Source organism: Strongylocentrotus purpuratus, unplaced genomic scaffold (assembly GCF_000002235.5).
Source record: "Strongylocentrotus purpuratus isolate Spur 01 unplaced genomic scaffold, Spur_5.0 spur5_scaffold_1, whole genome shotgun sequence".
Taxonomy (NCBI): domain Eukaryota; kingdom Metazoa; phylum Echinodermata; class Echinoidea; order Camarodonta; family Strongylocentrotidae; genus Strongylocentrotus; species Strongylocentrotus purpuratus.
In genome coordinates this window covers 4,421,213-4,493,301 of record NW_022145594.1, presented here as the reverse complement: position 1 = coordinate 4,493,301, position 72,089 = coordinate 4,421,213, and the positions used below count along the sequence as shown (strand labels likewise).

Below are 72,089 nucleotides of genomic sequence, written 5' to 3'. Positions count from 1 at the left end.
ATGTATAGCGTTGGGTTGATTTAAACGTTGGTTTAAGTTAGTGTATAGGGTACTCACTAGGCCTATAGCTACGGCGTAACTTTCACAGGAGTACATCTAAATGTACAAACATGCAATTAACTGTAAATATATACTGTATAATATGTATATTTGGCCTGGCAGTAGTACATTATTGCAAGTGTTATTGCATACACGCTTGGATTAAAGTAAATGTTTACTTAGAAAACAAGACACAAACACCAGCCAAGCACGTCTCCGTTTAGGATGTGCGCATAATCAATTTAGTGACGTCACATAAATGTTTCTGGACTGCTAGAACACTTATCATTGCATGTAACATTGATCAATTCTGACTGAGAGCATAGACGATCTAATGCGTCTTGCCAGCTTGCAAAAGCCACATGGCTTCGAAAAACATTGTCTAGCCGATGCGACCACGCTAATTGTGCAGCCTACATGGCGTAGCCCCCGTTCTCCAATTTTGGGGGCTCAGGGGCTCACTCCCTGTGTGACCTAAAAAAATGGCGTCGCAACTGGCAAGGATGGGATATGGGCCGGTAATTGAACGTTTTAAACCTAACTGGAGGTTCGATATTGAAGGGGTGGTCCAGACCTTATGAAACAAAGTAGTTGTAAGTTTGAAAACAATTCATCGTATATCACCTCATAGTGGTTAGTAATTAATTCGTGTACAGAGGAACTTTAAATAAATGACATGATATAAAGAAGGATCAGAGTGTAAAATTATCGAAGCACAGCTTTTAGAGAGAGATTTCGGTCTCTATATTAGGGTCGTGAAAATATAATCACTCGACTGGTTGGTTGACATATTCATTTTTGCAAATGTAATTCAAATCAATTATGTGCACCATCTCCACTTTCTGCGAAGTATTCTAATCATGATAATGCATGATGATTTAATCAATGTAGACCATCACAATCTCATTCCCCCTTTTTTCTACGATTAAGATAAAATACTACTAGAGAATGTTTGAATGTACCTACAAGGAAGCCCCCTTCTTCACAGAACCCCTCGCCTAAACTTGAACCAGATCAAGTACACCCCTAACATCTTGAAAAACCTCTTCCTCCTCCTGTTTCCAACGAACGAGTCTTAAATACCTGCACTGCGGGACATCTTTCCCAGATACGAGTCGGACCCTAACAGATGCGCAGGAACATCCCCTAATATCCTTGCTGGCAGAAAAGGTCTGAACAATACTCAACGTGTGACATTCCTCTTGCTATCTCCTTCATTAGACAACCTCCGAGACAAGATCGAAAAAGAACGAAAGCGGAAAGTACACTCCCGTGAAGGAAATTGAATTGGTTCTCAAATAAATGTTTGCATCGGGAGAAGTAAAAATGGACGGACATATTCTAAACAAATTGTTGGCTAAGTTGGTCTTTCTTTTGTGGATTTATTCAGTATTTTGTGGTGCTTTCAAAGGACTAGTGCAAGCAGAAGGTAAGAAGATTTGGGTTTGTTTTTAATTCGTTGTTTTTCTTTAAAGATGATTGGCAACGTGTCTTAGATTATATCGTGTTCATGACGCTGCAAAATGTATGCATTTCATCATAATCCATTCATGATCGAGAGCCCTTAGATCCGTCCCGTAACTGACTAAAAGAATCAAACACCTACCTGTAATTTTGGAGGAAAAAGTTAAAGGGAGCTGTTATTTTCTAAACCAAAATTATAATATATTTAGAAAATAAAATTTCCATCTTCAATAATAGAAACCATTTATTCCAGTCACTTTAATAATGACAATTTCGATAAAGAAATATGAAATATATGTCTCGATCCACACTTTATTACCATATCGTAAATTCTTAGTATACAAAGAAAACAAAAGTGTATTTACAAGTGTATTTCACAGAGACAGGAAAGCGTGACATTTGATAGCGTTTTTTTTATCAATCTGAATTTGAAATTTAAAATGAGGTTTTTGGAACAAGCATGTGAAGATTAGTATTAAATATTTAAAAAATACGGACAAATGTAAATCCCTAATTGCTACCATGATATACAAGAAACCATCACCCCGCAACTTCGATTAAATCATAATTATCTTATATCTCAACGTTAAGAACAACATGTTTTCTTTTGCGATTGGTCTTGTCTTTGGGAAGTGCTTTTATATGTAACCTCGATCAATTTCTAGAAAAATGACAAACAATTATGACGGTATCATTAGTCACAAAATTAACAAAAATATCCTCCCCCCCCCCCCTAAAAGAGAGAGAGAGAGAGAGAGAGAGAGAGGGAGGAGAGAGAGAGAGAGAGAGAGAGAGAGAGACATTCCTGAGGATTGTCAAAGAACATTATAAATGTATGTATTAAGGCTTTCCTCATTCGTAGTTTTTGTTTAAAGCAACTTGGTGAGATGGTGCTAAGGTAGTGATTTCAATGCTGAAAGTACAATTAAAGATAATCTGAAAGTTTGAGTGAAAAAAAGATCATTATTGATGATACAAATTGGAAAAAAACTGATCTGATCAATTTCTTAATTCTCCCAGCTATATTATTACAATTTAATTACATTTTAGGTGAATGAAAATCGTCAAAGTGTTAAAATATTTTAAAAAGCCTGTTTTATGTCTTGTTTACATGAGAAAACGGTTTGGAAAATTTAAAAATGGTTGGGAGAATTTACTGTTAGAGGATGTCATACGGTGACGCCTTCAAAGAAAACCATAGATATCTTTGTGGTTTGAGAATTCTCTCAGGATTGTTTGCATTTTAGAGAGTTAGTTTAGTAAAAGGAATATAATAAGTAAAATTATATACACAAATTATGCGTTTTTTATCGACCTTCAACAATGTTACCGAGTCACTTTAAGAACAGCATGTAGTCACAATATGAAATGGATTAAATGAATGTAATCAATATGTTTAAAATGATTACACCTATGGAGGACATCTAAAAATGAAAATAACGTAGACCATTCACGATGGACCCAATTATTTAACAGAAGTCGTAATGATTGATTAATTGATTTTTATTCGCCAAGCTTCCAACATACAACAATAAACAGGAATAACAGATACTAAATAAATCAGCTTGAACAAGATAACCCACGAAAGCTCGAGAGCTTATTTCCAGTTTTTTAAACAAGTTTGGTGATGTACGAAAAGAAACTAGTTATTTTCATCGTTTGTCATGTTTGGCAAGATATCGCGAGGAAGAGACAGAATGTCAAAGGTCATTGCCAAGGGGGTTGAGGTGGGAAGGAAATGATGTCAAGATATTAGCCAAATCTAATTACAGAGTCAAGTGGGCTTCATGGGCATGCTGGGATAGTAAAGTAAGGTTTAATTTTTTTTTTTAAGAGGGGTTTACAGCTGCTAGGCGTTGTGGCGTGCTCCTGTAATCAAGCTACGAACTGATTCGGATGGTGACGTTAAACGTCGGTCCCCAGACGTAAATAATCATATCTGATTGATACACGTCTGTAAACACACACACACACACGCTGGAAGGGTAGACGGGGGCGATAGTATTCCTTCTTATTGATTGTCTCATTTGATATGTCAAAACATTAGATTTTATTTTATTCATAGCGGTGACATGGGAAAACTGGGCAAACTGGAAAAGAATGAGGGAATTCACTCTTTAAAAGAATGAACACTCGACTGTTCCAAGATTTCGATTTTCACTCATATTCAGAATGAAAACAGGGACAATGTAATAAACACATGTAGGCCTACTTGTATGGTTCAAGTCCTAGCAAACTGAATTCCCCTCTTTATGGTATCTTAAATTAAGCCCTTTTACTCCTCAACACATTTGATTTTGCAACAAGTTTACTTTTTCTAACTATCACGGTACGTGGACAAAACAGGGTGAATTTCAGAAAGTCCCCTTCTCATCGAAATTGGAATATTAATGTGCGCACGATTTCTCGGATAACAACTTTTCTCGCGGTCAGAGGTTTTTGTTGTTGAAAGTATTAGACTAGATCAGCGTATTCCACAAAATGTTTTTTGTAATATATACATATCTTTCTCTCGCGGTACCCTGGAGATGTCTTGTGGCATTCTGTTTGAAAAAGTGGACTAGATGGATATTCAGAATGTGAAGTTCCACGAAGTTATACCCATAGTTTATTTCGAATGAATATTATGAACTGATCTTCTTTTTTTCCCTCAAAAAAGAGTGTTCCATGAATTTATTTATCCCCATCATGTGTAAGAGGTGTCGTATAGTTGAGTAGAAAGTATTATTTATTCGGTGTATCTCATTTAAAGTGCCAAATTAAAGGAAATATCACCACTGGCGGTAAATATACAAACAACGTTAAACCTATATATCTAACGAATTTGCAATGGGCATCCAACATTGTCCCGAATGTGTGATGTAGGGTAGTTCACTCAAATGACGTCAGACTATCGTATGTGTTTTATCGCCTAACTTTTCAATTTGTGAGTGGGTTCTGGAAAGGGTATCACAAATTGCATTTGATGTATTCCTCACACTAGTCAGGACTTAATAAGTACTTTAGTCATTTTCTTCAGGTTCTCAGCAATCTGTAGATGTATAATTTACCTATTTTTGAAATGTCAATGAACCTTCTCTTTAAAGAGAAGGTTGAGTTCTGGGAAGAGGTGAAAAGTCATTTATGAGCGTTATCATTGTATGATGCAAGTGTGGAAGAACATCAGATAAAATATTTTCCTAAAAAGTATGGTTCTTTAAATGCCTTAGTATTCTAAAAATGGCATCTAACATCATACAAATCGGGACAAATTTTTATGCCACATGTTCGTTTAGTCCTATATATATATATCTTTCTGTGCACAGAGCTTGTAACTTTACCAAGACTGGGCCAAATTTCTAATCATTTTGATGATTCCAGAACATTGCAGTACACGCCAATATTTATATGCTAGATGATCAACCTTTTCTGATCGATGCCACAACGTTTCTTTCACAATTCAATCGCATGGCCAGAACTCAACTTTATCTTTAAGCACTTGACTGGAAATGCAAAATAACTATCCGATTATTGGATTAGGATCCAGGTCATAGGCCTACATTTGTGAATATCCCTAGGCATGTTTCTTTCTGGGAATTTTGTCCTAGTTATTACAAAACCAGAAAACAGTAATGGCTGGCTTCAGATAATCGACATTGCTCATGTTACACCAATTATAAGTGAAAGAATGCTATTCCCTCTTTTCGGTAAGTTGATTATTTAAAGATGTTGATATAGTCTTGAATTTTTATGGGTAGAACACAAATATTTCAGGTTATAAATAAAGGAAAGTTCATAATTGTTTTGACAAAGATTTATATGAATCGTACAAGTTGCTAGTAAAGCATGGTTATAGCAAATTTGACTTTACGGATATAGATATAAGCGACCTCTTTTGTTAGAGGAAGGAGCACAACACATACAGAGAATTTCACTTCTTGTTATTATATGCACAAAAGAGTATTTATTCAGGGAAACTAGTTTGTTCATTTTGCCCAAAAGATCTAGAGACCTACTTACACTTGCTTTTCAGTGTGGGAAGGTCAAACAGTTATGGCAATTCATTACTGAACACTTTGATTTAATTTGAATTGCATTAAGATATATGGACTGCCGATCACAAGGTTCGCGGTTCGAGACCCGCCGCGGCACTGACATTGATCTACATTTGCCACACTCAACCCAGGTGATGTCAATGGGTACCTGGCAGGAATTAATTCTTTGAAATGCTAGAGCGCCGTAATGGCAGCACAGCTAAAGCCGGGGTAATAATTTCAAAGTTTGGAAGCGCTTTAGTGATTGTAAAAAGCGCTATATGAAAACTGAGTATCATCATTATTATTAGATACATTTTTGGAATGAAATGTTTGAATGCTATCATGAATGTGTTGAAATGTACAATTTTAAAATCTAAGGCAGAACGTCATTCACCTTCTAGAATCATATATAACAAACTATTACGGACTTTATAGAGGAGGAAAATAAGTGAGCTATCAAGAGAGGCAGGTTTTCGTTGCATTTACAAAAATGGGAACAATTAGAAGTGAATATCAACGTTAACAGACCATCTAGCTCTGTTTGTTTGTTTGTTGTTGTTGTTGTTGTTATTGTTGTTGTTTGTGTGTTGTTGTTGTTGTTGTTTTTTTTTTTTTTTTTTTTTTTTGGGGGGGGGGGGGGGCATTCTTGCGTGTGACTGATGTTATTGTGGTGTTGCACAACTATGTGAGTGGGTTGGATAGTAAGGGAGGGGGTCATAATTTGTGTTATATTATAACTGATTTCGTTCAATCTTTCTTTTACGATTGTTATTTATGCATTTTACATTGTATTGAATTATTGCATTGTGTTATTTTGATGAAAAAGATTGTATTCTGAAGAATTATTAATATTGTTTTGATATTGAATCAAAATTAAAATTAAAATTACGGGGAAATGTTTTACGGTGGGTGTGCGTGTATGTGTGTTCGGGTTGGTTGTATTGGAGCATCCTTTGAATGGGAATCTGAATCAATTTTCTCCTCTGTGTTCAGGTTGGAACAGTGATGGTCATAGCGAAGTTTACAGCAGCGTTGATCTTGTACCATGTATCTTCAAGGGCGAGATATATTCTCATGGTGATTCGTGGATCATTGATCGAGATACAAAGTGCCATTGCAATGACAGTGACGTCATCTGTGACGTCATGACATGCCAGTACCTGGACTGCGACAATCCAGTCGCCATCCCGAAAGAGCCTTGTCCATTGTGCTTCCATAGTAAGTATCAAATGTAAAAATTGTAACAATATGATCAAATACGATGTTGGTATAAATAATTCCAAATGTGATTTAAAAAAATAATTATATTTATCATAATTTGTTTAGATGGTGATTATGAAAATGGTAATAATATAAAGTCACATCAACTACGACAAAAAGATGAACAATAACAACACCCAAAATGGTTATTATGAATATATTATAATAATAATAATGATAATAATAATATTGATAATAATAATATTGATAATAATCATAATCATAATAGTTTTAACAACAATCACACCAAAACGAATACTTATAATAACGATAACAATAATGATAACGATATGATATGGGTTTGTTTATCATTAAGGGTAGCTTCCAGGCGCGGATCTACGGGGGGGGGGGGGTTTAGGGGGTTCAAACCCCCCCCCCCCCCTTGGGCGGCCCCCCCCCCCAAAAAAAAAAAGAAAGAAAAAAAAAAAAAAAAAAAAGAAAGAAAAAAGAACGCACGCTGGAGAGAAAACCCTTTCAAGTGCAAATATTGTGAGAAGATATTCAACTCATCTGGTAACTTAACCAAACACATGATAAAAAGGCTGGATATAACTGTGTATTAAGCTGTTACTTGATTTAAAAAGACGTTATCATGCACTGCTTTTTATGGTCTCCATTGTGTTAATAGATGCCAGGAAAACATCACTTACGGGGTTCAAATAAACACCCCAAAAAAAAATCGGCTCGCCGCTACGCGGCTCGTGGACGATGCTCTGCATCGTCATTATTTTGGTCAAACCCCCCCCCCCCTTAGCAAAAAGCTAGATCCGCCCCTGGCTTCATTTGCATTATTAATTTCATTTATGAGGACCCGGCAGTCACGTCATGGTACAATTATTATTGCATACTCCGTAGTTTAAATTCACAAAATACGTGTGTAATGTAAAGACACGTTTAAAACATACAAAGTGCTGTTGTATTTCCAAGTTACTCCAAAGTTACACAATTATTCATATGTAGACATGGTAAAGTTTATGTACAAATATTAAGTGAATACTTTCAATAATAATTATATTCTGCTTTCATATTTAATTTAGCACATATATTATTCCCCCGATCATCGGGTTCAGGCTTGCCCGTACATGATGTGTGCACATTCTTCTCTCCCTGGGGATCATTCCAGCTAGGCGCCATTTTACAGACGCTCACAATTCTGAGCAAACTAAATCAACGTTCGCATCCTACCTGGTACCCATTTAACACATGGGTGTAGAGGGCCAAAGGAGCCGCGGCGAGACTCGAACCCCGTACCTTGTGATCTGCAGTCGGGTGACTTATTCACTAGACCACATCACCTCTACCTTTAAACAATTTGGCCCGAATTCATAAAGGAGGTTTGTCGACAAACCGAGGTTTATGTGCGTCATACGACGCGTTTCGACGCGTTTTTACAAACCTTGGTTTGTAAAAAACAAAAGAAGGTTTGTCGACAAACCTCCTCTGTGAATTCGGGCCTTAGGGTTCGCGTGCAAGTATTAATGTATACTTCATGTTCGATAGTATATTTGATTAACCTCATGACATTGGCTATCATGTTATCCTATCTCGTTAGGCTCATGCTATCACATACTTTCCTCAGCTAGGTGGAACTTTTGCCCAGGGTTCGGACCAGGAAGCCATTGGGAGCACTATAACTGCCACAAATAAATAATATTATATTCCACATACTAAGAATCTTGCTCTACGATTGGTCAAAAGTAAATCACGTGATGAAAGATAGTTCGCCCATTATTGATGGGAGAAGCAAAAAGTTCGTTACACTGTGTAGATAGTACTACTATCTACACAGTGCAACGCACTTTCACTGAAGATAGAGGTACTATCTACACAGGGCAACGCACTTTTACTGAAGATTATCCAAAAGCGCACTTAAACAGGCGTAATTAAGCGCGCATTACCAATGAGCGCAATTATTAAAGCAAACACATGCGCGCACCGTACCCTCAAGGGGTTGGGTTAAACTTTTAACTTTTTGTGTGAATTTGGGCCTGGTGTCTTTCATGTATAAACGTCCTTTTCTTTTTGTAGTTAAATTGTTTTAGATGTGGAATATAAAGCAAACAATCACCTTTTGGTTTCAGGCGATGGCAAATTATCACTTCCTCGTCGATCAGAATGTATACGCTATCTTTCCTCAGCTTCGCTTCGGAGAAGATATCTACATCCAGATCGCCTCGGAAGTGATAGTTTGTCCCATCACCTTCAGCAACGGTAGTTATTTGCTTAATATTGACTAAGTAGGCCCTGTAGTGTACCATTCGTCTAAACCATTAAAGGGGGAATGAAGTGTGCGTGTGTGTGGGGAGGGGGCCGGGGAGGGGTGGCACCGCCTCTCAATGAGATAAAAATGTGGATAAAATATGGATAAAATTAGAATTAGCACAGCCTTTTATCTCTCAAGTCTAACTTTCTCTCTCTCTCTCTCCTTTTACTTTTCTCTCTCCCTCTTTCTCTCTCTCTCTCTACCCATACAGACGTCATTGCCCAGGCGCTACACGTTGAACTTCGCCGTCTGAATGACGTCATGACTGGCCACGGCCAACCCGTCACATTGACCTTTAACATTGACGTCCTATTCGACGAATTCTCGCAGACGACGAGCGTGACCGGTAAACGCCTATGGAAGGTCTCGGCGTGGGCGAGCAGCTATCCTGACGGGGGAGGAGCGCGACACGGCTACGTCGACCAAGTCCTCACCGCGCGACAGGCGTCACGGTTCCACAAAAAGGATACCGATTTCGTCATCAATGACATCACCTTTGACCTCGTTCCTCCATCTTGTGAAGCTGTGCGCTATATTTGCCTCATTTTTGCCCGGGGTGACGCACCTACCACAAAATCGGGACTGGAGCTCATTTTTACCGGACCAAGGGAGGATAGCCGAGATATCAGGAAGTGTGTGCCAGCGCCAACTTGCAATGGTAAGTTTTATTTAGAGTCTACAACGAGCAAAATACCAGCTGCACAACAGGCGTCAATTCGATTGCTTTATTACCTCCGCTAGTTTATGGTGTAAAGGTGGTCATCATATATAATCTAACACAATGTCAATCTTTGAACTGTTCGTTTTACATTCACTTTGGTCACGCCAATTGAAGACACATGGAACGTCAAAGATCATGCCATTCCTTTTCCTACATCAGAAGAAAAAAAAGAAGAAAGAAGTGAACCCTTTCCTCATTTTTCAAACAAAATGCCCAGGTATCCCAGCTCTCTTTGAGGTTAAAGTTCATTATCAAGTCATGTGACCCCTATTGTCATGAGCATCAGCTGTAATAAGGTTAAGTAACGATCATGATCCCTGACCTATATATAGGTTATTGAATTATCTCTCAAAACAAGAGCACTGGCTCTCTTCCAAATCAAACAATGGCGCGATAGACCCTTGCTGCACCATGGCACAGTAAATAACTTAGAAACAAAAAAATAAATAAACAATCAAACAAACTAATGAAGAAACAAACAAATAAATGCAGCCGGGGCTGAAAGAGAAATGATTTTAGGGCAGAAGGGGGTGTGGATGTTTTGGTGCCGTAAATGTTGAAATAAAATCAATTTAAATCACATGTTTACACAGAGCAGCCTGTTCAGCTTGTAAGCAATTCAAAATGAATAATTCAAAAATAAGCATAGAATACATGAACAATGAAAGTATGATATACGAACAAATATAAAAAGCTTGGCTCTATTTCACAAAACTTGTCATCAGTGACAAATTACAGTTTGTGTTATAAGCTAGAAAAATCCTTGCTTTTGATTGGTTATCAGCAGATTTGTCACGGATTTGTGTCAATTTGTCATCGAAAAAGGATTTTGTGAAATGGGTCCCAGGTATTTCATAGGGGAAACTGTATGATAGTCAAATGATAAGAATAACGTACATTGGGTGATTAACTAAAGGAGACTGAAATTATGTAGGCCTTCAAAAAAATGGATGTGCATGGTGCAATCAGTTTCCCCTCCTCATCCTCTTACATGGATCCCGCCAGGTACATTTATCGTTCTGTTATAAAAACTATATAACGGCAGACTTATTTCCCTTGTTAAGACCTATTTTAAACGAAATGTACTCCCTGGGTATATATGGTTTTCAATATTGCCTCCCGGCTTAAGCGTGGCAAGCAGCTAGCCCTAAGGGTCCGCGGCCGTCAGGGCACCACCAAAATACTTTTTTGCCTTAGGCCATGGGGTTTAAGGGTGTCAAAATCAAGATTTACTCCCTGGGTATATCCATCAACTTCCATGGCTTCAGTAGAAACATCGTTCCTTTATTACAAATCTTTCCCAGACGCAAAACCCCCGACCCCCACGTCCATCAACTTCCATGCCTTTAGTAGAAACATCGTTCCTTTATTACAAATCTTTCCCAGACGCAAAACCCCCGACCCCCACGTCCATCAACTTCCATGGCTTCAGTAGAAACATCGTTCCTTTATTACAAATCTTTCCCAGACGCAAAACCCCCGACCCCCACGTCCATCAACTTCCATGGCTTCAGTAGAAACATCGTTCCTTTATTACAAATCTTTCTCAGGCGCAAAACCCCCCGACCCCCACGTCCATCAACTTCCAACGGCTTCAGTAGAAACATCATTCCTTTATAACAAATCTTTCCCAGACGCAAAACCCCCGACCCCCTCGTCCATCAACTTCCATGGCTTCAGTAGAAACATCATTCCTTCATTACAAATCTTTCCAAGGCGCAAAACCCCCCGATCCCCACGTCCATTAACTTCCAACGGCTTCAGTAGAAACATCATTCCTTTATAACAAATCTTTCCCAGGCGCAAAACCCCCGACCCCACGTCCATCAACTTCCATGGCTTCAGTAGAAACATCATTCCTTCATTACAAATCTTTCCCAGGCGCAAAACCCCCGACCCCCACGTCAATCAACTTCCATGGCTTCAGTAGAAACATCATTCCGTTATTACAAATCTTTCCCAGGCGCAAAACCCCCGACCCCCACGTCCATCAACTTCCATGGCTTCAGTAGAAACATCGTTCCTTTATTACAAATCTTTCCCAGACGCAAAACCCCCGACCCCCACGTCCATCAACTTCCATGGCTTCAGTAGAAACATCGTTCCTTTATTACAAATCTTTCTCAGTCGCAAAACCCGCGACCCCCACGTCCATCAACTTCCATGGCTTCAGTAGAAACATCGTTCCTTTATTACAAATCTTTCCCAGACGCAAAACCCCCGACCCCCGTCCATCAACTTCCATGGCTTCAGTAGAAACATCGTTCCTTTATCACAAATCTGTCCCAGACGCAAAACCCCCGACCCCCACGTCCATCAACTTCCATGGCTTCAGTAGAAACATCATTCCTTTATTACAAATCTTTCCCAGACGCAGAACCCCCGACTCCCACGTCCATCAATTCCCAACGGCTTCAGCAGAATCATCATTTTTTTTAATTTCAAATCTTTTACAGACGCAGAACCGCTACAACCTAAATCGTACAATGGTCAGACGTGTAGATCTGGAGGACGGGAATACCAAGCCGGTGAAGAATGGAACAAAACCGATTGTAAAAATTGTGTTTGTGTTGGGGGACGTCCGGAGTGTACTACTGAACGATGCTTACGACCTAACTGCGCTGACCCAATACAAGTCGAAGGAGTGTGTTGCGGTCTCTGCCCTTTTAGTAAGTTCACATGCTCTATTCCGTTCTGTTCCGTTCTGCTCCATTCTGTTCTCTTTTTTTTTCTCTTCTGTTCCCTACCTTTATAATCTCGTTGCTTTCTGTCCCTCGTATTGTGCTACTCAACTATATTTTAATGATAAGGGGGAAAGATCAATAAAAACGACTTTCATTTAATTTCTTCCGAAGCAAACAAATTTGTCTGTAAAGTCGATGAGAAGCAATAAACAAAGAACAAAGAAAGATGGAGGCAGATTGAACGAAAAATTGTTTCTCAAGTTTCGCTGGTTGGGGAAGGGGGAGCGGAAATTCTACGCGTTTTGTGTCTAGTTATGTCGGGTTTCGACTGTGAATCTACCATTGAGTGTGTAAACACGACTACCAATGTATTATAAACAGTATATCTTCTCAAAATGAACGAATTTTTGTTCACTTTTCCTCAAAATGTCATCAAAATGATTCCTTGATTTTTCTTTCACATTTCCGCACACTACCACACACATATCTGAATTATCGATCTCTGTTCTACACACGCTCTCTACAGTCTCTTTACTAAACTATCATTTAAACATAAAGGAATGTCATTCACTACAGACAAATAATTGAAACAAATGAAAACAAGATATGCATATGTACTATACAATTTAATATGTAGAAATGAATACAAATAAATGTGTATACATGTGCAAATCTATTACTTTTACGAAGAAAAACTCATCTTCATTTAACAGCTAAATGAAGATAAATTAATATTCGTTCCCACAGAAAGTGAGGATAAATTAATCTTCGTTAACATAATTGAATGAGGATCAAGTAATCTTCGCTAATAATAATACGTTTCCTCAATACGTCCTCTCATGTAAACTCGCCTTTAGTTGTGGTCGGATACAGACTCGAATACTCCACGAGAGGGGCGTACGACTACAAAACGGGGCAGATCAGATATCTCGACGTCACTTTCACCCTAGGCTTCAAAGAAACCAAACGAACCACCGGGGTCAAAGGTCAACAACTATGGAAGCTGAGTGCGTGGGCGAGCACAAACGATAAAGGGACTGGATCACGGATGATGTACGTCGATCAGATTCTCGACGACAAGCAACAATCACAGACCTACACCAAGTTCAAGATAAAAAGTGAGTCCCATTTTTATTTCTCGCAATTTCTATCCATAATTAAAAAATGAACAAGCGAAGACCCATCTTATCACGGGGTCTATTCGCTATTCATAAGGACCCCCATTCATAAGGTCCGCTATTCATAAGGACTGCTATTCATAATGTGGAAATACCCGTACTTCCTGGTCCGCTATTCATAATGGTAAAAGAGGGTTACTATTCATAAAGAAATAAGGTCGCTATTCATTATTCATATTAAGGGTCATTAATCATAAGGACCGCTATTCATAATATGAAATCAGGCTCGCTATTCATAATACGACGAGAGGGTCGCTATTCATAATACGAATTGAGGTTCATTACTTATAAGGGTCGCTATTCATAACACGGGAAGAGGGTTAGGATAGGATAATAGGAGTAGAGGGTCGCTATTCATAATACGAAATGAGGTTCGCTATTCATAATAGGGGGTCGCTATTATGAATAGCGAACCTCTTCTCCTATTATGAATAGCGACCATCATTTCGTATTATGAATAGCGACCCTCTTCTCCTATCATGAATAGGGACCCTCATTTCGTATTATGAATAGCGACCCCCTACTCCTATTATGAATAGCGACCCTCATTTCGTATTATGAATAGCGACCCTTATTTCGTATTATGAATAGCGACCCTCATTTCGTATTATGAATAGCGACCCTCTTTCTGTATTATGAATACCGACCCTTTTGTAATATTATGAATAGGGACCCTTACCCTCTTCTTTGATTATGAATAGCGGTCCTTACGAATAATGACCCTTTTCTCCAATTATGAAAAGCGGACCTTATGAATGGCGATCCTTATGAATAGCGGACCTTATGAATTGGGAACCTTATGAATAGCGACCCTCATTTCGTATTATGAATAGCGACCCTCTTCTCCTCTTATGAATAGCGACCCTCATTTCGTATTATGAATAGCGACCCTCTACTCCTATTATAAATAGCGACCCTCATTTTTGTATTACGAATAGCGACCCTCCTTTCGTATTATGAATAGCGACACTTATTTCGTATTATGATTAGCGACCCTCATTTCGTATTATGAATAGCGACCCTCTTTCTGTATTATGAATACCGACCCTTTTGTAATATTATGAATAGGGACCCTTACCCTCTTCTTTGATTATGAATAGCGGTCCTTACGAATAATGACCCTTTTCTCCAATTATGAAAAGCGGACCTTATGAATGGCGATTCTTATGAATAGCGGACCTTATGAATTGGAAACCTTATGAATAGCGGACCTTATGAATAGCGACATTGACCCCTTATCACTGAGCTATTTTGGGGGTCTTCTTTACTGTGTTCTTTTACCCTTTTACATTGAAAGCGCATATAGTATTTCTTTTTGTACATCACAGTATTCACATTTTGATGAAAAAAGGTACAGTTGTTAACTTTTTGTTTATCTCAGAAAAGTCCCTGTTTCTTTTATCACATCCCGACCTCTCATCATGCTCATGGTCAAATATTATTATAATGATGTCAGGACCCACCAAATATAATATGCTGGGATTAAATGGACCAAAACAAACAAACAAACAAACACACAGACACAAATCCAACAAGCAAACAAACAATCAAACCATTAAAGAGAAGGAAAAAAAAAGAGAGTAGGATCTTGCTGATCTTAACTCCCTTATAAAGATAAATGATCCATAACCCACGCCGGACACAATTCAACTCCAGTCATCTATAAACCAGTATACTGTACGATAATCATTACAGGACTCTGTTTCATAAAACTTATCATCAATAACAAGTTGAAATCGTGGCATCTGATTGGCTGAAAGCTAATTTGTTATATAATTTTAGCATTTGTTATTGATGATAAGTTTTATAAAACAGGGCCCAGGTGGGCGTTTCAGATAACTTGTCATCAGTGACAAATGGCAGTTCTTGCTTCTGATTGGTTATCAGCAGATTCATCACTGATTTTTGTCATTTGTCATTGAAAAAAAGTTTTGTGAAACGGGTCCTAGATGTTCTTTGACCACGTTGACGAGTGTAGGCCCGAATCCAATAGTTCGGCAAAGCTCGGCATGTGTCAACGTATCCCGAATACCGTTCGGAATATTATGTAGTAAAACAACTTGCCTACGGGTCGAGAACATTTAAACCTTTGCAAAGTGTAGCTCTCATTCAATATTGCCACAGGTCATCATGAATTAAATTATCGGAAATTTGAGCCCGTTATCATGACTCTTATCGGAGTTCTCTGTTTTAGCCCTGTATGTCAGCAGGGCGTAGTGGAATTTTCTCCCGGTTCATCTCTTTGAAAATGTATAACCTGATTCAAATTTGTAAATTGTAATGTTTAATCGACTTTTCATCGTGTTTCCCTTTTAGATGCAAGGTATGATCTAGAGAATTACGAATGTGAGCTGGTGCGGTATTTCTGTTTCGCATTTGGTATTGGAGATGATCCACAACCTGAACATGGCGTCGGGTTTGAACTTAGGGGAATAAATCACGATGTGATGCTATGCATAGACGTTCCAGCTTGCCTAAGTGAGTATGGTTTTCTTCAAATGGTATTCTGAAGGGCGGCACTGGAGTGTTATGCTAGTGGTGCACATATATGAAAAAGGGTCATGCTTTTTCATATGTGCAGAAAATGTATCTTTTAAAGAGAAGGTTGAGTTATGGTGAGAGGTGAAAAATAATTTGTGAGCATCATAATTGTTATTATGCAACTGGGAAGAACATCAGAGAAAAAAGTTCCCTGAAAAGCATGGCTCTTCAAATGCATTTATATTCTAAAGATGACATGTGACAGCTTAAAATGAGGCCCGATTTTGGTGACGAAATAAAGGGGTGTTAAAACAAAGCGGGTGACGAAAAATAGGGTGTCACAACATAGGGATGACAATAATATAGGGGTATGAGAACAAAGCGGGGGACGAAATATCGGGGTGTCAGAAGATAGGGATGACAATATTATCGGGGTGTCGGAACAAATCGGGAGATTGAATAAAGGGTGTCGGAACAAATCGGGTGAAGAAATACCAGGGTGTCAGAAAATAGGGGGTGACGAAATATAGGGTGTCGGAATAGAAAGGTGGTGGAATATTAGGTTGTTTGAACGGAGGAGTAACGAAATATAGGGGTGTTGCAACATAGGCGGGACGAAATATTTGGGTGTCAGAAAATAGGGGGTAACGAAATATATGGTGTCGAAATAGAAAGGTGGTGGAATATTAGGTTGTTGGAACGTAGGAGAGATGAAACATAAGGATGTGGGTATATAGTTGTGACAAAATATAAGATTGTCGGAACATAGGGGTTATCAAATACAAAGGTGTAGGAACATACAGTTCCTGATTTTAAGGCTAGGAAAATTAATGTAATGAAACGTTGAATTACACACGTTCTCCAGAACACGAAGAAGAGAAAACAGCATCATGTGTATACATCTGGGGGGCGTTTCATGAAACAATTATTAGGTGGTTTTCACCGACAAATATCATGTTCACCGACAATTTTATTATCACCGACTATTTTCCAGGCCTGTGATTGGTCAAATGTAGTCAGTGCTGACTAAATTGTCGGAGAAAATGATATTAGTCGGTGAAAACCACCGACTAATTGTTTCATGAAACGCCCCCCTGAGCGTGCATATATGAGATGCTGCAACGTGTTTGAGTGACAATAAGTTGGTCAATATGTTCTGATTTCTAATATATGTAGCTGACGAAGATCTGGACAGTCACTGGGTAGACCCCGATGCCCCAGTAGAAACAACAACGCAGCCACCCCCAACAACAACGCAACCTTCCACAACAACAACGCAACCGCCCACAACAACAACGCTACCACCAACCACCACAACCGTTAGAACAACCACCACTACTCGGCGTCCCATTGTTGACTCAAACTTAGTCGAGGGAACAACTGGAGACAATAACGGAGCTTCGTCGGGGAAAGGCAAAGGCAAGGGAAAAGGAAAAGGAAAGGGTAAGGACAAAGACAGAGGCACTCCTCCTGGTGGTGGTGGTGTTGGAAGTCTGCCAGACCCTCGGGTACCTGTCTACTCTGAAGTTGAACCGCGCCCTCCACGTCCGTGTGTCGTAAGCGTCACCGAGCATCGCCATGGGGAACGATGGGACGCTGGTCCGTGCACGAGGTGTAAATGTAGTGATGCATCCATCCGATGTCTCACCAAGAGTTGCCCACCGCACTTCTGCTACGGACCAATCGAGATAGAGGGCGAATGCTGCCCCTTCTGTCCCTCAAGTGAGTTGATATCCGCTACCGAAAATTATTTCTATTATAACGTAATTTAGAATGTATCGAGCGATTGTCGTCGGATCATTTATATAATTTATTGACCTACAAAGTTCAAGCACTGCTTTTTTTAGTAGAATCCTTCCACTTCACCAACTTTGCGTCGAACTCCAGTATTCTTTTTCACAGTGAAAATTTAACGGTTGACTTGAAACTCAGTTAACTCATGCAAAATCTTGAAAAAGACGTCAGAGTAAGAGTTTTAAGCACAACGAATGATCAAAATGAAATATATGAATATGAAAAAGAAATAATAATATTTTGATTTTCCGCTTTAAGATGTGTTCGTTACCCGAGTTACATCAACAATCATTAACATCGGAGAACTAAGATCAGGCCAACGGGTCTCACTCTCTCTCATGGTGAATGTTACCTTCAGCGATTCTTTGGATACTACCGGTGTTTCTGGCGAGGACTTATGGAAGATCTCGGTATGGACAAGCCGCAGACCCGAAGGAACGGACCCCTCCAACATGGTAGACCAGGCCCTCAGCGACAAGCAGAGAGTTCAGAAGTATGTCTGGGGTCTTCCATTCGCGTTTCAAGGTGTCAGTTATCGGATGAGGGTGAACAGCTGCCAGGATGTCCGCTACGTCTGCATCAAGTTCGGTCAGTCGGAAAACCCGCTAACGCAACACGGCTTTGGCTTCCACTTGCGAGCGCGGCCCGATAAGGGCGTGCTTGAAGTCTGTAAGCGTCTTCCAGATTGCAGAAGATAGTTTCTCTGGCAGCGCAAGTAAATCCAAAGTAGTTAGAGACAATTTTCAAATACTAATGTCGGGAATTGTTTCGACGGAACTAAGAAGGCAATTGTACCCGGAAAAAAAACCCACCTCTGGAGACGGGTGCGCTATTCTGTTAGCATTAGCTTTGTAATATGATTATGGTGTGTTCTTCAAAAGCCATACCTGGAAAAGACAAGAAAAATCTGGAAATTAGTGGTATTTGAACGGCTGTATAAACGTGTATGTTCATTACTTGGCAGTTATACACTCTCTTTCAAAACTAATTGATAGATACATGAAGATCATTTGTATGATTCTGTGATTATTTATGTTGGTTCTCTCATGGTAACCCTTCAATGGCTTTGGTGTACTAGTGGAACACATACCAGCACTGATAATGAATTGCATTTCTATAGCGCGGAGCACGAAAAATGCGATCCCTATGTTCTAACTATACATTGTGCAAGACTGATTTGGGGTTGAACCTAATTCTCACGATCACCCCACTTTTTAATTATCTGATAGGTAATTTGTGCAAAACTGTAAAATCGTATTGAGACGACTGCTGGATACGTGTTCATGAAAGTTATGTAATAATTACTCATTCATGCACCAACCATTCCATGATACACAGGTGGAAGTATAGAATACCAAAGTGCTTACATCATATTCGCTCATCATCCAAGTTACTGGTTCCAAACAAAAGAGCCTGCTCATGAACGTTTATCGTAAAACCATTCAAGCAATGGGCTGGAGCGTGGCAAATTCAGTGTTTGGTGCTTGTTTGGAAGTTTGGAACAAGCAACCTTGACGATGTGGCCAGTATGACATCACACTTTGGCCAGTATGACATCACAATGTGGCCAGTATGACATCACACTTTGGCCAGTATGACATCACAATGTGGCCAGTATGACATCACAATGTGGCCAGTATGACATCACAACGTGGCCAGTATGACATCACAACGTGGCCAGTATGACATCACACTTTGGTACTCTATTATTTTCAAAAGGGTAATCAAAAGATATTCACAAGGCACCTCCATGAATTCGATAGTGATTATTTTTCAAATATGGGACAAATATTCTTGGACTAACCCAGATATACATGTAGATAGTCACATAGGTAGAGGTCAAAAGGTCATTTGTTATCACTTAAGTTTAAACTCAAAAGTCATATTGAAAGGAAAAGGGTAATTTTCCTTAAGTTTCGATTCATTAGTGCAATTCAAATATAAAAAACATTCCTTTTAGTGATAATTTACAAGTATTTTCTATAACTGTATCTTGATAATGTTTTTCTCTTTCATTTTAGTTTTTGGTTCTGCATGCTATTTATGTAAATATATAGAATATAAATTAAAAAGATATCAGATAGTATTTTTCTAAAACTACTATGGAAGGTAGTTGTATTAAAAGTGATTCACTATTTTCTAATTAAAGTTGTCTATTTTTTCTTTTGTCCGACACACTTGTAGTCACATAGCCCAAGCCTTTTTATTGGTGGACAGTTTGGTTTTGTTGTTTGTCATTCTGTCTCTGTCTGTCTGTATGCCTCTCTCTTGCTCCCTCTCTCTCTCTCTTTTTCACTTTCTCTCTCCACATTATTTCTCGGGCTTCATCTTTTCTTGTATTTTCTTTACCTATTTTCTCTTTATCAATCTGCATCTATTTTCTGTAATATTGCATGTCACATTTTGGATGCCTTTATGACAGGAAAACATTACTCCTTATACACGTCCCCCTCCCCTCCTCACCCTCTCTCTCTCTCTCTCTCTCTCTCTCTACCTTCCTCTCCCTTTCTGTAAAAATGTAAGGCTGATGTGTTGGATATATTAATGAATGAAAGCACTGTTTGACGGATGGAAAGTTGAGAACTGAGAAGCTGTTATCCTTTTTGTGTTTCTTTCAACCATTGTAACTGAAAATTAGATTTTTTCAATACCTCCCCATTTTTGTTAATCTTTTTATTTTGGCTTTATAGAAAATTATTGTTGGTATCTGTATCCCCTTATCACTTTGTCTCTCTCCCTCTGTCTCTGTCACTGTCTTTCTCTCTCTCCCCCTCCCTCCCTTCCTCTCTCTATCTATCTCTGTCTGCTGCTGTTCTTTCGGAATGTTTATGTATTACACCGTAGACACTGATTTTCTTCATTAAAACAACAAATATAAGTGTATTATTACTATATACTCTGCCTGCCATCAAACTCGATAAACGTTATATCACATGTAATGGGCGGTATGGATATTTGGACCCATTTTTCAAGACATTAAAGCCTCACTGCACTACTTATAGCTACATGCGCCCTCATTATAGCAAACAATGCCTAATCGGTGACCATTGGTCCCCCATGGTCCCCTTTTCTTATGTTCAATGAGCGCTGATTTGATGAGAAAACCACCTGTCAGTGACCATGTAGGAAGGTCTAATCCCACCTGGCCAAACTAGAGCAGATAGGCTTTAACATTCACTCACTAAACAGACCTGTTAGGTCTATCTGTATCTGTATTCGTGTTTCATTTGTGGAAATATATTTTTTTGCTATTTTCTCTACTTTTCTTCGTCAAAATTATTGAGGAGAAGGATTTAGAAAAAAACAAAGATAGTTGAAAATGTATTCAGATTTAAAAATAGTAGAAGAAACGTTTTCTGTGCTGTTTTTTCTTATTCACCGTTTTGACTATAGTTTTAGACTATTTCATTTTGACTAGGGTAGGAACACTATTTGCGATGTCGCCCCTTAATTAATTAAACGTATTTTTATGAAAAAGCTGCATGGGTTCACCGAATGATCACATCCATGTAAAAGGAATGTCAAACAAATCTTCTTTCGAAGTCCATTACCATGGGAAGCGATGCGCAGACCACTTTTCTGTGGTATTTTGTTTTGGCCACTCCTCTGTGACGTCACTAATCCAATCCCACTTACCTGGTAGAGGTTAATGTCTCGATCAGTGAGGGCAGCAGCACATTGCCACATCGGATCAGCTCATTCTTATCATGGGTACGAAAATAGCATGGAGAGGGAAGAGGGGATGTACACAATGGAGCTGCGATGAGAAAGAGATTGCTCTCGACACCCCCTTAATTGACTCGCTTTTGTGAAATGGCAAAGTACCGTTTTTTATGTTTTTCAATGATATAATGCTTACCTAGCTGACGATCTACACGATGGATACTTATTGTTTATTTCAGCAGATATAAATCACAATTATATTTCCTATAACTAATCTTATCATTCATGACTAAGGAGGACCGGAGGAGATGTGGAAGGACAAGAAGCAGAAGGGGAAGATGAAGGAGGGGGGGGGGGAGATGACATAAACAATAGCAAGAAAAGCAACAACAATATCAATAATCTGAAGAACAAGTCCCCCCTCCCCCCCAAAAAAAAAAAAAAATAATAATAATAATAATAATAATAATAATAATAAAATTTAAACAAAATAAATAAATAAATAAATAAAAAATGGAGTGACAACGATAATGGAGATGTAAACGATGAACATAAAGAAATCAAAAAGATTTTTGGGGTTTTGGTCTTATTTACTTTACTTTCAAGTGTGTTCCTAAAGAATATCTGGCAACTCTTTGTGCAGGAATACAGAAAATATTTAATATAGGTTTGCAATTTATAATTAGGAAAAAAAGGGGGAAACTGTGAAAAATATCGTTCTATCACGAATCCAAATCTTCCACTTTCCAGATCAGGTGCAAACAATGGTGTAGCAAGAAAACAATCATTGAGGGGGGGCATTGGGATCATGGAGGAGATGGGAATGATTGGACGAAAACAAGGCCAACCGAATACTATATGGAAGGATTTTGGAGGGGAACATCCTCTTTAACTTTTTTCGCGACCCCATTTCCTTAAGTTGTCTCTCATTTTGTATAACCGTTAGAAGGGGATCGAGGGGGCGTGTGCACCATGTAACGCCACTGGGTCCACTCCATCCAAAAGAAATACCACAAAAATAGTTCTTTAATGATGCGAGGGCAATGGTTCTCCACGGCTCATTTCACGTCGGCTCCAGGTTTGTTTTCTTCTTCTTTTCTTTTCCGACTCTATATCAGTGTACATTTTTTTTTTTACTTTATATATATATATATATATATTTTTTTTTTTAATAAATCTTTATTCAGATAAAATCATGGATAACATCGTAATACATAAATATTCATAACAAAGCACTTTAATCACATGTCTAAATGAGGTCAAATCAAATTATATCTCTATTTACTTGATAGCAGATTTTAAATTAGTAATTGTCTTCTTCCACTTAATAATATTCAAATTCGTTGTCTTAGGTTTCTTTTCCTCTACTTCTATTTTGTATTTAAACATAAACAAAAAATATTTGCTTACTATTCTCGTTACTACGTTTTTATTAAATTGATTTCCTACACTCGCTTTATAGATTGCAAATAAAGCATAATGAAGTATTAAATCAATATCTGTAACATTTTCTGTTGCGTCATGAAAACCATATACAACACAAATGGGTGAGAATTTGAAATCTTTACAGAAGGAGTTACATAATAATATTTCAATAACGTTCCAAAATCGGTAAATATTTTCGCATTCAAAAAATACATGTATAATAGTACCAGGTTTATTACAGTAATAACACAAATTGTTTTCTTTGATTGTCCATTTGAATAAATTAACAGGTGTTGGTAAAATATTACACATAAATTTAAAGTTGAATTGTATCAAATAATTATCACGAGCATATTTCAATTTGAATAACCATAAAGAATCCCACTTAATAGTAAAATTTGTCTGTAAGGTTTTGTTCCAGAAGTCTACCGCCCTAGATGATTTTTGGATTAATTTTATGAGTTCCGTATATATTTTTTTCACAGTAATAGAGTGTATTGAAAATTCAGAACTATTCAAATTCAAATTAGAGTATATAACTGATTTACGTTTGTAATCGTTGAAATCATAAAATTGTTCGCCATATTTTATGATTCGCCTCCATCTTTGTTGTATTGCGGTTCTTATTTTGGCATATTCACTTAACCATCTACCATCATAATAGATAAGTTTATCTCTCAGTTCTTTGACTGTCAAAAATCTATTTCCTATCACTATATCCCCTAAAAATAATATACCCGATTTTAGCCAATTTTTATACAACAATGCTTTTCCTTTAAATTTGATATCACAATTTAACCAAATCATTTCTTTGGTAACACTTCCATAGGTGTGGTGTATATCTTTTACATAATTAACTTGCTTTACAGTAAACCATGTACAAAGTAAGTCACAATAAAAATCAGGTATTTTCCCTCTATAAAAAGTCACATATTTTGGTAAACATTTACAGTTCATAATAATACCAATCCCTCCCAGTTTTTCAATCCAATAGTCAAAAAAATTATCCACTTCCCTTTCTTTTCTTGGAGTTCTTTAAAACTTAAGAAGCTAAACAACCATTTTATTCGTAAAGACATAAATTGCGTACACATGTCAACCATATTCATGCCTCCATTTTGAAGAGTATTTATCATGTTTTCCTTTTTCACTTCTGCTCTATTACCCCACAAAAAATTATAAAATAACTTGTCATACGCTTCTATCCATTCCATAGGGCATGATAAAACCTGAGCTGTATAAATCAATTTTGAAATAACAAGGCTTTTTAAGATAATTACTTTCCCTTTAAATGTCAAGTTCCTCCGTTTCCAAGAATTTAAAAGCTGTTGTATTTTAATGAATCTTTCTTGAGACCAATTCATATTCACACTCAAAGATTTATTCTTACTGAAGTATATACCCAGAGATTTAACAAAAGTATCACACCAACTTATATTTTTTATTGTCTCTGAAGGAGAAGTTTTGCCCAACCATATTGCTTTAGTTTTATTCGTATTTAAATGTATTCCTGATACCCTTTCAAAATTTCCAATCACATTTATTACCTTCCTTCCGGATTTATAGTCTCGTACAAAAATTGTCATATCATAAGCCAGTTGAGCTACCTTAATTTCTGTTTTGTGTCTTCCGATAGTAATACCTTTAATATTTACATTCTGTCTTATTTTGTTGCTTAAAACTTCGACACTCAGGATAAAAATTAGGGCAGACAGAAAAAAAAAAAAAAAAAAATAAATAAATAAATCAAAAATAAAAAGTTCACTGCAGTAGTCAAAATGAGATTTGACTTGAATATAACAATCCAATCCATTGCCGAAAGGATTGCCTAAAACCATATAAGTGCAAACACTTGTCAATGTATATCCATTCCAACGAGTCGAAAGCTTTTCTAAAAATCTGTGAAAATAATTGCCCCATCTTTAGCCGTTAAATGATGGTAGTCAACCACGTCTTGAACTAGTCTAGCATTATAAATACCGCTTCTACCCTTTGAATAGCCTACTTAATTTTCATTAATAATGTCTGCTAACACATTTTGTAATCTTTTGGTCAAAACCATCGCTAATATCTTGTAGTCTATATTTAAAAGGGTTATTGGTCTCCAATTTTCAAGTTCCTGTTTATCTCCACCTTTAAACAATAAAGTAATAACGCCTTTCCTTTGTGAATAACTTAAGTGTCCTTTCTCAAAAGACTCGTTAAAACTATGAAGAACCAGGTCGTTTACGTCTGACCAAAATTCTTTATAAAATTCTACGCTTAAACCGTCGAACCCTGGTGCTTTATTAGGTTTCATACTTGTTATCGCTTCGGTAATCTCTTTCATTGTAACGAGCCCTTCGCATGCATCTGCTTCGTGTCTATTTAGACGTGGTATTTCTATTTCTGTCATGTATGAATCTATTAATTCTTCATTACACTCATTTGACCTATAGAGTCTTGAGTAAAACTTCTCAATAAACTTTAAGATTTTGTCCTTGTCGTACTCCAACTTTCCCCCAATCCTCAAACAAGAGATTGATCGTTTTGCACCGTTTCTTGTTTCTAAGCCTAAAAAATATTTGAAATTACTTTCCCCTTCTTCAAACAGAGTTATATCAGTGTACATGATCTTGTGCGCAATACATTTTGACTACTGCAGTGAACTTTTTATTTTTGATTTATTTATTTATTTATTTATTTATTTATTTTTTTTTTTTGGGGGGGGGGGCATTGATGTAATGTATTTCTACTTTGTAGCTATACACGAGTGGAAATCCACGCTCAAAGGAGTTAGTTAATAAGTACTGTAGTTTAGAGTGGCTTCCACTATAAAGGAAGCCCTGCTATGAATATGAAAGAGCTTGTGGATATCCACCTCTCTCCAAGATTACCGAACCATATGCCTACAGCACAATAAAGGTGACCTGTTATTGCTCTAGACTTTATTTTCTCGAACTTATATGATTATAATTAAGTTTGGGTTTACGGTTGTGTATAGAGTAGAGGTTAGGGAATTATGTATAGCGTTGGGTTGATTTAAACTTTGGTTTTAAGTTAGTGTATAGGGTACTCACTAGGCCTATAGCTACGGCGTAACTTTCACAGGAGTACATCTAAATGTACAAACATGCAATTAACTGTAAATATATACTGTATAATATGTATATTTGGCCTAGCAGTAGTACATTATTGCAAGTGTTATTGCATACACGCTTGGATTAAAGTAAATGTTTACTTAGAAAACAAGACACAAACACCAGCCAAGCACGTCTCCGTTTAGGATGTGCGCATAATCAATTTAGTGACGTCACATAAATGTTTCTGGACTGCTAGAACACTTATCATTGCATGTAACATTGATCAATTCTGACTGAGAGCATAGACGATCTAATGCGTCTTGCCAGCTTGCAAAAGCCACATGGCTTCGAAAAACATTGTCTAGCCGATGCGACCACGCTAATTGTGCAGCCTACATGGCGTAGCCCCCGTTCTCCAATTTTGGGGGCTCAGGGGCTCACTCCCTGTGTGACCTAAAAAAATGGCGTCGCAACTGGCAAGGATGGGATATGGGCCGGTAATTGAACGTTTTAAACCTAACTGGAGGTTCGAAATTGAAGGGGTGGTCCAGACCTTATGAAACAAAGTAGTTGTAAGTTTGAAAACAATTCATCGTATATCACCTCATAGTGGTTAGTAATTAATTCGTGTACAGAGGACCTTTAAATAAATGACATGATATAAAAAAGGATCAGAGTGTAAAATTATCGAAGCACAGCTTTTAGAGAGAGATTTCGGTCTCTATATTAGGGTCGTGAAAATATAATCACTCGACTGGTTCGTTGACATATTAATTTTTGCAAATTTAATTCAAATCAATTATGTGCACCATCTCCACTTTCTGCGAAGTATTCTAATCATGATAATGCATGATGATTTAATCAATGTAGACCATCACAATCTCATTCCCCCTTTTTTCTACGATTAAGATAAAATACTACTAGAGAATGTTTAAATGTACCTACAAGGAAGCCCCCTTCTTCACAGAACCCCTCGCCTAAACTTGAACCAGATCAAGTACACCCCTAACATCTTGAAAAACCTCTTCCTCCTCCTGTTTCCAACGAACGAGTCTTAAATACCTGCACTGCGGGACATCTTTCCCAGATACGAGTCGGACCCTAACAGATGCGCAGGAACATCCCCTAATATCCTTGCTGGCAGAAAAGGTCTGAACAATACTCAACGTGTGACATTCCTCTTGCTATCTCCTTCATTAGACAACCTCCGAGACAAGATCGAAAAAGAACGAAAGCGGAAAGTACACTCCCGTGAAGGAAATTGAATTGGTTCTCAAATAAATGTTTGCATCGGGAGAAGTAAAAATGGACGGACATATTCTAAACAAATTGTTGGCTAAGTTGGTCTTTCTTTTGTGGATTTATTCAGTATTTTGTGGTGCTTTCAAAGGACTAGTGCAAGCAGAAGGTAAGAAGATTTGGGTTTGTTTTTAATTCGTTGTTTTTCTTTAAAGATGATTGGCAACGTGTCTTAGATTATATCATGTTCATGACGCTGTAAAATGTATGCATCCCTTCATAATCCATTCATGATCGAGAGCCCTTAGATCCGTCCCGTAACTGACTAAAAGAATCAAACCCCTACCTGTAATTTTGGAGGAAAAAGTTAAAGGGAGCTGTTATTTTCTAAACCAAAATTATAATATATTTACAAAATAAAACTTCCATCTTCAATAATAGAAACCATTTATTCCAGTCACTTTAATAATGACAATTTCGATAAAGAAATATGAAATATATGTCTCGATCCACACTTTATTACCATATCGTAAATTCTTAGTATACAAAGAAAACAAAAGTGTATTTACAAGTGTATTTCACAGAGACAGGAAAGCGTGACATTTGATAGCGTTTTTTATCAATCTGAATTTGAAATTTAAAATGATGTTTTTGGAACAAGCATGTGAAGATTAGTATTAAATATTTAATAAATACGGACAAATGTAAATCCCTAATTGCTACATATTGCTAATTGCTGCCATGATATACAAGGAACCATCATCCCGCAACTTCGATTAAATCATAATTATCTTATATCTCAACGTTAAGAACAACATGTTTTCTTTTGCGATTGGTCTTGGCTTTGGGAAGTGCTTTTATATGTAACCTTGATCAATTTCTAGAAAAATGACAAACAATTATGACGGTATCATTAGTCACAAAATTAACACAAATATCCTCCCCCCTAAGAGAGAGAGAGAGAGAGAGAGAGAGACATTCTTGAGGATTGTCAAAGAACATTATAAATGTATGTATTAAGGCTTTCCTCATTCGTAGTTTTTGTTTAAAGCAACTTGGTGAGATGGTGCTAAGGTAGTGATTTCAATGCTGAAAGTACAATTAAAGATAATCTGAAAGTTTGAGTGAAAAAACGATCATTATTGATGATACAAATTGGAAAAAAACTGATCTGATCAATTTCTTAATTCTATTACAATTTAATTACATTTTAGGTGAATGAAAATCGTCAAAGTGTTGAAATATTTTAAAAAGCCTGTTTTATGTCTTGTTTACATGAGAAAACGGTTGGGAAAAATTTAAAATGGTTGGGAGAATTTACTGTTAGAGGATGTCATACGGTGACGCCTTCAAAAAAAACCATAGATATCTTTGTGGTTTGAGATTTCTCTCAGGATTGTTTGCATTTTAGAGAGTTAGTTTAGTAAAAGGAATATAATAAGTAAAATTATATACACAAATTATGCGTTTTTTATCGACCTTCAACAATGTTACCGAGTCACTTTAAGAACAGCATGTAGTCACAATATGAAATGGATTAAATGAATGTAATCAATCTGTTTAAAATGATTACACCTATGGAGGACATTTGAAAATGAAAATAACGTAAACAATTCACGATGAAAACAATTATTTAACAGAAGTCGTAATGATTGATTAATTGATTTTTATTCGCCAAGCTTCCAACATACAACAATATACAGGAATAACAGATACTAAATAAATCAGCTTGAACAAGATAACCAACGAAAGCTCGAGAGCTTATTTCCAGTTTTTTAAACAAGTTTGGTGATGTAGGAAAAGAAACTAGTTATTTTCGTCGTTTGTCATGTTTGGCAAGATGTCGCGAGCAAGAGACAGAATGTCAACGGTCATTGCCAAGGGGGATGAGGTGGGAAGGAAATGATGTCAAGATATTAGCCAAATCTAATTACAGAGTCAAGTGGGTTTCATGGGCATGCTGGGATGGTAAAGTAAGGTTTAATTTTTTTTAAAGAGGGGTTTACAGCTGCTAGGCGTTGTGGCGTGCTCCTGTAATCCAGCTACGAACTGATTCGGATGGTGACGTTAAACGTCGGTCCCCAGACGTAAATAATCATATCTGATTGATACACGTCTGTAAACACACACACACACACACGCTGGAATGGTAGACGGGGGCGAAAGTATTCCTTTTTATTGATTGTCTCATTTGATATGTCAAAACATTAGATTTTATTTTATTCATAGCGGTGGCATGGGAAAACTGGGAAAATTGGAAAAGAATGAGGGAATTCACTCTTTAAAAGAATGAACACTCGACTGTTCCAAGATTTCAACTTTCACTCATATTCAGAATGAAAACAGGGACAATGTAATAAACACATGTAGGCCTACTTGTATGGTTCAAGTCCTAGCAAACTGAATTCCCCTCTTTATTGTATCTTAAATTAACCCCTTTACTCCTCAAAACATTTGATTTTGCAACAAGTTTACTTTTTCTATTTATCACGGTACTCGGACAAAACAGGGTGAATTTCAGAAAGCCCCCTTCTCATCGAAATTGCAATATTAATGTGCGCACGATTTCTCGGAGAACAACTTTTCTCGCGGTCAGAGTTTTTGTTGTTGAAAGTATTAGACTAAATCAGCGTATTCCACAAAATGTTTTTTTGTAATATATACATATCTTTCTCTCGCGGTACCCTGGAGATGTCTTGCGGCATTCTGTTTGAAAAAGTGGACTAGATGGATATTCAGAATGTGAAGTTCCACGAAGTTATACCCATAGTTTATTTCGAATGAATATTATGAACTGATCTTCTTTTTTTTCCTAAAAAAAGAGTGAATTTATTCATCCCCATCATGTGTAAGAGGTGTCGTATAGTTGAGTAGAAAGTATTATTTATTCGGTGTTTCTCATTTAAAGTGCCAAATTAAAGGAAATATCACCCCTGGCGGTAAATATACAAACAACGTTAAACCCATATATCTAACAAATTTGCAATGGGCATCCAACATTGTCCCGAATGTGTGATGTAGGGTAGTTCATTCAAATGACGTCAGACTATCGTATGTGTTTTATCGCCTAACTTTTCAATTTGTGAATTGGTTCTGGAAAGGGTATCAAAAATTGCATTTGATGTATTCCTCACACTAGTGAGGACTTAATAAGTACTTTAGTCATTTTCTTCAGGTTCTCAGCAATCTGTAGATGTATAATTTACCTATTTTTGAAATGTCAATGAACCTTCTCTTTAAAGAGAAGGTTGAGTTCTGGGAAGAGGTGAAAAGTCATTTATGAGCGTTATCATTGTATTATGCAAGTGTGGAAGAACATCAGATAAAATATTTTCCTGAAAAGTATGGTTCTTTAAATGCCTTAGTATTCTAAAAATGGCATCTAACATCATACAAATCGGGACAAATTTTTATGCCACATGTTCGTTTAGTCCTATATATATATCTTTCTGTGCACAGAGCTTGTAACTTTACCAAGACTGGGCCAAATTTCTAATCATTTTGATGATTCCAGAACATTGCAGTACACGCCAATATTTATATGCTAGATGATCAACCTTTTCTGATCGATGCCACAACGTTTCTTTCACAATTCAATCGCATGGCCAGAACTCAACTTTATCTTTAAGCACTTGACTGGAAATGCAAAATAACTATCCGATTATTGGATTAGGATCCAGGTCATAGGCCTACATTTGTGAATATCCCTAGGCATGTTTCTTTCTGGGAATTTTGTCCTAGTTATTACAAAACCAGAAAACAGTAATGGCTGGCTTCAGATAATCGACATTGCTCATGTTACACCAATTATAAGTGAAAGAATGCTATTCCCTCTTTTCAGTAAGTTGATTATTTAAAGGTTTTGATATAGTCTTCAATATTTATGGGTAGAACACAAATATTTCAGGTTATAAATAAAGGAAAGTTCATAATTGTTTTGACAAAGATTTATATGAATCGTACAAGTTGCTAGTAAAGCATGGTTATAGCAAATTTGACTTTACGGATATAGATATAAGCGACCTCTTTTGTTAGAGGAAGGAGCACAACACATACAGAGAATTTCACTTCTTGTTATTATATGCACAAAAGAGTATTTATTCAGGGAAACTAGTTTGTTCATTTTGCCCAAAAGATCTAGAGACCTACTTACACTTGCTTTTCAGTGTGGGAAGGTCAAACAGTTATGGCAATTCATTACTGAACACTTTGATTTAATTTGAATTGCATTAAGATATATGGACTGCCGATCACAAGGTTCGCGGTTCGAGACCCGCCGCGGCACTGACATTGATCTACATTTGCCACACTCAACCCAGGTGATGTCAATGGGTACCTGGCAGGAATTAATTCTTTGAAATGCTAGAGCGCCGTAATGGCAGCACAGCTAAAGCCGGGGTAATAATTTCAAAGTTTGGAAGCGCTTTAGTGATTGTAAAAAGCGCTATATGAAAACTGAGTATCATCATTATTATTAGATACATTTTTGGAATGAAATGTTTGAATGCTATCATGACTGTGTTGAAATGTACAATTTTTAAATCTAAGGCAGAACGTCATTCACCTTCTAGAATCATATATAACAAACTATTACGGACTTTATAGAGGAGGAAAATAACTGAGCAATCAAGAGAGGCAGGTTTTCGTTGCATTTACAAAAATGGGAACAATTAGAAGTGAATATCAACGTTAACAGACCATCTAGCTCTGTTTGTTTGTTTGTTGTTGTTGTTGTTGTTATTGTTGTTGTTTGTTTGTTTGTTTGTTTTTGTTTGTTTGTTTGTTTGTTTGTTTGTTTTTTTGTTTTTTTTTTTGGGGGGGGGGGTGTTCTTGTGTGTGACTGATGTTATTGTGGTGTTGCACAACTATGTGAGTGGGTTGGGTAGTAAGGGAGGGGGTCATAATTTGTGTTATATTATAACTGATTTCGTTCAATCTTTCTTTTACGATTGTTATTTATGCATTTTACATTGTATTGAATTATTGTATTGTGTTATTTTGATGAAAAAGATTGTATTCTGAAGAATTATTGATATTGTTTTGATATTGAATCAAAATTAAAATTATAATTACGGGGAAATGTTTTACGGTGGGTGTGCGTGTGTGTGTGTTCGGGTTGGTTGTATTGGAGCATCCTTTGAATGGGAATCTGAATCAATTTTCTCCTCTGTGTTCAGGTTGGAACAGTGATGATCATAGCGAAGTTTACAGCAGCGTTGATTTTGTACCATGTATCTTCAAGGGCGAGATATATTCTCATGGTGATTCGTGGATCATTGATCGAGATACAAAGTGCCATTGCAATGACAGTGACGTCATCTGTGACGTCATGACATGCCAGTACCTGGACTGCGACAATCCAGTCGCCATCCCGAAAGAGCCTTGTCCATTGTGCTTCCATAGTAAGTATCAAATGTAAAAATTGTAACAATATGATCAAATACGATGTTGGTATAAATAATTCCAAATGTGATTTAAAAAAATAATTATATTTATCATAATTTGTTTAGATGGTGATTATGAAAATGGTAATAATATAAAGTCACATCAACTACGACAAAAAGATGAAAAATAACAACACCCAAAATGGTTATTATGAATATATTCTAATAATAATAATGATAATAATAATATTGATAATAATAATATTGATAATAATAATATTGATAATAATCATAATCATAATAGTTTTAACAACAATCACACCAAAACGAATACTTATAATAACGATAACAATAATGATAACGATATGATATGGGTTTGTTTATCATTAAGGGTAGCTTCATTTGCATTATTAATTTCATTCATGAGGACCCGGCAGTCACGTCATGGTACAATTATTATTGCATACTCCGTAGTTTAAATTCCCAAAATACGTGTGTAATGTACAGACACGTTTAAAACATTCAAAGTGCTGTTGTATTTCCAAGTTACTCCAAAGTTACACAATTATTCATATGTAGACATGGTAAAGTTTATGTACAAATATTAAGTGAATACTTTCAATAATAATTATATTCCGCTTTCATATTTAATTTAGCACATATATTATTCCCCCGATCATCGGGTTCAGGCTTGCCCGTACATAATGTGTGCACATTCTTCTCTCCCTGGGGATCATTCCAGCTAGGCGCCATTTTACAGACGCTCACAATTCTGAGCAAACTAAATCAACGTTCGCATCCTACCTGGTACCCATTTAACACATGGGTGTAGAGGGCCAAAGGAGCCGCGGCGAGACTCGAACCCCGTACCTTGTGATCTGCAGTCGGGTGACTTATTCACTAGACCACATCACCTCTACCTTTAAACAATTTGGCCCGAATTTATAAAGGAGGTTTGTCGACAAACCGAGGTTTATGTGCGTCATACGACGCGTTTCGACGCGTTTTTACAAACCTTGGTTTGTAAAAAACAAAAGAAGGTTTGTCGACAAACCTCCTTTGTGAATTCGGGCCTTAGGGTTCGCGTGCAAGTATTAATGTATACTTCATGTTCGATAGTATATTTGATTAACCTCATGACATTGGCTATCATGTTATCCTGTCTCGTTAGGCTCATGCTATCACATACTTTTCTCAGCTAGGTGGAACTTTTGCCCATGGTTCGGACCAGGAATCCTTTGGGAGCACTATAACTGCCACAAATAAATAATATTATATTCCACATACTAAGAATCTTGCTCTACGATTGGTCAAAAGTAAATCACGTGATGAAAGATAGTTCGCCCATTATTGATGGGAGAAGCAAAAAGTTCGTTACACTGTGTAGATATTACTACTATCTACACAGTGCAACGCACTTTCACTGAAGATAGAGGTACTATCTACACAGGGCAACGCACTTTTACTGAAGATTATCCAAAAGCGCACTTAAACAGGCGTAATTAAGCGCGCATTACCAATTAGCGCAATTATTAAAGCAAACACATACGCGCACAGTACCCTCAAGGGGTTGGGTTAAACTTTTAACTTTTTTGTGTAAATTTGGGCCTGGTGTCTTTCATGTATAAACGTCCTTTTCTTTTTGTAGTTAAATTGTTTTAGATGTGGAATATAAAGCAAATAATCACCTTTTGGTTTCATGCGATGGCAAATTATCACTTCCTCGTCGATCAGAATGTATACGCTATCTTTCCTCAGCTTCGCTTCGGAGAAGATATCTACATCCAGATCGCCTCGGAAGGGATAGTTTGTCCCATCACCTTCAGCAACGGTAGTTATTTGCTTAATATTGACTAAGTAGGCCCTGTAGTGTACCATTCGTCTAAACCATTAAAGGGGGAATGAAGTGTGCGTGTGTGTGGGGAGGGGGGAGGGGTGGCACCGCCTCTCAATGAGATAAAAATGTGGATAGAATATGGATAAAATTAGAATTAGCACAGCCTTTTATCTCTCAAGTCTAACTTTCTCTCTCTCTCTCCCTCCTTTTACTTTTCTCTCTCCCTCTTTCTCTCTCTCTCTCTACCCATACAGACGTCATTGCCCAGGCGCTACACGTTGAACTTCGCCGTCTGAATGACGTAATGACTGGCCACGGCCAACCCGTCACATTGACCTTTAACATTGACGTCCTATTCGACGAATTCTCGCAGACGACGAGCGTGACCGGTAAACGCCTATGGAAGGTCTCGGCGTGGGCGAGCAGCTACCCTGACGGGGGAGGAGCGCGACACGGCTACGTCGACCAAGTCCTCACCGCGCGACAGGCGTCACGGTTCCACAAAAAGGATACCGATTTCGTCATCAATGACATCACCTTTGACCTCGTTCCTCCATCTTGTGAAGCTGTGCGCCATATTTGCCTCAGTTTTGCCCGGGGTGACGCACCTACCACAAAATCGGGACTGGAGCTCATTTTTACCGGACCTAGGGAGGATAGCCGAGATATCAGGAAGTGTGTGCCAGCGCCAACTTGCAATGGTAAGTTTTATTTAGAGTCTACAACGAGCAAAATACCAGCTGCACAACAGGCGTCAATTCGATTGCTTTATTACCTCCGCTAGTTTATGGTGTAAAGGTGGTCATCATATATAATCTAACACAATGTCAATCTTTGAACTGTTCGTTTTACATTCTTTTTGGTCACGCCAATTGAAGACACATGGAACGTCAAAGATCATGCCATTCCTTTTCCTACATCAGAAGAAAAAAAAGAAGAAAGGAGTGAACCCTTTCCTCATTTTTCAAACAAAATGCCCAGGTATCCCAGCTCTCTTTGAGGTTAAAGTTCATTATCAAATCATGTGACCCCTATTGTCATGAGCATCAGCTGTAATAAGGTTAAGTAACGATCATGATCCCTGACCTATATAAAGGTTATTGAATTATCTCTCAAAACAAGAGCACTGGCTCTCTTCCAAATCAAACAGTGGCGCGATACCCCCTTGCTGCACCATGGCACGTTAAATAACTTTTTAAAAAAAATAAAAAAAATAAACAATCAAACAAACTAATGAAGAAACAAACAAATAAATGCAGCCGGGGCTGAAAGTGAAAGGATTTCAGGGCAGAAGGGGGTGTGGATGTTTTGGTGCTGTAAATTTTGAAACAAAATCAATTCAAATCACATCTTTACACAGAGCAGCCTGTTCAGCTTGTAAGCAATTCAAAATGAATAATTCAAAAACAAGCATAGAATACATGAACAATGATTGTAATAGAAGTTTGATATACGAACAAATATAAAAAGCTGGGCTCTATTTCACAAAACTTTTCATCAGTGACAAATTACAGTTTGTGTTATAAGCTAGGAAAATCCTTGCTTTTGATTGGTTATCAGCAGATTTGTCACGGATCTGTTTCAATTTGTCATCGAAAAAGGATTTTGTAAAATGGGTCCCAGGTATTTCATAGGGGAAACTGTATGATAGTCAAATGATAAGAATAACGTACATTGGGTGATCAACTAAAGGAGACTAAACTAAAGGAGCATGGTGCAATCAGATTCCCCTCCTCATCCTCTTACATGGACCCCGCCAGGTACATTTATTGTTCTGTTATGAAAACTATATAACGGCAGACTTATTTCCCTTGTTAAGACCGATTTTAAACGAAATGTACTCCCTGGGTATAAATGGTTTTCAATATTGCCTCCCGGCTTAAGCGGGGCAACCAGCTAGCGCAACGGGTCCGCGGCGGTCAGGGCACCACCAAAATACTTTTTTTTTGCCTTAGGCCATGGGGTTTAAGGTTGTCAAAATCAAGATTTACTCCCTGGGTATACCTGTACGGGGCTATAGAACAATTTTCACGGCTTTATATGTTTAGTAGAATACCGTCCGAGGTACCAAGCGAGGAGTCTGGGAGGTGTCGTAATCTAGTGGATACATCAGCGGACTGTGGATTACATGGTTCGCGATTCGAGTCCCCATTCGGTACTAATTTCATTTGGAAAGACATTAACTTACATTTTCCAAATTACTTGACCTAGGTTAGGTAAATGGGTACCTGGCAGGAATAAATTTCTTGAAATGCTAGAGCGCAGCCACGCTAGACGGGGTGTTACGTATTACGGAGCTGCAGGAGTTTCAAGTCTGACAGACATGGGTGCTATACAATAACCCACCATTATTATCGTCAGTATTTTATTAGCACTATTCTGTAAACACAGTAGACTAGAGGTAAATAAGGGAGGGTGGACCCCCACGTCCATCAATTTCCATGGCTTCAGCAGAAACATCATTCCTTTATTACAAATCTTTCCCAGGCGCAAAACCCCCGACCCCCACGTCCATCAACTTCCATGGCTTCAGTAGAAACACCGTTCCTTTATTACAAATCTTTCCCATACGCGAACCCCCCGACCCCCACGTCCATCAACTTCCATGGCTTCAGTAGAAACACCATTCCTTTATAACAAACCTTTCCCAGACGCAAAACCCCCGACCCCCACGTTCATCAACTTCCATGGCTTCAGTAGAAACATCATTCCTTTATTACAAATCTTTCACAGACGCAAAACCCCCGACCCCCACGACCATCAACTTCCATGGCTTCAGTAGAAACATCATTCCTTTATTACAAATCTTTCACAGACGCAAAACCCCCGACCCCCACGTCCATCAACTTCCATGGCTTCAGTAGAAACATCATTCCTTTATTACAAATCTTTCACAGACGCAAAACCCCCGACCCCCACGTCCATCAACTTCCATGGCTTCAGTAGAAACATCATTCCTTTATTACAAATCTTTCACAGACGCAAAACCCCCGACCCCCACGTCCATCAACTTCCATGGCTTCAGTAGAAACATCATTCCTTTATTACAAATCTTTCCCAGGCGCAAAACCCTGACCCCCACGTCCATCAACTTCCATGGCTTCAGTAGAAACATCATTCCTTTATTACAAATCTTTCCCAGGCGCAAAACCCTCGACCCCCACGTCCATCAACTTCCATGGCTTCAGTAGAAACATCATTCCTTTATTACAAATCTTTCCCAGGCGCAAAAACCCCGACCCCCACGTCCATCAACTTCCATGGCTTCAGTAGAAACATCATTCCTTTATTACAAATCTTTCACAGACGCAAAACCCCCGACCCCCACGTCCATCAACTTCCATGGCTTCAGTAGAAACATCATTCCTTTATTACAAATCTTTCCCATACGCAAAACCCCCGACGCCCACGTCCATCAACTTCCAACGGCTTCAGCAGAATCATCATTTTTTTAAATTTCAAATCTTTCACAGACGCAGAACCGCTACAACCCAAATCGTACAAGGGTCAGACGTGTAGATCCGGAGGACGGGAATACCAAGCCGGTGAAGAATGGAAGAAAACCGATTGTGAAAATTGTGTTTGTGTTGAGGGACGTCCGGAGTGTACTACTGAACAATGCTCACAAACTGACTGCGATGACCCAATACAAGTCGAAGGAGTGTGTTGCAGTCTCTGCCCTTTTTGTAAGTTCACATGCTCTATTCCGTTCTGTTCCGTTCTGCTCCATTCTGTTCTGTTCTTTTTCTCTTCTGTTCCCTACCTTTATAATCTCGTTGCTTTCTTTCCCTCGTATTGTGCTACTCAACTTTATTTTAATGGTAAGGGGGAAAGATCAATAAAAACGACTTTCATTTTCTTCCGAAGCAAACAAATTTGTCTGTAAAGTCGATGAGAAGCAAATAAACAAAGAACAAAGAAAGATGGAGGCAGATTGAGTTTCGCTGGGTGGGGAAGGGGGAGCGGAAATTCCACGTGTTTTGTGTCTAGTTATGTCGGGTTTCAACTGTGTATCTACCATTGAGTTTGTAAACACGACTGCCAATGTATTATAAACAGAAAACTTCTCAAAATGAACGAATTTTTGTTCACTTTTCCTCAAAATGTCATCAAAATGATTCCTTGATTTTTCTTTCACATTTCCGCACACTACCACACACATATCTGAATTATCGATCTCTGTTCTACACACGCTCTCCAGTCTCTTCACTCAATTATCATTTAAACATAAAGGAATGTCAGTCACTACATGCAAATAATTGAAACAAATGAAAACAAGATGTGCATATGAACTATACAATTTAATATGTAGAAATGAATACAAATAGATGTGTATACATGTGCAAATCTATTACTTTTACGAAGAAAAACTCATCTTCATTTAACAGCTAAATGAAGATAAATTAATATTCGTTCCCACAGAAAGTGAGGATAAATTAATCTTCGTTCACATAATCAAAAGAGGATGAAGTAATCTTCGCTAATAATAATACGTTTCCTCAATACGTCCTCTCATGTAAACTCGCCTTTAGTTGTGGTCGTATACAGACTCGCATACTCCACGAGAGGGCCGTACGACTACAATACGGGGCAGATCAGATACCTCGACGTCAATCTCATCCTCAGCTTCAAAGAGAAAAAAAAAAGAGCCACCGGGGTGAGCGGGCAACAACTTTGGAAGATGAGTGCGTGGGCGAGCACGAATGACAAAGGGACTGGATCACGAATGATGTACGTCGACCAGATACTCGACGAGAAGCAACAATCGCAGACCTACATCAAAGGAAAGAAGTTCGAGATAAAAAGTGAGTCCCATTTTTAATTATCGCAATTTCTATCCATATTAAAAGACGAACAAGCCAAGGGAAGACCCATTTTATCACAGAGCTATTTTGTTGGTCTGTTTTACTGTGTTCGTTTACCCTTTTAGATTGAAAGCGCCTATAGTATTTCTTTTTGTACATCACAGTATTTACATTTTGATGAAAAAAAGTACAGTTGTTAACTTTTTGTTTATCTCAGAACGGTCTCTGTTTCTTTTATCACATCCCGATCTATCATCATGCTCATGGTCAAATACTATTACAATGATGTCAGGACCCACCAAATATATTATGCTGGGATTAAATGGACCAAAACAAACAAACAAATACACAAAAACAAATCTAACAAGCAAACTAAAAATCAAACCAAAACAAGAAAAGAGAAGGGAGTAGGATCTCGCTGATCCTAACTCCCTTATAAAGATAAATGATCCATAACCCACGCCGGACACAATTCAACTCCAGTCATCTATAAACCAGTATACTGTACGATAATCATTACAGGACTCTGTTTCATGAAACTTGTCATCAATAACAAGTTGAAATCGTGGCATCTGATTGGCTGAAAGCTAATTTGTTATATAATTTTAGCATTTGTTATTGATGATAAGTTTTATAAAACAGGGCCCAGGTGGGCGTTTCAGATAACTTGTCATCAGTGACAAATGGCAGTTCTTGCTTCTGATTGGTTATCAGCAGATTCGTCACTGATTTTTGTTATTCGTCATTGAAAAAAGGCTTTGTGAAACGGGTCCCAGATGTTCTTTGACCACGTTGACGAGTGTAGGCCCGATTCCAATAGTTCGGCAAAGCTCGGCATGTGTCAACGTATCCCGAATACCGTTCGGAATAGTATGTAGTAAAACAATGTGTCTACGGGTCGGAAACCTTTAAAGCTTTGCAAAATGTAGCACACATTCAGCAGATTGCAACATTCAATATTGCCACAGGTCATCATAAATTAAATGATCGAAAATTTGACCCTGTTATCATGAATCTTATCGGAGTTCTCTTTTTAGCCCCGTATGGCGTAGTGGAATTTTCTCCTTGTTCATCTCTTTTAACATGTATAACTTGATTCAAATTTGTAAATTGTAATGTTTAATCGACTTTTATCGTGTTTCCCTTTTAGAAGCAAGGTATGATCTAGAGAATTACGAATGTGAGCTGGTGCGGTATTTCTGTTTCGCATTTGGTATTGGAGATGATCCACAACCTGAACATGGCCTCGGGTTTGAACTTCAGGGAATAAATCACGATCTGATCAAATGCATAGACGCTCAAGATTGCCTACGTGAGTATGGTGTTCTACAAATGGTATTCTGAAGGGCGGCACTGGAGTGTTATGCTAGTGGTGCACATATATGAAAAATGGTCATGCTTTTTCATATATGCAGGAAATGTATCTTTTAAAGAAAAGGTTGAGTTATAGTGAGAGGTGAAAAATAATTTGTGAGCATTATAATTGTTATTATGCAACTGGGAAGAACATCAGAGAAAAAGGGTTCCCTGAAAAGCATGACTCTTCAAATGCATTTATATTCTAAAAATGACACGTAACAGCTTAAAATGAGGCCCGATTTTGGTGACGAAATATAGAGGTGTTAAAACAAAGCGGGTGACGAAATATAGGGTGTCAGAACATAAGGATGACAAAAATGACGGGTGTCGGAACAAAGCGGGTTACGAAATAAGGGGTGTCAGAACATGGGGATGACAATAATAAAGGGGTGTCGAAACAAATCGGGTGACGAAATAAAGGGGTGTCGGAACAAATCGGGTGACGAAATAAATGGGTGTCGGATCAAAACGGGTGACGAAATAACGGGGTGGCGGATCAAATCGGGTGACGAAATAACGGGGTGTCGGAACAAATCGGGTGACGAAATAAAGGGTGTCGAAACAAATCGGGTGACAAAATAACGGGGTGTCGGATCAAATCGTGCAACGAAATAACGGGGTGTCCGAACAAATTGGGTGAAGAAATAACGGGTGTCGAAACAAATCGGGTGATGAAATAACGAGGTGTGGGATCAAATCGTGCAACGAAATAACGGGGTGTCCGAACAAATCGCGTAAAGAAATAACGGGGTGTCGGAACAAATCGGGTGACGAAATAACGGGGTGTCGGAACAAATCGGGTGACGCAATAACGGGGTGTCGGAACACATCGAGTGACGAAATAACGGGGTGTCGGAACAAATCGGGTTACGGAATAACGGGGTGGCGGAACAAATCGGGTTACGAAATAACGGGGTGTCGGAACAAATCGGGTGACGAAATAAAGGGTGTCGAAACAAATCGGGTGAGAAAATAACGGGGTGTCGGGTCAAATCGTGTAAAGAAATAACGGGGTGTCGGAAGAATTCGGGTTGCGAAAAAACGGGGTGTCCGAACAAATCGCGTAAAGAAATAACGGGGTGTCGGAACAAATCGGGTGACGAAATAAAGGGTGTCGGAACAAATCGGATGAGGAAATAACGGGGTGTCGGAACAAAGCGGGTGACGAAATAACGGGGTGTCGGAACAAATCGGGTGAAGAAATAACGGGTGTCGGAACAAATCGGGTAACGAAATAACGGGGTGTCGGAACAAATCGGGTTACGAAATAACGGGGTGTCGGAACAAAGCGGGTTACGAAATAACGGGGTGTCGGAACAAATAGCGTGAAGAAATAACGGGGTGTCGGAACAAAGCGGTTGACGAAATATCGGGATCTTAAAACATAGGGATGACAATAATATAGGGGTGTTGGAACAAATTGGGTGAAGAATAAAGAGGAGTCGCAACATAGGGGGGGGGGAACGAAATATTTAGGTGTCAGAACATAAGGATGACAACAATATAGGGGTGTCAGAAAATAAGGGGTGACTAAATAAAGGGTGTCGAAATAGAAAGGTGGTGTAATATTAGGTTATTGGAACGTAGGAGTGACGAAATATTTGGGTGTGGGTACATAGTTGTGACAAAATATAGGATTGTCGGAACATAGGGCTATCAAATATAAAGGTATAGGAACATACGGGTACCGGATTTTAGGGCTAGGAAATTAATGTAATGAAATGTTGAATTACACATGTTCTCCAGAACATGAAGAAGAAAATACAAACATTGTTTTTATGCATCTGAGCGTGCATATATGAGATGCGTGTTTAAGTGACAATAAGATGATCAATATGTTCTGATTTCTATTATATGTAGCTGACGAAGATCTGGACAGTCACTGGGTAGACCCCGATGCCCCAGTAGAAACAACAACGCAACCACCTCCAACAACAACGCTACCACCAACAACTACAACGCTACCACCAACCACCACAACAGTCAGAACAACCACTACTACCCGGCGTCCCATTGTCGACTCAAACTTAGTCGAGGGAACAACTGGAGACAACAATGGAGCTTCGTCGGGGAAAGGCAAAGGCAAGGGAAAAGGGAAGGGAAAGGGTAAGGGTAAGGACAAAGACAGAGGCACTACTACTGGTGGTGGTGGTGGTGGTGTTGGAAGTCGGCCAGACCCTTGGGTACCTGTCTTCTCGGAAGTTGAACCGCGCCCTCCACGTCCTTGTGTCACACGGGTTACCGAGCATCGCCATGGGAAACGGTGGGACGCTGGTCCGTGCACGAGGTGTCAATGTAATGATGCATCCATCCGATGTCTCATCAAGAGTTGCCCACCGTACTTCTGCTACGAACCAATCGAGATAGAGGGCGAGTGCTGCCCCTTCTGTCCCTCAAGTGAGTTGATATCCGCTACCGAAAATTATTTCTATTATTACGTAATTAGAATGTATCGAGCGATTGTCGCCGAATCATTTATATATTGACAATCCTTCCACTTCACCAACTTGGCAATGAATGCTTTTATAGTACATCCTTTTGTACAATTACGTGAAAATAACTCAAGCATCGATGTTTTGTATTTTGCGTCGAACTCCAGTATTTTGTTTGACAGTGGAAATTTAACGGTTGACTTGAAACTTAGTGTACTCATGTAAAATCTTTAGAAAAGACGTCAGAGAAAGAGTTTTAAGCACAACGAAAGATAAGAATCAAATATATGAATATGAAAAAGAAATAATAATATCTTGATTTTCCTCTTTTCATTTTTTTTAACGCTTTAAGATGTGCTCGTTACCCAAGTTACACCAGCAATCATGTCTAACATCGGAGAACTAAGATCAGGCCAACGGGTCTCACTCTCCCTCATGGTGAATGTGACCTTCAGAGAGTCTTGGGATACTACCGGTGTTTCCGGCGAGGACTTATGGAAGATCTCGGTATGGACAAGCCGCAGACCCGAAGGAACGAACCCCTCCAACATGGTAGACCAGGCCCTCAACGACAAGCAGAGAGTTCAGAAGTACGTCCGGGGTCATCCATTCGCGTTTCAAGGTGTCAGTTATCGGATGAGGGTTAACAGCTGCCAGGATGTCCGCTACGTCTGCATCAAGTTCGGTCAGTCGGAAAACCCGCTAACGCAACACGGCTTTGGCTTCCACTTGCGAGCGCGGCCCGATGAGGGCGTGCTTGAAGTCTGTAAGCGTCTTCCAGATTGCAGAAGATAGTTTCTCTGGCAGCGCAAGTAAATCCAAAGTAGTTAGAGACAATTTTCAAATACTAATGTCGGGAATTGTTTTTACGGAACTAAGAAGGCAATTGTACCCGGAAAAAAACACCTCTGGAGATGGGTACGCTATTCTGTTAGCATTAGCTTTGTAATATGATTATGGTGTGTTCTTCAAAAGCCGTACCTGGAAAAGACAAGAAAAATCTGGAAATTAGTGGTATTTGAACGGCTGTATAAACGTGTATGTTCATTACTTGGCAGTTATACACTCTCTTTCAAGACTTATTGATAGATACATGAAGATCAATCAGGATGATTGCTTTTGCATTCCTTAACATTTATTGTAACATTTGTACGATTCTATGATTATTTATGTAGGTTCTCTCATGGTAACCCTTCAATGGCTTTGGTGTACTAGTGGGACACATAACAGCACTGATAATGAATTGCATTTCTATAGCGCGGAGCACCAAAAATGCAATCCCTATGTTCTAACTATACATTGTGCAAGACTGATTTGGGGTTGTACCTAATTCTCTCGATCACCCCACTTTTTAATTATCTGATAGGTAATTTATGCAAAACTGTAAAATCCTATTGAGACGACTGCTGGATACGTGTTCATGAAAGTTGTGTAAAAATTACTCATTCATGTACCAACCATTCTATGATACACAGGTGGAAGTATAGAATACCAAAGTGCTTACATCATATTCGCTCATCATCCAAGTTACTGGTTCCAAACAAAATAGCCTGCTCATGAGGTTTATCGCAAAACCATTCAAGCAATGGGGTGGAGCGTGGCAAATTCAGTGTTTGGTGCTTGTGTGGAAGTTTGGAACCAGCAACCTTGGCGATGTGGCCAGTATGACATCACACTTTGGCCAGTATGACATCACAATGTGGCCAGTATGACATCACACTTTGGCGAGTATGACATCACAACGTGGCCAGTATGACATCACACTTTGGTACTCTATTCTTTTCAAAACGGTAATCAAAAGGTATTCACAAAGCACCTCCATGAATTTGATAGTGATTATTCTGAAATATGGGACAAATATTCTTGGACTAACCCAGATATACCTGAAGATAGTCACATGGGTAGAGGTCAAAGGTCATTTGTTATCACTTAAGTTTAAACTCAAAAGTCATATTGAATGGAAAATGGTAATTTTCCTTTAGTTTTGATAGATGTATTATTCATTAGTGCAAATTAAAATATAAAAACATTCTTTTCAGTGATAATTTACAAGTATTTTTTATAGATGTATTTTGAAATGTTTTTCTCTTTCATTTTAATTTTTGGTTCTGCATGCAATCTATGTAAATATATAGAATATAAATTAAAACGATATCAGATAGTAATTTTCTAAAACTATTATAGAAGGTAGTTGTATTAAAAGTGATTCAATATTTTCTAATTAAAGTTGTCTATTCTTTCTTTTGTCCGACACACTTGTAGTCACATAGCCCAAGCTTTTTTTTATTAGTGGACAGTTTTGGTTTTGTTGTTTGTCATTCTGTCTCTGTCTGTATGCCTCTCTCTTGCTCCCTCTCTCTCTCTCTCTCTCTTTCTCTCTCTCTCTCTCTCTCTCTCTCACTTTCTCTCTCCACATTATTTCTCGGGCTTCATCTTTTCTTGTATTTTCTTTACCTATTTTCTCTCTATCAATATGCATCTATTTTCTTTGATATTGCATGTCACATGTTTGATGCCTTTATGACAGGAAAACATTACTCCTTATACACGTCCCTCTCCCCTCCTCACCCTCTCTCTCTCTCTCTCTCTCTCTCTCTCTCTACCTTCCTCTCCCTTTCTGTAAACATTTAAGGCTGATGTGTTGGATATATTAATGAATGAAAGCACTCTTTGACAGATGGAAAGTTGAGAACTGAGAAGCTGTTATCCTTTTTGTGTTTCTTTCAATCATTGTAACTGAAAATTAGATTTTGTCAATACCTCCCCATTTCTTTTAATCTTTTTATTTTGGCTTCATAGAAAATTATTGTTGGTATCTGTATCTACATATCACTTTGTCTCTCTCCCTCTGTATGTCTCTCTCTCTCTCTCCCCCTCCCTTCCTTCCTCTCTCTATCTATCTCTGTCTGCTGCTGTTCTTTCTGAATGTTTATATATTACACCGTAGACACTGATTTTCTTCATTTAAACAAAAAATATAAGTGTATTATTACTATATACTCTGCCTGTCATCAAACTCGATAAATGTTATATCACATGTAATGGTCGGTGTGGATATTTGGACTCTTGGACTATTTTTTTCAAGACATTAAAGCCTCACTGCACTACTTATAGCTACTTGCGCCCTCTATATAGCAAACAATGCCTAAGCGATGACCATTTGTCCCCCATGGTCCCCTTTTCTTATGGTAATTGAGCGCTGATTTAATGAGATAACCACCTGTCAGTGACCATGCAGGAGGTCTAATCCATCCTGGCCAAACTAGAGCAGATAGGTTTTAACATTCCCTCACTAAACACAGACCTATTAGGCCTATCTTTATCTGTATCCGTCTTTTCATATGTGGAAATATTTTTTTGCTGCCATTTTCTCTGCTTTTCTTCGATTAGTTAATAGACAAAATGATTTAGGGGAAGGATTTAGAAAAAAACAAAGATAGTTGAAAATGTATTCACAGTTTAAATGAGTCCCCCAAAAACACATCTTCTTTGCTTTTTATTGTCTTCGCCATTCCGACTAGTTTTAGACTATTTCATTTAGACTATAGAGTAGGGACATTATTATAAGTCGCCCCTTAAACATAATTTTATGAAAAAGCTGGGTAAACCGAATGATGCATTTCCTTAAATGGAATGTCAAACAAATCTTCTTTGAAGTCCATTAGCATGGGAAGCGATGCGTAGATCACTTTCTGTGGTATTTTGTTTTGGCCACTCCTCTGTGACGTCACTAATTCAATGCCACTTACCTGGTAGAGGTTAATGTCTCGATCAGTGAGGGCAGCAGTACATTGCCACATCAAATCAGCTCATCCTTATTACGGGTAGGAAAATGGCGTGGGGAGTGAAGAGGGGATGTACAAAATGAGTTTGTGATGAGAAAAAGACTTTACTCCCTGCCCCCCCCCCCGCTTTTTAGTGACTCGTCTTTTGTGAAATGGCAAAGTACCTTTTTATATTTTTTAAATGATATAATGCTTACCTAGCTGACGATCTACACGATGAACACTTATTGTTTATTTCAGCAGATATAAATCACAATTATATTTCCTATAACTAATCTTATCATTCATGACTAAGGGGGACCGGAGGAGATGTGGAAGGACAAGAAGCAGAAGGGGAAGATGAAGGAGGGGGATGACATAAACAATAGCAAGAAAAGCAACAACAATAGCAATAATCTGAAGAACAAGCCCACCCCCCCCCCCCCAAAAAAAAAAAAAAAAAAAAAAAAATTAAATAAAAAATTAAAAAATGGAGTGACAACGATAATGGAGATGTAAACGACGAACATAAAGAGATCAAAAAGATCATTTCGGGGGTCTTATTTACTTTACTTTCAAGTGTGTTCCAAAAGAATATCTGGCAACTCTTTGTGCAGGAATACAGAAAAGTATTAATATAGGTTTGCAATGTATAATGGTGAAAAAAAGGGGGGGGGGAGCTGTAAAAATGTCTGTCTATCACGAATCCAAATCTTCCAATTTCCAGATCAGGTGCAAGCAATGATGTAGCAAAAAAAAATCATTGAGGGGGGAAGTTGGGATCATGGAGGAGGTGGGTGTGCTTGGACGAAAACAAGGCCAACCGAATACTATAGGGAAGGATGTTATAGAGGATCATCCTCTTTAAATTTGTTCGCGACCCCATTTCTTTAAGTTGTCTCTCATTTTGTATAACCGTTAGAAGGGTATCAAAGGGGGCGTGTGCCCCCTGTAACGCCACTGGGCCCACTCCACCCAAAAGAAATACCACAAAAATAGTTCTTTAATGATGCGAGGGCAATGGTTCTCCACGGCTCATTTCACGTCGGCTCCAGGTTTTTTTTTTCTTCTTCTTTTCTTGTCCGACTTGGGTCTATATACCAGTGTACATCTTGTGTGCAATACATTTTGACTATTTCAGTGAACTTTTTACTTTGGGGGGACATTGATGTAGTGCTAGTGTAGCTATAAAGAAGTGGAAATCCACGCTAAAAGGAGTTAGTTAACAAGTACTGTAGTTTAGAGTGGCTTCCACTATAAAGGAAGCCCTGCTATGAATCTAAAAGAGCTTGTGGATATCCACCCCTCTCCAAGATTACCGAACCTTGCCTACAGCACAATAAAAGTGACCTGTTATTTGCTCTAGACATTATTTTATCGAACTTATATGATTAGGATTAAGCTTGGGTTTACGGTTGTGTATATACTAAAGGTAAGGGAATTGTGTATAGCGTTGGGTGGAGTTAAACTTTGGTCTTCTGTTAGGGTATGGGGAGCTCACTGTAGCTACGGCGTAACTTTCGCAATAGTACATCTAGAGGTACAAACATGCAATTAACTGTAATATTATACTGTATAATTTGTATATTTGTACTAGCAGTAGTTCATTTATTGCAAGTGTTATTGCATATACACTTGGAGTAAAGTAAATGTTTACTTAGAAAACAAGACACAAACACCAGTCAAGCACACCTCCGTTTAGGATGTGCGCTTGTTGTCAATTGAGTGACGTCACATTAATGCTTCTGCATGGACTGGTAGAACACTTATCATTGCATTTAACAGTGATCAATTCTGACTGAGAGCGTAGACGATCTCATACGTCTTGCCAGCTTGCAAAAGCCACATGGCTTCGGAAAACATTGTCTAGCCGATACGTCCACGCTAGCTGTGCAGCCTACATGGCGTAGCCCCCGTTCTCCAATTGTGGGGGCTCAGGGGCTCACTCCCTGTGTGACCTAAAAGAATAACGTAGCAACTTGCAAGGATTGGGATATGGGCCGGTATTTGAATGTTTTAAACCCAACTGGAGGTTAGATATTGATGGTACAGACCTTGTGAAACAAAGTAATTATAAGTTTGAAAAAAATGTATCGTATATTACCTCATAGTGGTTAGTAATTAATTGTTATATAAAGGGCCTTTAAATAAATGACATGATATAAAGAAGGATCAGAGTGTAAAATTATCAAAGCACAGCTTTTAGAGAGAGATTTCGGTCTCAATATTAGGGTCGCGAAAATATGATCACTCGACTGGTCGACATATTCATTTGTGCAAATTTAATTCAAATCAATTATGTGCACCATCTCTACTTTCTGCTAAGTATTCTGACCATTTGTATGCATGATGAACAAGTCATTATAGACCATCACACTCTCATTCCCTCTTTTTTCTACGATTAAGATAAAATACTACTAGAGAATGTTTGAATGTACCTACAAGGAAGCCCCCTTCTTCACAGAACCCCTCGCCCAAACTTGAACCAGTTCAAGTACACCCCTAATAACATGTTGTAAGCCTCCTCCTCCTCCTGTTCCAACGAAGAGTCTTAAATACCTGCTCTGCGGGACTTCTTCCCCACATACGAGACGGACCCTAACAGATGCGCAGGAACATCCCCTAAAATCCTTGCTGGCAGAAAAGGTCTTAACAATACTCACCGTGTGACATCCCTCTTGCTATCTCCTTCATTAGACAAACCCTGAGACAAGAGCGAAAAAGAACGAAAGCGGAAAAGTACACTACCGTGAAGGAAATTGAATTGGTTCTCAAATAAACGTTTGCATCGGGGAGAAGAAAAATGGACGGACATATTCTAAACAAATCGTTGGCTAAGTTGGTCTTTCTTTTGTGGATTTATTCAGTATTTTGTGGTGCTTTCAAAGGACTAGTGCAAGCAGAAGGTAAGACTAATTCAAGTTTGTTTATAACTCGTTATTCATATTTAAAGATAAAATGGCAACGTGTCTTAGATTATATCATGTTCATGACGCTGCAAAATGTATGCATCCCATCATAATCCATTCATGATCGAGAGCCCTTAGATCCGTCCCGTAACTGGCTGTGTTCTGCAGCTGGCCAGCCGTGTTTAATTACTACCACTTTTTGCAATGTATTCATATTCCTACACTTTTGTGAACGTAATGATGACTGACTTACCCTTCGCTGAAACAAGTGATATTGATTTAGACATATTATTTCACAGTTTGCATAATGTTGATTTAACTTCCTCATCTGACGAACATTATGAGAAACGTATTTCAGATATCCTCAATAGTAAATTCGATGAAATGTTACTTCAGTTTGATCCTAACGATATTCATCATGTAAGAGAATCTCAATACCTTACTCAAAACCAGTTTATTAAAAATGTTAAAAGCACATCAAAATGTGATTTAAATTTCTTGAACCTGAATATTCGTAGCCTGAACAAAAACTTTTAGCAGTTAACTTTATTTCTGGACAATATTGATCTGTGTAACTTTATTATCGGTCTCACGGAAACATGGTTGCAAGACCAGCCTCATTCCTTTTTTTCTCTTTCTCAAGATAACCTCATATTTAATAACCGTACGAATAAAAGAGGTGGAGGCGTTGCAATGTATGTTCCAGACCATCTAAATTTTAAAGTACTTTCTGATATAAACACAATGAATCTGGCAGTGGAAGTGGTCTTTATCGAAATTGTCTTACAAAACAAGAAAAATATCGTAGTTGGTACTATTTATCGCCCCCCCCCCTTCTTCAAATCACAACGAATTCTTAGTTGAAATGCAGCATTTACTTGCTCACCCCCTTCTTCAAAATAAACATTGCATCATTATGGGAGATTTCAACGTTGATTTGTTAAAATGTAATGATAATCAGTTCTCTCATGATTTTCTGGATACCTTACTTTCATATTCTTTTGTACCAGTAATATCAAAACCCACGCGGTTATCCACTCATTCGTGTACTCTCATCGATAATATATTTGTAAATATTGATCATTTACAAACTGAATCTGGCATCATACTGTCTGACATATCAGATCATTGTCCAGTTTATTGCAAAATTCAAAATTTATTTAATTTTGCTAAATCACCTCCCCCGTCAAAAATAATAAGGAAATTTACAGCCTCCAAAATTGATAAATTAAAGGGAAAGTTGGGATCGATTGATTGGGCAGAAATTTTGGCTCATACTGATGTAAATGTGTCTTACAACAATTTTATTCACGTTCTAAAATAGCTCTTGACGAATGTATTCCTCTAGAGAGATGCAAATATTCTAGTTATAGACATGAACCACGTAATCCTTGGGTCTCTAAATCTTTATTAACCCGTTGACTACTGAATTATCTAATTCCCATAGACTTAACACAGGGACCACCAGGTTCCAGCAAGCAATGAGTTAAGATCAATTAATAGGAAAAATAACTTGTATTATAAATTTCGTGCGAATCCCAAACCTAAACTTCGTGAAAAATATGTTAAATATAAAAACATATTGACAAAGATTATGCGATTAGAGAAACAGAGATATTATTGTGCCCAGTTTGAAAAAAAGATATACAACAAAAAGGAAACATGGGGAGTTACTAATAAGGCATTGAACAAAAAAAGTGGGGAAAAAAAGCATAAAACAAATCCGAGAGGATAATAAAACCATCAATGATGAAGAATCTATTGCTAATCACTTTAATGATTACTTCTCAAACATTGGACCCAATCTTGCCAAGAAAATTCCTGTTGTCGAAAAACCCTTTCATTCTTTTTTGAAGAACAAAAATCAGAATTCTATATTTTTTAGTCCAACCAACTCATCTGAAATTCTAAAACTTGTTAATAATTTCAAAGAAAAAAGAAGTGCTGGTTATGATGAAGTCAGTAACTTTTTATTGAAAAATATTATACACGAAATAGTTGTTCCCCTAGAACACATATTTAATCTTTCCATGTCTCAGGGTACGGTTCCCGATGCCATGAAACTTGCAAAAGTTGTTCCGATTTTTAAAAAGGATGACCCCTTAGATTCATGTAATTACAGGCCCATATCTCTCCTGTCTTCCATCTCTAAAGTGTTAGAAAAACTTATCTATGATCGCACAGTAGCTTTTTTAGTGAGTAATAATATATTCTCCGACTCACAGTTTGGCTTCAGACAAAAACATTCGACTGTTCATGCTATTTTACATTTCATTAATCATGTTACTTCTGCAATCGATGATCACTCTCATACCCTTGGGATGTTTCTGGACCTCTCCAAGGCCTTTGACACAATCGACCATCAAATTCCACTATACAAACTTTCACACTATGGTATACGTGGAAGGGCCTTGGAGTGGTTCGAAAGCTACCTCACGGGTAGGAAACAATACGTATCCATAAATGGAGCAGACTCGACCTTTCAACAGTTAATTTGTGGAGTGCCACAAGGATCCCTTCTGGGGCCTCTTCTATTTATATTGTATATGAATGACTTTCAAAACTCATCCAATGTTTTGTCGTTAATATTATTCGCTGATGATTCTTCTGTGTTTTTCTCACACAAAAACCCCAATACACTACTTGAAACCGTAAATCTTGAAATGAAACTTGTTAAAGAGTGGATTTGTGCCAACAAACTTTCCTTGAATTTAAATAAAACTCAATGTATGCTCTTCAGCAGCTCTATTTCGGGATTGCCTGGCAATGTTTACATCAATGAAACGATTATAAACTTAGTTGATTCGTCAAAATTCCTTGGTTTTATCATTGACAATAAACTTTCTTGGAAAGAACACAACTTATATTTAAGTACAACTCTATCAAGGAACATTGGAATAATCAATAAATTAAAAATGTCTTTTCCTAAGTATATTTTGAAAAGTTTGTACTCGACACTTATCTTGCCTTATCTGCACTATGGCATATTTGCATGGGGTAATTCGTTTAATTACCAGTTGGACGAATTATTGATACTTCAAAAACGCGTCATACGAATAATCTGCCACACTAATAGATTAAGCCACACTAAGAGTTTATTTTTCGAAAATAAAATATTGAAAGTTCATGACCTGTTTAATTTATTTTTAGGCTGTTTTATGTTTCGATTAAATTCTAACGAACTTCCTCATGCCATCACGTCGATATTCCAAAAGAATCGACAACTTCATAATTATCCAACCCAACAGTCTTCCTTTTTTCACTTACACAAACTGAGAACTTTACTAAAACAAAAAACTTTGATTTATACTGGTCCTGTGTACTGGAACTCCTTAGACAGTTCGCTCAAACAGCTGTCAAGTTTAATTACTTTTAAATATCACTTGAAACATAATCTTCTACTCTAGTATGAAAATGAGTAAGGTCATCATGATAGAGACCATCGGTATTATCAACACTTGTTGGCTGGCTGCACCACACACCCGTTTTTGTTCTTTTGTTTTGTTTTTTGTTTTATATGTTATGTAGCAAATGTATTATGTAAAGGGAACCTTAATTACAAGCATTATGCTTCCAAGGTTTCCTCCTCATTACTGCAGATAATTGTTAGCATCATATGTATTTAATGACTTGCCATTACATTGTTTTTAATACTATATGCCTTACTTTGTAAATTCTTTTCATATGCAGTTAATGTGGAAATAAAACCTAAAAAAGATTTTTTTTTTTTTTTTTTTAAAGAATCAAACCCCTACCTGTAATTTTGGAGGAAAAAGTTAAAGGGAGCTGTTATTTTCTAAACCAAAATTATAATATATTTTAAAAAGAAAATGTCCCTCTTCAATAATAGAAACCATTTATTCCAGTCACTTTAATAATGGCAATTTCGATAAATGAATATGATATATATGTCTCGATCCTCACTTTATTACCATATCGTAAATTCTTACAAAAAAAACAAAAGTGTATTTACAAATGTATTTCACAAAAACAGGAAAGCGTGACATTTGATAGCGTTTTTTTATCAATCTGAATTTGAAATTTAAAATGAGGTTTTTGGAACAAGCATGTGAAGATTAATATTAAATATTTAAAAAATACGGACAAATGCAAATCCCTAATTGCTACATATTGCTAATTGCTGCCATGATATACAAGGAAACATGATCCCGCAACTTCGATTAAATCATAATTATCTTATATCTCAACGTCAACAACAACATGTTTTCATTTGCGATTGGTCTTGGCTTTGGGAAGTGCTTTTATATGTAATCTTGATCAATTTCTAGGAAAATGACAAACAATTATGACGGTATCATTAGTCACAAAATTAACAAAAATATCCCCCCCCCCCTAAAAGAGAGAGAGAGAAACATTCCTGAGGATTGTCAAAGAACATTATAAATGTATGTATTAAGGCTTTCCTCATTCGTAGTTTTTGTTTAAAGCAACTTGGTGAGATGGTGCTAAGGTAGTGATTTCAATGCTGAAAGTACAATTAAAGATAATCTGAAAGTTTGAGTAAAAAAAAGATCATTATTGATGATACAAATTGGAAAAAAACTGATCTGATCAATTCCTTAATTCTCCCAGCTATATTATTACAATTTAATTACATTTTAGGTGAATGAAAATCGTGTTGAAATATTTTTAAAAGCCTGTTGTATGTCTTGTTTGCATGAGAAAACGGTTGGGAAAATTCAAAAAATGGTTGGGAGAAAACCATAGATATCTTTGTTGTTTGAGAATTCTGTCAGGATTGCTTGCATTTTAGAGAGTTAGTTCAGTAGAAGGCATATAATAAGTAAAATTTAATCCAAAAATTATGCGTTTTTTTTCATCAACCTTTAACAATGATACCGAGTCACTTTAAGAACAGCATGTAGTCACAATGGAATGGATGAAATTAATTCAACCAATCTACTTTAAATGATTACCTATGATGTCCTATGGAGGACATTTGAAAATGAAAATAACGTAAACAATTCACGATGGACCCAATTATTTAACAGAAGTCGTAATGATTAATTAATAGATTTTTATTCGACAAGCTTCCAACATACAACAATATACAGGAATAACAGATACTAAATAAATCAGCTTGAACAAGATAACCCACGAAAGCTCGAGAGCTTATTTCCAATTTTTTAAACAAGTTTGGTGATGTAGGAAAAGAAGCTAGGTATTTTCGTCGTTTGTCATGTTTGGAACAGACAGAATGTCAAAGGTCATTGCCAACGGCAATGAGGTGGGAAGGAAATGATGTCAAGATATTAGCCAAATCTAATTACAGGGTCAAGTGGGTTGCATGGGCATGCTGGGATAGTAAAGTAAGGTTTACATTTTTTTTTTAAAGAGGGGTTTACAGCTGGAATGGCAGACGGGGGTGATAGCATTGTTTTTTGTTGATTGTCTGATATGTTATGTCAAGATATTACATGTAAATCTTTTTCATATTGGTGGCATGGGCGAACTGGGATATCTGGGATAGAATAAATTTAAAAGCCTAGGGGAATTCACTCTTTAAAAAGGTGTAACACTAATTGACTATTCCAAGATTACAACTTTTACTCATATTCAAATTGAAAACAGGGACAATGTAATAAACACATGTAGGCTTACTTGTACGGTTCAAGTCCTAGCAAATTGAATTTTCCTCTTTATGGTAATTTTAATTTAGCCTTTTTACTCCTCAACACATCCTTGATATTTGATTTCGCCACATGTTTTGGCCTTTTTTCGAACTATCACGGTACGTGGACAAAACATGGAACATTTCAGAAAGTCCCCTTCTCATCGAAATTGGAATAGTTATGCGCACACGATTTCTCGGAGAAAGACTTTTCTCGCGGTCAGAGGTATTAGACTAGTGATCAGCGTATTCCACAATATGTTTTTTTGTTGTTGTATAAATATAACTTAATTTCTCTCGCGGTACCCTACAGATATCTTGCGGCATTTTGTTTTTGAAAAAAGTGGACTAGACGGATATTCAGAAAGTGAAGTTCCACGAAGTCATACACTCATAGTTTATGTCTTATGAATATTATGAAAATCTTCGTTTGTTTCCTCTATAACCGCCGAACCCTCCCCCTATATCCACCCCTTAATCAGTTTATATCACCATCATGCTCAGAGGTGTCACATAGTTGAGTAGAAAGTATTATTTATTCGGTGTATCTCATTTAAAGTGCCACAATAAAGGATATATCACCACTGGCGGTAAATATACAAACAACGTTAAACCCATATATTATCTAAAAATTGCAATTTGCATCCAACATTGTCCCGAATGCGTGATGTAGGGTAGTTAATTCTAAGACGTCACACTATCGTATGTGTTTTTTGCCGTCATTTCAATTTGTGAGTGGGTTCTGGAAAGGGTATCAAAATTGCTTTATGTATTCCTCCCACTAGTGAAGACTTAACAAGTACTTTAACCAATCTGATGAGGTATAATTTACCTATTTTCCAAATGCTAATGAACCTTCTCTTTAAAGAGAAGGTTGTGTTCTGGGAAGAGGAGAAAAATAAATACTTTGTGAGCGTTATCGTTGTATTAAGTGTGGAACAACATTAGATACAATATTTCCCTGAAAATCATGGTTCTTTAAATGCCTTAATGGTAAAGACCAGTATTGGAAACGCCCCAATTTCAAAAAATGAAATGGAAGCTCTCATTACCAATCATGTGAAAGAATATGTTTTGACTAATACATGATGATAAAAAATTTGTCGGGAAACCGCCTAATAATTCATATATTTGTAAATTTGTTTCTCTCATGGTCTGTGAGAGATATAGGGTAGTCCCATATACATCTTTCTGTGTATAGTGCTTGTAACTTTACGAAGAATGGGCCAAATTTCTTATCGTTTTGATGATTCCAGAACCTTGCAGATGCTAGATGCTAGATGATCAACCTTTTGTGATCGATTCCACAACGTTTCTTTCACAATGCAATCGCATGACCATAACTGGTCTTTACCTTTAATATTCTAAATATGGGATCTAACATCATACAAATCGGGACAGATTTTTATGCCACATGTTCGTTTAGTCCCATATACATCTTTCTGTGTACAGAGCTTGTAACTTTACCAAGACTGGGCCAACTTTCTAATCATTTTGATGATTCCAGAACATTACAGTACACGCCAATATTTATATGCTAGTTGATCAACCTTATCTGATCGACTCCACAACGTTTATTTCACAATTCAATCGCATGGCCAGAACTCAACTTTATCTTTAAGCACTTGACTGGAAATGTAAAATAACTATCCGATCATTGGATCAGGATCCAGGTCATAGACCTACATTTGTGAATATCCCTAGGCATGTTTCTTTCTGGGAATTCTATCCTAGTTATTACAAAACCAGAAAACAGTAATGACTGGCTTCAGATAATCGACATTGCTCATGTTACACCAATTATAAGTGAAAGAATGCTATTCCCTCTTTTCAGTAAGTTGATTATTTAAAGATTTTGATATAGTCTTGAATATTTATGGGTAGAACACAAATATTTCAGGTTATAAATAAAGGAAAGTTCATAATTGTTTTGACAAAGATTTATATGAATCGTACAAGTTGCTAGTAAAGCATGGTTATAGCAAATTTGACATTACGGATATAGATATAAGCGACCTCTTTTGTTAGAGGAAGGAGCACAACACATACAGAGAATTTCACTTCTTGTTATTATATGCACAAAAGAGTATTTATTCAGGGAAACTAGTTTGTTCATTTTGCCCAAAAGATCCAGAGACCTACTTACACTTGCTTTTCAGTGTGGGAAGGTCAAACAGTTATGGCAATTCATTACTGAACACTTTGATTAAATTTGAATTGCATTAAGAGATATGGACTGCCGATCACAAGGTTCGCGGTTCGAGACCCGCCGCGGCACTAATGTCCTTTGGCAAGACATTGATCTACATTTGCCACACTCAACCCAGGTGATGTCAATGGGTGCCTGGCAGGAATTAATTCTTTGGAATTCTAGAGCGCCGTAATGGCAGCACAGCTAAAGCCGGGGTAATAATTTCAAAGTTTGGAAGCGCTTTAGTGATTGTAAAAAGCGCTATATGAAAACTGAGTATCATCATTATTATTAGATACATTTTTGGAATGAAGTGTTTGAATGTTATCATAACTGTGTTGAAATGTACAATTTTGAAATCTAAGGCAGAACGTCATTTACCTTCTAGAATCATATATAACAAACTATTACGGACTTTATAGAGGAGGAAAATAACTGAGCAATCAAGAGAGGCAGGTTTTCGTTGCATTTACAAAAATGGGAACAATTAGAAGTGAATATCAACGTTAACAGACCATCTAGCTCTGTTTGTTTGTTTGTTGTTGTTGTTGTTGTTATTGTTGTTGTTTGTTTGTTTGTTTGTTTGTTTTTTGTTTTTTTTTGGGGGGGGGCATTCTTGCGTGTGACTGATGTTATTGTGGTGTTGCACAACTATGTGAGTGGGTTGGGTAGTAAGGGAGGGGGTCATAATTTGTGTTATTTTATAACTGATTTCGTTCAATCTTTCTTTTACGATTGTTATTTATGCATTTTACATTGTATTGAATTATTGTATTGTGTTATTTTGATGAAAAAGATTGTATTCTGAAGAATTATTGATATTGTTTTGATATTGAATCAAAATTAAAATTATAATTACGGGGAAATGTTTTACGGTGGGTGTGCGTGTGTGTGTGTTCGGGTTGGTTGTATTGGAGCATCCTTTGAATGGGAATCTGAATCAATTTTCTCCTCTGTGTTCAGGTTGGAACAGTGATGGTCATAGCGAAGTTTACAGCAGCGTTGATCTTGTACCATGCATCTTCAAGGGCGAGATATATTCCCATGGTGATTCGTGGATCATTGATCGAGATACAAAGTGCCATTGCAATGACAGTGACGTCATTTGTGACGTCATGACATGCCCGTATCTGAACTGCGACAATCCAGTCGCCATCCCGAAAGAGCCTTGTCCATTGTGCTTCCATAGTAAGTATCAAATGTAAAAATTGTAACAATATGATCAAATACGATGTTAGTTTATAAATAATTCCCAATGTGATTTAACAAAAAAAAAAATCATATTTATCATAATTTGTTTAGATGGTGATTATGAAAATGGTAATAATATATAGTCACATCTAAAAACTACGACAAAAAGATGAACAATAAGAACACCCAAAATGGTTATTATGAAAATATTCTTATAATAATAATGATAATAATAATAATGATAATAATAATAATGATAATAATACTAGTTATTATAAAAGTAATAACGATAATATTGATAATAATCATAATCATAATAATTTTAACAACAATCACACCAAAACGAATACTTATAATAACGATAACAATAATGATAACGATATGATATGTTTTTTTTTTATCATTAAGGGTAGCTTCATTTGCATTATTAATTTAAATCATGAGGACCCGGCAGTCACGTCATGGTACAATTAATATTGCATACTCCGTAGTTTAAATTCACAAAATACGTGTATAATGTACAGATACGTTTAAAACATACAAAGTGCTGTTGTATTTCCAAGTTACTCCAAACTTACACAATTATTCATAGGTAGACATGGTAAAGTTTATGTACAAATATTAAGTGAATACTTTCAATAATAATTATATTCCGCTTTCATATTTAACTTAGCACATATATTATTCCCCCGATCATCGGGTTCAGGCTTGCCCGTACATGATGTGTGCACATTCTTCTCTCCCTGGGGATCATTCCAGCTAGGCGCCATTTTACAGACGCTCACAATTCTGAGCAAACTAAATCAACGTTCGCATCCTACCTGGTACCCATGTAACACATGGGTGTAGAGGGCCAAAGGAGCCGCGGCGGGACTCGAACCCCGTATCTTGTGATCTGCAGTCGGATGACTCATTAACTAGACCACATCACCTCTACCTTTAAACAATTTGGCCCGAATTCACAAAGGAGGTTTGTCGACAAACCGAGGTTTATGTGCGTCATACGACGCGTTTCGACGCGTTTTTACAAACCTTGGTTTGAAAAAACAAAAGAAGGTTTGTCGAAACAAAAGCAGGTTTTTCGACAAATCTCCTTTGTGAATTCGGGCCTTAGGGTTCGCGTGCAAGTATTAATGTATACTTCATGTTCGATAGTAAATTTGATTAACCTCATGATATTGGCTATCATGTTATCCTATCTCGCTAGGCTCATGCTATCACATACTTTTCTCAGCTAGGTGGAACTTCTCCCCAGGGATCGGGCCAGGGATTCATTGGGAGCACTTTAACTGCCACAAATAAATAATATTATATTCCACATACTAAGAATCTTGCTCTACGATTGGTCAAAAGTAAATCACGTGATGAAAGATAGTTCGCCCATTATTCATGGGAGAAGCAAAAAGTTCGTTACACTGTGTAAATAGTACTACTATCTACACAGTGCAACGCACTTTCACTGAAGATAGAGGTACTATCTACACAGGGTAACGCACTTTTACTGAAGATTATCCAACAGCGCACTTAAACAGGCGTAATTAAGCGCGCATTACCAATGAGCGCAGTTATTAAAGCGAACACATGCGCGCACCGTACCCTGAAGGGGTTGGGTTAAACTTTTAACTTTTTGGTGTAGATTTGGGCCTGGTGTCTTTCATGTATAAACGTCCTTTTCTTTTTGTAGTTGAATTGTTTTAGATGTGGAATATAAAGCAAATAATCACCTTTTGGTTTCAGGCGATGGCAAATTATCACTTCCTCGTCGATCAGAATGTATACGCTATCTTTCCTCAGCTTCGCTTCGGAAAGATAGCTACATCCAGATCGCCTCGGAAGTGATAGTTTGTTCCATCACCTTCACCAACGGTAGTTATTTGCTTATTATTGACTAAGTAGGCCCTGTAGTGTACCATTCGTCCAAACCATTAAAGGGAGAATGAAGTGTGCGTGTGTGTGTGTGTGTGTGTGTGGGGGGGGGGGTGGCACCGCCTCTCAATGAGATAAAAATGTGGATAAAATATGGATGAAATTAGAATTAGCACAGCCATATATCTCTCAAGTCTAACTTTCTCTCTCTCTCTCTCTCCTTTTACTATTCTCTCTCCCTCTTTCTCTCTCTCTCTACCCATACAGACGTCATTGCCCAGGCGCTACACGTTGAACTTCGCCGTCTGAATGACGTCATGACTGGCCACGGCCAACCCGTCACATTGACCTTTAACATTGACGTCCTATTCGACGAATTCTCGCAGACGACGAGCGTGACCGGTAAACGCCTATGGAAGGTCTCGGCGTGGGCGAGCAGCGACCCTGACGGGGGAGGAGCGCGACACGGCTACGTCGACCAAGTCCTCACCGCGCGACAGGCGTCACGGTTGCACAAAAAGGATACCGATTTCGTCATCAATGACATCACCTTTGACCTCGTTCCTCCATCTTGTGAAGCTGTGCGCCATATTTGCCTCAGTTTTGCCCGGGGTGACGCACCTACCACAAAATCGGGACTGGAGCTCATTTTTACCGGACCTAGGGAGGATAGCCGAGATATCAGGAAGTGTGTGCCAGCCCCAACTTGCAATGGTAATTTATTTAGAGTCTACAACGAGCAAAATACCAGCTGCACAACAGGCGTCAATTTGATTGCTTTATTACCTCCGCTAGTTTATGGTGTAAAGGTGGTCATCATATATAATCTAACACAATGTCAATCTTTGAACTGTTCGTTTTACATTCACTTTGGTCATGCCAATTGAAGACACATGGAACGTCAAAGATCATGCTATTCCTTTTCCTATATCAGAAGAAAAAAAAAAGAAAGGAGTGAACCCTTTCCTCATTTTTTAAACAAAATGCCCAGGTATCCCAGCTCTCTTTGAGGTTAAAGTTCATTATCAAGTCATGTAACCCCTATTTTCATGGGCATCAGCTGTAATAAGGTTAAGTTACGATCAAGATCCATGACCTATATATAGGTTATTGAATTATCTCTCAAAACAAGAGCACTGGCTCTCCTCCTAATCAAACGGTGGCGCGATACCCCCTTGCTGTCCAAGGCCGCATTCACACATTGCACGGTAAACAAACTAATGAAGAAACAAACAGACAAACAGACAAACAAACTAATGAAAAAAACAAAAACAAATATAGCTGGGGCTGAAAGGGAAAGAATGTAAGATTTGTTTTGGATGAGGGTGTGCCGCTTAAGCCTCGAAACCCCTACCCATTATTAGGAGTAATTTGGGGGCATTTTTTTCGAAAAAGGACCCATGTTTCACATTTTTTTCTTTTCTTTTTCTTGGGGGGAGGGGGGGTTGCAGGTGGCAAACACCCGAAGAAAAAAATTGGGGGGGGGGGGCGGGGGGGGGGGGGGTTAAAAGTGGGACCCATGTTTAGGGATTTTTTGTGAAAAAGTGAGCCATTAGAGCGGCACACCCTTGTATGTCCCAATATTTGAGTACCGCTTCCCCACCCCCACCCCCCCCCCCCCCACGGGGGGGGGGGGTGTATGGGTACCCGGCTAGAGCGCCATTATGGCAGCCACGCTAATGCTTATTACGGAGCTACAGGACTTTTAAGTCTGACAGACATGAATACTATACAAGAACCCCGTATAATTATTGTCGTCATTATTATTATTATTCAGTAACACTTTTTTATAAACATATAACATTTAAAGGAAATTGGGGAGGATTGATCCCCCACGTCCTTCAACTTCCATTGAATCATCATTCCTTCATTTCAAATCTTTCCCGGACGCAAAACCCCCGACCCCCACGTCAATCAACTTCCATGGCTTCATTAGAATCATCATTACTTTATTTTAAATCTTTCCCATACGCAAAACCCCCGACCCGCACGTCCATCAACTTTCATGGCTTCAGTAGAAACAACATTCCTTTATTACAACTCTTTCACAGACGCAAAACCCCCGACCCCCACGTCCATCAACTTCCATGGCTTCAGTAGAAACATCATTCCTTTATTACAAATCTTTCCCATACGCAAAACCCCCGACCCCCACGTCCATCAACTTCCATGGCTTCAGCAGAAACATCATTCCTTTATTACAAATCTTTCCCAGGCGCAAAACCCCCGACCCCCACGTCCATCAACTTCCATGGCTTCAGTAGAAACACCATTCCTTTATTACAAATCTTTCAAAGACGCAAAACCCCCGACCCCCACGTCCATCAACTTCCATGGCTTCAGTAGAAACATCATTCCTTTATAACAAATCTTTCCCATACGCAAAACCCCCGACCCCTACGTCCATCAACTCCCAACGGCTTCAGCAGAATCATCATTTTTTTAATTTCAAATCTTTCACAGACGCAGAACCGCTACAACCCAAATCGTACACGGGTCAGACGTGTAGATCTGGAGGACGGGAATACCAAGCCGGTGAAGAATGGAAGAAAACCGATTGTAAAAATTGTGTTTGTGTTGAAGGGCGTCCGGAGTGTACTACTGAACGATGCTTACGGCCTAACTGCGCTGACCCAATACAAGTCGAAGGAGTGTGTTGCAGTCTCTGCCCTTTTCGTAAGTTCACATGCTCTGTTCCTCCTGTTCCGTTCTGTTCCGTTCTGCTCCGTTCTGCTCTATTCTGTTATGTTCTTTTTCTCTTCTGTTCCCAACCTTTATAATCTCGTTGCTTTCTTTCCCTCGTATTTTGCTCCTCAACTATATTTTGATGATAGGGGGGGGGGGGGAGATCAACAAAACGACTTTCTTTATTTTTCTTCCGAAGCAAACAATCTTGTCTGTAAAGTCGTTGAGAAGCAAACAAAGAAAGATAGAGGCAGAGGGAACGAAAAACTGTTTCTCAAGTTTCGCTGGTTGGGGAGGGGGGAGTTGAAATTCTACGCGGTTTGTGACTAATTATGTCGGGTTTCGACTGTGTGAACACGAATGCCAATGTATTATAATACATTTTCTCAATTCGTCCTCTCATGTAAACTCGCCTGTAGGGTTGATCGGATTAAAACTCTCATACTCCACGAGAGGGCCGTACGACTACAATACGGGGCAGATCAGATATCTCGACGTCACTCTCACCCCCACCTTCAGAGAAACCGCACAAACCACCGGGGTGAAAGGGCAACAACTGTGGAAGCTGAGTGCGTGGGCGAGCACGAATAACAAAGGGACTGGATCACGGATGATGTACGTCGATCAGATTCTCGACGACAGGCAACAATCGCAGACCCACACCAAAGGAAAGAAGTTCAAGATAAAAAGTGAGTCCCATTTTTATTTTTCGCAATTGCTATCCATATTTAAAATTGAACAAGCGAAGACCCATCTTATCACAGAGCTATTTTTGGTCTGCTTTACTGTGTTCATTTTATTTCCATTTCTCGTATAAAAATACATTTAACAATACATTATAGATATAAGCAAATATATAAATATAAATAATACAAAGAATATGGAGGAGCCAGCAGAGGCCATTGGCCTTTCAAAGGCTGGGCTCCAATGTCCGCAGATAATAATACAAACTAAAGAGAAAAGAAACAATGGGTAGTAAATAAATAAACAAATGAGTACAGGATAATTAAATTAAACATACGATAGGAATTCCTTCATTAAATAGTTCTTGTATTTACGTTTAAATGAGGCAACAGATGGGCACATTTTTATATCGGTAGGTATTGCATTCCAACTAATTACTACAGAATATTTAACTGATCTACGTGAAGTATGGTATTTTAACAATGGAATATATAAATCATTAGCATGTCTTGTGTAATGTGGATGAACATCCTTTGTTATTTTGAACATATTATTGAAAATAGAAGGTAACATATTCTTAAAGTACATATACATAAATGATCCAACTTGCAATTCATGTATTTGAAATATGGTAAGTACATTTAATTTCCTAAAAAGCGGTTCAGATGGGGTTCTGGGGTGAGAATTTGTAATTGCACGTAGTGCTCTTTTCTGTAAAACATAAACTTGATTCATTAAAGTTTTTGCACAATGTCCCCATATCAAAGTACAATAGGACAGATGAGGAAGAATGATTGCATTGTAGATATTAATCAATATATTTCTATATAATTCCCCTATTGCACATGAAATCTTCCGCCGGGTATTATTAATATGTGGAGCCCAAGTAAGATTTTCATCAAGTGTCATTCCAAGAAATACAGTATTAGAAACTTGTAATATATTATAGTTATTAATTTTAATGTCACAAATTTGACCTGAAAGTTTTTTGTTTTTCTGCTTGAATATCATATAATTAGTTTTTTGGAATTTATAAGTAATTTGATAGCCAAAAACCACAACTCAATTTTTGGTATTTCTGAAGTAATCATGGTTGACATTTCATTGATGTTTTTACCAGACACAAAGAGGTTTGTGTCATCTGCAAATATGATTGGGCAAAGGTTTGGGCTTACGTATTGTATGTCATTAACATATAATAGAAAAATTAATGGGCATAAAATTGACCCTTGCGGAATACCTCCAGCGAATGTCAATAATGTGGAGTTAACACCATATATATAAAAAATTGTTTTCTGTTAAATAAATAGCTGTAAATGTATCAATTCTAAAGGAATTCCTCTAATACCATAAAATTTCAACTTACGTTACCAAATATCATGCTTCATTGAGTCGAATGCCTTTGATAGATCCAAAAATATTCCTAGTCCAATATTCTTATTTTCAAAAGCTGTATTAAGTTGATCGATAAATTCAATTAGGGCCATAGATGTAGAATGTCCACATCGGAAACCAAATTTTCTATTGTATAAAATATTGTGTTTACATATACAAGACATAAGTTTTGCATATATCAATTTTTCAAAAAGTTTATCAAAGACCGAAAGCAGGGACACAGGTCGATAGTTTGTACACAAAGATTTATCTCCCTTTTTAAATATTGGCAAAACTTTAGCAACTTTTAAAGCATCTGGAAAGCATCCTGTTTCTATAGAGGTATTGAAAATATGAGTTAACACTGGAGCAACAATGTGTATACATTGTTTTACAACTTTGGTGTCTATATCATCGTAACCTGGGCTTTTGCCTTCTTTTAAACTTAACACTGTATTGATTACCTCAGATTCCTTTGTACATGTGAAAAATAATGATTGTGGATAATCACCACACAAATATTTAATAGGGTCTGTTAAAAGGGTTTTCTTTTACCCTTTTACATTGAAAGCGCCTATAGTATTTCTTTTTGTACATCACAGTATTTACATTTTGATGAAAAAGGGTACAGTTGTTAACTTTTTGTTTATCTCAGAGCGGTTCCTGTTTCTTCTATCACATCCCGATCTCTCATCATGTTCATAGTCAAATATTAATGTCAGGACCCACCAAATATGGTATGCTTGGATTAAATGAACCAAAACTAACACACAAAAAATTAAAACCAAAAAAAGAAAGAAAGAAAAGAGAGTAAGATCTTGCTGATCTTAACTCCCACATAAAGACCCACCTATTTTATATCTGAAATTAAAGTCCCTGGCATGTGTGTGTTTGTGAGTGTATCTGTGGAGTGTATTCGTTTTTGTGTCTGTGTGTGATAATGTATGTAGTCTTGTTTGTTAATTTTCAATCTTTAACTGTTTTTTCACTTGTTATCCTTTCAGGATACCATGTTACAAGCATTTTGCTTTTCGATGTTCGAAACTATAATTATATTTACTATTTTAAATTGATATACTGTTATTGTTTTCATTTGATGATATTTTATGGTTGAATCAATAAATACTTAAAAGTGCTCAAAATCCACAACCCACGCCGGACACGATTCAACTCCACTCCTCTACAAATCATTCTATTATACGATAATCATTACAGATGTTCTTTGACTTTGTTGACGAGTTTTGGCCGAATCCAAAAGATAATTCGGCAAAGCTCGGCATGGGTCAAAGGTATCCGAATACCGTTCGGATTATTATGTAGTAGTTGAACAATTTGACTAAGGGTCAGTAACATGTAAAGCTTTGAAAAAATGTAGCACATATTCAACAGATTGCAACATTCAATATTGCCACAGGTCATCATGTATTATCCCGTATTATAATGATGTCAGGACCCATGAAATATTTTATGCTGAGATTAAATGGACTAAAACAAACAAACAAACAAACAAACAAGCACACAAAAACAAATCCAACATGATCGAAAATTTGAACCCGTTATCATGAATCTTATCGGAGTTTTCTTTTTAACATGTATAAGTTGATTCAAATTTGTAAATTGTAATGTTTAATCGACTTTTTATCGTGTTTCCCTTTTAGATGCAAGGTATGATCTAGAGAATTACGAATGTGAGCTGGTGCGGTATTTCTGTTTCGCATTTGGTATTGGAGATGATCCACAACCTGAACATGGCGTCGAGTTTGAACTTAGGGGAATAAATCACGATTACATCACTTGCATAGATGCTCAAGATTGCCTACGTGAGTATGGTGTTCTACAAATGGTATTCTAAAGGCGGCTCTGGAGTATTATGCTAGTCGTGTACATATATGAAAAAGGGTCATGAAATATATGAAAATGTATCTTTTAAAGAGAAGGTTGAGTTATGGTGAGAGGTGAAAAATAATTTGTGAGCATCATAATTGTTATTATGCAACTGGGAAGAACATCAGAGAAAAAAAGTTCCCTGAAAAGCATGGCTCTTCAAATGCATTTATATTCTAAAGATGACATGTAACAGCTTAAAATGAGGCCCGATTTTGGTGGCGAAATATAGGGGTGTTGAAACAAATCTGGTGACGAAATATAGGGTGTCAGAACCAGTAGCGTACGCAGGATTTTTTCAAGGGGGGGGGGTTGACTTTTTTTAATCGGGCCGAAAATTTTCGACGACTCAGCCACCCGCTGAATACGCGGAGGGGGGGGGTGTCGGAACAAATCGGGTGACGAAATAAGAGGGTGTCGAAACAAATCGTGTGCAGAAATAACGGGGTGTCGAAACAAATCAGGCTACGAAATATAGGGTGTCAGAATATAGGGATGACAATAATATAGAGTGTCAGAACAAGGCGGGTGATGAAATAAAGTGGTGTCGAAAAAATGGGGTGCAGAAATAATGGGGTGGCGGAACAAATCGGGTGACGAAATAAAGTGGTGTCGAAAAAATGGGGTGCAGAAATAACGGGGTGTCGGAACAAATCGGGTGACGAAATAAGAGGGTGACGAAACAAATCGGGTGCAGAAATAACGGTGTGTCGGAACAAATCGGGTGAAGAAAAAAAGGGGTGTTGGAACAAATCGGGGGAATAAATAACGAGCTGTCGGAACAAACCGGATAAGGAAATATCGGGGTGTCCGAACAAATCGTGTATAGAAATAACGGGGTGTCGGAACAAATCGGGTGACGAAATAATGGGGTGTCGGAACAAATTGGGTGACGCAATAACGGGTTGTCGGATCAATCGGGTGACGAAATAACGGGGTGTCGGAACAAATCGGGTGACGAAATAAAGGGTGTCGGAACAAATTGGATGACGAAATAACGGGGTGTTGGAACAAATCGCGTGACTAAATAAAGGGGTGTCGGAACAATTCGGGTGACGAAATATCGGGGTGTCGGAACAAATCGGGTAACGAAATAAGAGGGTGTCGAAACAAAGCGGGTGACGAAATATCGGGATGTTAAAACATAGGGATGACAATAATATAGGGGTGTTGGAACAAAGTGGGTGAAGAAAAAAGAGGTGTCGCAACATAGGGGGGGGGGGACGAAATATTTGGGTGTCAGAAAATAAGGATGACAACAATATAGGGGTGTCAGAAAATAGGGGGTGTCGGAATAGAAAAGTGGTGTAATATTATGTTGTTGGAACGTAGGAGTGACGAAATATTTGGGTGTCAGAATGTAGGTATGACAAAATGTAGGGTGTCGGAACAAAGTGGCTGACGAAATATCGGGGTGTCGAAAATAGGGGGTGACGAAATGTAGGGTGTCGGAATAGAAAGGTGGTGGAATATTAAATTTTTGGAACAAAGGAGTGACAAAACATAAGGATGTGGGTACATAGTTGTGACAAAATATAGGATTGTCGGATCATAGGAGTTATCAAATATAACATATCAATAGGAACATACGGGTACCGGATTTTTGGGCTAGGAAAATTAGTGAGATGAAATGTTGAACTACACATGTTCTCCTGAACACGAAGAAGAGAATACAACATTATTTGTATACATCTGAGCGTGCATATATGAGATGCTGCAACGTGTTTGAGTGACAATACGATAGTCAATATGTTCTGATTTCTAATATATGTAGCTGACGAAGATCTGGACAGTCACTGGGTAGACCCCGATGCCCCAGTAGAAACTACAACGCAGCCACCCCCAACAACAACGCTACCACCAACAACAACAACGCTACCACCAACCACCACAACAGTCAGAACAACCACCACTACCCGGCGTCCCGTTGTCGACTCAAACTTAGTCGACGGAACAACTGGAGACAACAATGGAGCTTCGTCCGGGAAAGGCAAAGGCAAGGGAAAAGGAAAGGGTAAGGGTAAGGACAAAGACAGAGGCACTACTACTGGTGGCGGTGGTGTTGGAAGTCGGCCAGACCCTTGGGTACCTGTCTACTCGGAAGTTGAACCGCGCCCTCCACGTCCGTGCGTCACACGCGTCACCGAGCATCGCCATGGGAAACGATGGGACGCTGGTCCGTGCACGAGGTGTAAATGTAATGATGCATCCATCCGATGTCTCATCAAGAGTTGCCCACCGTACTTCTGTTACGATCCAATCGATATAGAGGGCGAGTGTTGCCCCTTCTGTCCCTCAAGTGAGTTGATATCCGCTACCGAAAATTATTTCTATTATTACGTAATTTAGAATGTATCGAGCGATTGTCGCCGAATCATGTACATATTGACCTACAAAGTTCAAGCATTGCTTTTTGTTGTAGAATCCTTCTACTTTACCAACTTGACAATGAACGCTTTTATAGTACATCCTTTTGCGATCATATTATGTGTGATAAGATTAAGTGAAAATAACTCACGCATCGATGTTCTGTTTTTTGCGTCGAACTGTACCATTTTGTTTGACAGTGGAAAGTTGACGGTTAATTTGAAACTCAGTTTACTCATGAAAACTCGTGAGAAAGACGTCAGAAGATGGGTTTCAAGCACAACGAATGATTAAAATCAAATACATGAATTTGAAAAAGAAATAATACTTTCTTGATTTTCCTCCTTTCAATTTTTTAACGCTTTAAGATGTGCTCGTTACCCAAGTTACACCAGCAATCATGTCTAACATCGGAGAACTAAGATCGGGCCAACGGGTCTCACTCTCTCTCATGGTGAACGTGACCTTCAGAGAGTCTTGGGATACTACCGGTGTTTCCGGCGAGGACTTATGGAAGATCTCAGTATGGACAAGCCGCAGACCTGAAGGAACGGACCCCTCCAACATGGTAGACCAGGCCCTCAGCGCCAAGCAGAGAGTTCAGAAGTACGTCTGGGGAGATCCATTTGCGTTCAAAGGTGTCGGGTATCGGATGAGGGTGAACAGCTGTCAAGATGTCCGCTATGTCTGCATCAAGTTCGGTCAGTCGGAAAACCCGCTAACGCAACACGGCTTTGGCTTCCACTTGCGAGCACGGCCCGATGAGGGCGTGCTTGAAGTCTGTACGCGTCTTCCGGATTGCAGAAGATAATTTCTCTGGCAGCGCAAGTAAATTAAAAGTAGTTAGAGACAATTTGCAAATACTGGAAAAGACTTGTAATGACTTTAGTTGTACAAAGCCCGTCTTTACGTCAACTTTATACTTATCACCTGTGAGCAAAATTAATGAGGAACTGCAAAAAATAGTCACCGCGTGGCAACGAGTCTGCATCTTATTACAAACTGACGGGTATGCTAAAGGCAACGGTTTCATTATAATAATCAAATGCAGAAGTATTTCAATTATGGAACAAACAGTCGGTTAATCGAACTATCGTTAGTTTAGCTTAAAAAAGAAGAAGCAACAGATTTCCAGCTGTGGAAAACAATAGTTTCAAGCTATCAAGATATGCACCATGTTATAATTATTTGTGTATATACCTAGTGATGTTGGTGTTATTGGTATATTACTTCAGCAATGACAAAGGTATACAAAGAAAAAGATATCATAATATGAAAAGCCCAGGATAATCACGTGACATGATGAAACGTACATGCAGCCAGGATAGGTAACATTTAAAGATATAAATCATTTCAAATCTGTTAAGAGAAAGGTTAGGTAGAGATAACCCCTACGTTTCTTTTATCCAAATATAAACATCGAACTATTGACATTCATCGCTTGGTGGACCAAAAGTGAAATTACACATTTAACTTGTAAAGTGAGCTACAGATCGATACGAGAAAGTTTAAAGGTACTATGTCCCATTTGCAGGCCAAAAAAATAAAAAGGTTAAATTCCAACGGCATTTGAAACATAATACTAATTTAGAACTTCCCTAAAGAAGGTGGGGCTTGAAAATGTCTTCAAGTGGAAAAATAACGACTATTAGTTGACGAATCGACTTAGGAGCTATGGAGCCAAAAAGTAATAGTCGTGATTTTCAGACCATTGTACCAAATGGTCACACGTTTTTATGCTGCGCAAAGATTCAATCAATAATTTAGGCCATCACAAGAAGTGGGTTATTGATGTAGACAAATGCTCATGTACCCTTTACAGCTCATTTTATAAATGTTATTACCAAAGAAGAAAAAAAGCCAGTCAGTCACTCAATAGTGTCTGACAGTGAAATCTAGCAAGTAAACAGGTTTCCTTGCATAATTTGATTATTAGGACACTGCTAACGTTCAAATTTCACAGAAAGGACATACATGACATATTTATAATTCCTGCAAAGTTCTACATAATTTGAGGTTGGCTGCAAAAGGGACATAGTACCTTTAAAGGGAGAGATTGGAAGATTGATAATTAGAGAGAGAGAGGGAGAGGGAGAGGGAGAAAGAGAGAGAAAGAGACAGAGAGAGGGAGAAGAAAGAGAGAGAGAGAAAGAGAGAGAGAGAGAGGGGAGAAGGAAGAGAGAGAGGAAGAGAGATAGAGAGAGAGTTAGAGAGAGAGAGTGTGTGTGAGAGAGAGAGAGGGGGGGGGGGGGATGGGGCGAACAGGTAAGCGTAAAGGCTCGTTCAAATGACGATGTTGGCAAGAACATTCAATTTATGTGTTATAATTTGTTTTGGGCGTTCATGTTTCCAGTAAATGAAAAGTTCTACCCTTCTTTAAATCTAAAAAAAGTCATTTGAAATTGTTTCAACTGTTCATTTTCAAAATATCATCAG

At 38.0% G+C, this 72,089-nt stretch overlaps 2 protein-coding genes across 2 annotated transcripts; both read left to right on the top strand.

Annotated features, from left to right (window-relative positions):
- The first annotated feature begins 39,041 nt into the window (after positions 1 to 39,041).
- LOC105444872 lies at positions 39,042 to 45,201 on the top strand. Its single transcript, XM_030977546.1, has 4 exons — positions 39,042 to 39,315; positions 40,466 to 40,627; positions 42,535 to 43,071; positions 43,459 to 45,201. The coding sequence occupies exons 1-4, from the start codon at positions 39,192 to 39,194 to the stop codon at positions 43,899 to 43,901; spliced, it is 1,266 nt and encodes a 421-aa protein (XP_030833406.1). The 5' UTR covers positions 39,042 to 39,191; the 3' UTR covers positions 43,902 to 45,201.
- Positions 45,202 to 49,488: 4,287 nt separating this feature from the next.
- LOC105439812 lies at positions 49,489 to 71,224 on the top strand. Its single transcript, XM_030978146.1, has 8 exons — positions 49,489 to 49,776; positions 58,566 to 58,790; positions 60,927 to 61,373; positions 63,123 to 63,335; positions 63,764 to 64,033; positions 67,061 to 67,222; positions 69,061 to 69,585; positions 70,022 to 71,224. The coding sequence occupies exons 1-8, from the start codon at positions 49,674 to 49,676 to the stop codon at positions 70,462 to 70,464; spliced, it is 2,388 nt and encodes a 795-aa protein (XP_030834006.1). The 5' UTR covers positions 49,489 to 49,673; the 3' UTR covers positions 70,465 to 71,224.
- Positions 71,225 to 72,089: the final 865 nt, after the last annotated feature.

Bases quoted from the DNA above. Each gene is read 5' to 3' on its own strand.
- LOC105444872 (XM_030977546.1), top strand. From the start codon at position 39,192: ATGAGTGCGTGGGCGAGCACGAATGACAAAGGGACTGGATCACGAATG. The intron at 40,628-42,534 runs GTGAGTATGGTG...TATTATATGTAG, and splicing joins AGACGCTCAAGATTGCCTAC to CTGACGAAGATCTGGACAGT. The intron at 43,072-43,458 runs GTGAGTTGATAT...TAACGCTTTAAG, and splicing joins CTGCCCCTTCTGTCCCTCAA to ATGTGCTCGTTACCCAAGTT.
- LOC105439812 (XM_030978146.1), top strand. From the start codon at position 49,674: ATGGACGGACATATTCTAAACAAATCGTTGGCTAAGTTGGTCTTTCTT. The intron at 67,223-69,060 runs GTGAGTATGGTG...TAATATATGTAG, and splicing joins AGATGCTCAAGATTGCCTAC to CTGACGAAGATCTGGACAGT. The intron at 69,586-70,021 runs GTGAGTTGATAT...TAACGCTTTAAG, and splicing joins TTGCCCCTTCTGTCCCTCAA to ATGTGCTCGTTACCCAAGTT.